This window comes from Schistocerca nitens, chromosome 10 (genome assembly GCF_023898315.1).
Source record: "Schistocerca nitens isolate TAMUIC-IGC-003100 chromosome 10, iqSchNite1.1, whole genome shotgun sequence".
In the NCBI taxonomy this organism is placed as follows: Eukaryota; Metazoa; Arthropoda; class Insecta; order Orthoptera; family Acrididae; genus Schistocerca; species Schistocerca nitens.
The window spans coordinates 18,320,940-18,393,028 of NC_064623.1; positions in this window are offsets into that span (position 1 = coordinate 18,320,940).

The window sequence follows — 72,089 nt, forward strand, 5'->3', positions numbered from 1 at the left end:
ACCCGCAATTATAAAAGGAGGCGCAGAGCATTGTATTCTCAGTAGAGAAGCAGTTACAGAAAACTTGGACGGTGAGTACAGCTCAGTTCACTTCGAACGTGGACTAGTCACTGGATGTCACCCGAGTAACGAATCAATCAGGGACATTTCAACCCTTATGTAGCGGCCCAAGTCGATTACCGGTACTGATGATACAGTTGGCAGCTAGAAACGCAAAGAAACAGCCAGGAAGCCAGTACCAGGCAGACCTAACATACTGGCGCACAAGGACGGTCGAGTATTAAGACGGTGTAAAAAGTCGCATGAAGTCAGTGGAGGAATCTCTCCTGGATTCCAGAGTGCCGCCAGCAGTCCAGCTTGCGCAATGGCTGTGCGTAGGGAGTTAAAAGGAAAGGGATAAAACGGTTTAGTGGTCGAATCCCTCCTCATAGACCACACATTTTCAGACATTGCTAAGCGACGCTTGAGGCTGTATGAAGACAGTGAATGGTTGTGATTTTGAACGAGGATTCAGGCTGATAGGAGTTACGCACGTGCGAAATTCAACTTTTCCTTTCTGATATGAAACACTACGAACTATGGATAAAGGGCAACGGGCAGATTGCATATTTCTAGTTTTCCGGAAAGCTTTTGATACGGTGCCCGTTGCAGGCTGTTAACGAAGATACAAGCACATGGAATAAGTTCACACATATATGAGTGGCTCGAAGACTCCTTAAGTAATAGAACCCAGTATGTTCTCCTCGACGGCTAATGTTCATCAGAGACTTGGGTATCGTCAGGAGTGCCCCAGAGAAGTGTGAATAGGACCGCCGTTTTCTCAATATACATAATTGCTCCGGCGGACAGAGTGGGAAGCAATCTGCAGTTCTTTGCTGATGATGCCGTGGTGTACGGTAAGGTGTCGAAGTTGAGTGACTGTAGGAAGATGCAAGACCAATTAGCCACAGTTTCTAGCTGTTGTTGTTGTTGTTGTGGTCTTCAGTCCTGAGACTGGTTTGATGCAGCTCTCCATGCTACTCTATCCTGTGAAAGCTTCTTCATCTCTCAGTACCTACTGCAACCTACATCCTTCTGAATCTGCTTAGTGTATGCATCTCTTGGTCTCCCCCTACGATTTTTACCCTCCACGCTGCCCTCCAATACTAAATTGGTGATCCCTTGATGCCTCACAACATGTCCTACCAACCGATCCCGTCTTCTGGTCAAGTTGTGCCACAAACTTCTCTTCTCCCCAATCCTATTCAGTACTTCCTCATTAGTTATGTGATCTACCCATCTAATCTTCAGCATTCTTCTGTAGCACCACATTTCGAAAGCTTCTATTCTGTTCTTGTCCAAACTATTTATCGTCCATGTTTCACTTCCATACATGGCTACACTCCATACAAATACTTTCAGAAATGACTTCCTGACACTTAAATCTATACTCGATGTTAACAAATTTCTCTTCTTCAGAAACGCTTTCCTTGCCATTGCCAGTCTACATTTTATATCCTCTCTACTTCGACCATCATCAGTTATTTTGCTCCCCAAATGGCAAAACTCCTTTACTACTTTAAGTGTCTCATTTCCTAATCTAATACCCTCAGCATCACCCGGCTTAATTCGACTACATTCCGTTATCCTCGTTTTGCTTTTGTTGATGTTCATCTTATATCCTCCTTTCAAGACACTGTCCATTCCATTCAACTGCTCTTCCAAGTCCTTTGATGTCTCTGACAGAATTACAATGTCATCGGCGAACCTCAAAGTTTTTATTTCTTCTCCATGGATTTTAATACCTACTCCGAATTTTTCTTTTGTTTCCTTCTCTGCTTGCTCAATATACAGATTGAATAACATCGGGGAGAGGCTACAACCCTGTCTTACTCCCTTCCCAACCACTGCTTCCCTTTCATGTCCCTCGACTCTTATAACTGCCATCTGGTTTCTATACAAATTGTAAATAGCCTTTCGCTCCCTGTATTTTACCCCTGCCACCTTTAGAATTTGAAAGAGAGTAATTCAATCAACATTGTCAAAAGCTTAGTTTCTAGCTGGAGCGATGAATTCCGGCTAGCTCTAAATGTGTAAAAAGGTAAGGTAATGCAGATGAGTATCAAAAGCAAATCTGTACTGTTCGGTTGCAGTATTACTAGTGTTCTGCTTGACACAGTCAAGCCGTTTAAATACCTGGGCGTAACGCTGCAAAGCGATATCAAATGGAACGAGCGTTTTAGAACTGTGGTAGGGCAGGCGAAAGGCCGACTTCGGTTTATTGGGAGAATTTTAGGGAGGAATGGTTCACCTCTATAGGAGACCACATATAGGATGCTATTGCGACCTATTCTTGGGTACTTCGCGAGTGTCTGGGATCCATACCAAATCAGATTGAAGAAACACACTGAAGCAATTCAGAGGCGCGCTGCTATATTTGTTACCAGTAGGTTCAAACAACACAGAAGTGTTACGGAGATGCTTCAGGACTGAAATGGGCATACCTGGAGGGAAAGCGACGTTCTTTTCGAGAAACACTATTGGGAAAATTTGGACAACTGGTATTTGAAACTTTCTGCCGAACGATTCTACTGCCGCCAACATACATCGCATGTAAGAACCACGTAGATAAGATACGAGAAATTAGGGAGGCGTACAGACAGTTGTTTCTTGCTCGTTGTATTTTCCAGTGTAACAGGAAATGAAATGACAAGTACTGTGGTACAGGGTACCCTCCGCCACGCACCGTAAGGTGGCTTGCGGAGTCTCTGTGTAGACGCAGATGTACCCTATGGCCTTCTGATCTATGGGTTTGGGTTTTTGTGTTTTTGACTTGAGAACGTTACCTGCCACCACATGCAGTGCTAACACTGAAGTCCAGAGGAGGTGTTACACAATGGTTTTTTTTTCTTGGTTAGGCTGTAGTCCCTTATACATTTTACTTTGTTGTGTACTGCATTCAGTAAAGGAACAGTTCGAAGGCGATGATTGTTTCTCCTTGAAGATTTACGCTGTCATATGGCAACATGTGTGAGGCGATGGTTAGTAAAATTAAATTAAATTAAATGTGTGTGAAATCTTATGGGACTTAACTGCTAAGGTCATCAGTCCCTAAGCTTACACACTACGTAACCTAAATTATCCTAAGGACAAACACACACACCCATGCCCGAGGGAGGACTCGAACCACCGCCGGGATCAGCCGCACGGTCCATGACTGCAGCGCCTCAGACCGCTCGGCTAATACCGCGCGGCGATAGTTAGTAGACAATAACATTCCTAAAATGGATAGTCCAGACATGTACTGCTGGAACACCTTTTGGACAAGTTAGGACCTCGACGTCGCTCCAGATCCCAGAGCCAACATCGATTCCTCCTCTGGCACTGGCTGTAGAGGAAGAACGGGCTACCCTTCCTCCACAGAGTACAGACACCTTATGGAAAGTGTACCCAGCAGAATGCAGCCGGTGATAAAGGGGAAGGGTGGACATACCCCACAATAATGTCCGCTAATTGTTGTCAGATTTTTGCTGGAGGAAGTAGTACCGCGTGATCAAAAAGTCAGTATAAATTTGAAAACTGAATAAGTCACGGAATAATGTAGATAGAGAGGTACAAATTGACACACGTGCTTGGAGTGACATGGGGTTCTATCATAACCAAAAAAATACAAAAGTTCAAAAATGTCCGACAGATGGCGCTCATCTGATCAGAATAGCAATAATTAGCATAACAAAGTAAGACAAAGCAAAGATGACGTTCTTTACAGGAAATGCTCAATATGTCCACCATCATTCCTCAACAATAGCTGTAGTCGAGGAATAATGTTGTGAACAGCACTGTATAGCATGTCCGGAGTTATGGTGAGGCATTGGCGTCATATGTTGTCTTTCAGCATCCCTAGAGATGTCGGTCGATCACGATACACTTGCGACTTCAGGTAACCCCAAAGCCAATAATCGCACGGACTAAGGTCTGAGGACCTGAGAGGCCAAGTATGACGAAAGTGGCGGCTGAGCACACGATCATCACCAAACGACGCGCGCTGAGATCTTCCACGCGTCTAGCAATATGGGGTGGAGCGCCATCCTCCATAAACATCGTACGTTCCAGCAGGTGTTTATCAGCCAGGGTGGGGATGATGCGATTCTGTAACATATCGGCGTACCTCTCACCCGTCACGGTAGCAGTTACCGACGTTTTGCTGTCCAGCGCCATCTGTCGGACATTTTGTGAACTCTGTTTATTTTTTTTTTTTTCTAATGATACCCCATGTCATTCCAAGCATGTGTGTCAATGTTTACCTCTCTATCTGCATGATTCCGTGGTTTATTAAGTTTTTTTAAATTTATACTGACTTTTTGATCACCCTGAATATTGTTTTAGTCGTGTTGGAGCGCAAGCCCACGCAATTTTATTAGTAAACCACGCCATGATTCGCAATACCATTGTTGCAGTGTTTGCTACTAGAACCGGCTGATCATCATCGTGTCACTTACCGCTTACCACACGAACCTCTGATGAAGCACGCAGCTTTCCTTAGGATCATTATTTTTCCTTTATCAGGCCTCCCTCCACAGTGCTTTAATAAGTACTCACTGACTGAGTAGCTTGGAGGCTATGGACTGATGCTACCCTATTCACCCGTTGGTCTCTGCTGTCGATAACCTTCTCTCTGCCATTGGCCGTGCCACGTGCTCCGTTGTCTTCCTCTGACTTCAAAATCATGTGGTCGCTCCAGGGAATGGACTGGCTGATCGTTTGGCTAGAGAATCAGATACTTACCCCTCATTCCCTTTCATCATTCCAGGTGCAGATGTACGGATACAAATCCAAATCTGTCTTTGCCCACAAGTTAAATGGCATCTGGTGCGCTACTGCTCTCAGCAATAAACTCCGCACAATCAAGGAGACTACTGTAGTTTGGCGCTCTTCCTTCTCCTCCTCTCTTAAGGAGTCCACTGACAGTAGACGGCTCTGCTCACCAGTCACACCAGGTTCACCCATTTTTCCCCTTGCATAATGAGCCAACCCCGACAACGTGGTTGTAGAGCCAGACTGACGGTATCCCATATATTGGATAAGTACAGCCTTCCACATTCCTTCTCTTTAATATTAGTAGACGAATCACAGATAGTAGACCTGGTCCTTTCCTACATGAATTTTTTGTTCAGTTATGAGGTTATGCTTTACTCCTGGAGCAAGGGCAGGGTGATGGTGGTTCGCGCCTCTCTTCTTGTTTTCTAAGTCTGGGATCCATAACCTTTCACCTGTGCAAAAATCGCTCGCTGTTTTTCTAGTTTTTAGATTTGGCCTACCCTTTTGTGCTTTCTACTGTGTGTGTTTGTAGCTTCCTCGCCTTATAGCTTGACCCCTCCGATTGGTTCCGCCCACTTTTAGCGGACCATGTATCTTACACAAGTAACTTCGAATTGCGGGAGTCATGAGCTCGCCGTTAAGTCCCATAGCCCCCTCTGATGTTCCTGATTTATATAAATGATGTAGGTGATAATCTGAGCAGCCCCCTTTGATTGTTTGCAGAATGATGCTCTAATTCATCTACATTGAGACAATCCACCATACGGTGCGTGGCGGAGGGTACCTCGTACCAAAACTACCATCTTCTCTCCCTGTTCCCTCCCAAACAGAACGAGGGAAAAATGACGGCCTATATGCCTCTGTACGAGCCCTAATCTCTCTTATCTTATCTTTATGGTCTATCCGCGAAATGTAAGTTGGCTGCAGTAAAATTGTACTGCAGTCAGCCTCAAATTCTGGTTCTCTAAATTTCCTCAGTAGCGATTCACGAAAAGAACGCCTCCTTTCCTCTAGAGACTCCCACCCGAGCTCCTGAAGCATTTCCGTAACACTCGCTTGATAATCAAACCTACCAGTAACAAATCTAGCAGCCCGCCTCTGAATTGCTTCTATGTCCTCCCTCAATCCGACCTGATAGGGATCCCAAACGCTCGAGCAGTACTCAAGAATAGGTCGTATTAGTGTTTTATAAGCGGTCTCCTTTACAGATGAACCACATCTTCCCAAAATTCTACCAATGAACCGACGACGACTATCCGCCTTCCCCACAACTGCCATTACATGCTTGTCCCACTTCATATCGCTCTGCAATGTTACCACCCAAATATTTAATCGACGTGACTGTGTCAAGGGCTACACTACTAATGGATATTTCAAACATTACGGGATTCTTTTTCCTATTCATCTGCATTAATTTACATTTATCTATATTAGAGTTAGCTGCCATTCTTTACACCAATCACAAATCCTGTCCAAGTCATCTTGTATCCTCCTACAGTCACTCAACGACGACACCTTCCCGTACACCACAGCATCATCAGCAAACAGCCGCACATTGCTATCCACCCTATCCAAAAGATCATTTATGTAGATAGAAAACAACAGCGGACCTACCACACTTCCCTGGGGCACTCCAGATGATACCCTCACCTCCGATGAACACTCACCATCGAGGACAACGGACTGGGTTCTATTACTTAAGAAGTCTTCGAGCCACTGACATTCTTGGGAACCAATCCCATATGCTCGTACCTTAGTTAGGAGTCTGCAGTGGGGCACCGAGTCAAACGCCTTCCGGAAGTCAAGGAATATGGCATCCGTCTGATACCCTTCATTCATGGTTCGCAAGATATCATGTGAAAAAAGGGCGAGTTGCGTTTCGCAGGAGCGATGCTTTCTAATTTACCGTCTAGTAAAATCAACAGACGATCGATTCCAGTTACAAAATTACCTAGAGAGAATTTCTGTATGGTGCGAAATGTGGCAATTAGCACTAAGCAAAGAAAAGTGCGAGGTCATCCACATGGGTTCTAAAAGAAATCCGATAAATTTTGGGTATACGATAAATCGCACAAATCTAATGGCTATCAATTCGGCTAAATACCTAGGAATTACAATTACGAGCAACTTAAATTGGGAAGACCACATAGATGATATTGTGGGGGAAGGCGAAACAAAGACTGCGCTTTGTTGGCAGAGCAGGTAGAAGACGCGACAAACCCACTAAAGAGACAGGCTACATTACACTTGTCCGTCCTCTGCTGGAATAGTGCTGCGCGGTGTGGCATCCTTACCAGGTAGGATCGACGGAGGACATCGAAAAAGTGCAAAGAAGAGCATCTCGTTTCGTGTTATTGCGCAATAGGGGTGAGAATGTCACTGATATGATACTCGAGTTGGGGTGGCAGTCACTGAAACAAAGGCGGTTTTCTTTGCGACGAGATCTATTTACGAAAATTCAATCACCAGATTTCTCTTCCGAATGCGTAAATATTTCGTTGACACCCACCTACGTAGGGAGAAATGATCATCATAATAAAATAAGTGAAATCAGAGCTCGAACGGAAAGATTTAGGTGTTCGTTTTTCCCACATACCTTTCTAGAGAGGAATGCTAGAGAAAATGGCACTTAAATGTGAATTGCAGAGTAACCATGTAGATGTAGATGTAGTCAATAAATAGATAAATCAGTCAGTCTGTTTTTTTCTGTGGGTTCTTTCTGGTACGCATCTCACACAGAAGAGCAATATTCAAGTATGGGCGGAAAAAGAGTTTGTGTGGTGCCTCCTTCGTGGCTTGGCTGCAGTTGGTGAGGATCCTCCCAATGAATCTCAGCTTGTCATCTGCCTTTCCTATGACTGCTCTTTTGTGTGCTAGTTCCATTTTAAATCGCTCTGTACGCACGTTCCAAGACGTGTAATATACCTATGTTTTTCGAATGGCTGATGGACAAAAGTGTAGTTATAAATAACTTCTCCTTCTTGATACTAATATGCTAAACGTTACATTTGTTTACGTCGTGCCTCAAATGCAAATCTACAGCGGTGGCAACACCAAATACACGACACGTTACCATGCCTAATACGGTGTACGAATCCTGTTGGCACTGAGAACAGCTTCCAGACTTCTCGGAGTGGATAAATAAAGCTCCCGTATGATTTTATAGGAATTTTCAAACCAAATATAGGCACGTTCTGGTAGCGATGGTGGAGGTGCGTAGCGTTTACGAACCCTTGTCTCCAAAGTGGACCACAAAGGCTGAATAACATGGACATCTGGTGGCTGTGGTCGCAAAACGAGTCGTGGACAATGCCGACTGCATGAACAGAGGCTCCGTCATATTGGAACACAGCGTCACCACAGGGGCCCAAACAATGTGCCATTGGATGGACCTGCTCAACCAAAAGAGTCACAATATCCTTGGCAGTAATTCTATCTTGCGGAGTAACAATAGGTCCCACAGAACCCCACGATACATCTGCCCAAGTCATCACCGAATCCCCCTATGTTTAACTCTTGGAGCATAAACTCAGCCAGAAGTAGTAACAGTGGGAAACAACATCCATTCAACCAAGTGACGTTCTTCCATTGCTCCATAGGTCGGGTTTTATGGTTTCGGCGCCTTGGTTTCCCGTTACAGGCATTTGCGGCACTGATACGTGGTTTTAGAATTCCAGATCGCATCGCCCTGCGGTTCCCTGTTTGCGGAGCTCATTTTGGGTTGTTTTCCTGCAGACGGGTTTCGCGAGTGCTACATTCAGTTCTGCAAGTGTGTTTTGTAATTGTCGTCATCTAATTTTTCGTCATAGTCCTCTTTACTGTTTCTCAAGACACACTTCCGCCCACGTTGTGATTTAGTGGATGACGTATGCGGTGCAAATCTCCGATACGCTGCCTCTTGATACAGCACTTTTGCCAGCATGATTACGGAAGCACTCCACCGTACGAACACCAGCGATTTGCCCACGATCGAGTTTCACTTAGTTGCGATATAATCCACTCAAAATACACAGAGCACTGATTCTGACCACGAATGATGCTTGGAACGTGTTTACAACACTGCACAGTTGCCGTCCGTGGTCAAAATGTAACAGCACAACCTGTAGGCTTGGCTAAAATCTGCATTTATGTTCAAGTATGCATTTCTCCCGATGCCTGTATATTTTTGTCCAACCTCTGCTTGTTGAGCGAATGTGCTGGTAACAAATCTAACAGCCCGTCTCCGAATTGCTTCGATGGCTTCCTTTAATCCAACCTGGTGCGCATCCCAAAGACTCGAACAGTACTCAATAATGGGTTCCACTAGTGTCTGATTTGGGGTCCTTTTATGGATGAACCACGCTTCCTTAAAATTCTCCCAAGAAATCGAAATACGTCGTTCGCCTTTCCTACTGTAAACCTTACGTGCTCATTGCATTTCATATCGCTTTGCAACGTTACGCCTAAATACCTAATCGGTGTGACTCTTTGAAGCAGCACACTTTTAACGCTGTATTCAAAAATCACGAGTTTCTTTTTCCTACTCACCTGCATTAACTTACATATTTATACATTCAGAGCTAGCTGCCCTTCGTCACTCCAAGTAGAAATTTATATAATATGAAGATGGTATCTGTCCTTTCGGACATGTCCGTAAGAACAGGTACCACCTTCTTATAGATAAGGCTTACCGGCCAATGATCTTCTTCAGTGCGGATGCACTCACATTGCGCGGGCTCTTACGGGAATCGGTTGATTGACTGCCGCGACTAATGACTATAGTGGGCAGGGGCACTGCAAATGTAGTGTGTGGACAGTAAGCTGGGAATGTGAGTCTCACGGGGAGCGTGCTAGAGATAAGTCCCTGCAGTCGCTCAGTGGCTCAGACGGATAGAGCGTCTGCCATGTAAGCAGGAAATCCCGGGTTCGAGTCCCGGTCGGGGCCCAAATTTTCAACTGTCCCCGTTGACATTTATCAACGCCTGTCAACAGCTGAAAGGTCTGGATTCAATGTAATTACATTCAAACTAGAAATTTAGTCCAAGTCATATGGAATCCACCTACAGTCACTCAGACTACATACGTTCTGGTTCACCACAACATCAGCAAACAACCGTAGGTTGCCGCGCCACACCGTTTATGTATGCAGAAAAGAATAGCGGTGCTCTGATACTTACCTAGGGCTCTCCTGCCAATCCCCTTGTCTCTGATGAACACTCGCCGTCGAGGACAACATACTGGGTTGTGTTCTTTCAGAAGATTTCGAGCCACTCAGATCAGGAGCATATGGGATTGGTTCCCAAATATGTGACTGGCTCGAAGTCTTCTTAAGTAATAGAACCCAGTACGTTGTCCTCGATGGTGAGTGTTCATCGGAGATGAGGGTATCATCTGAAGTGCCCCAGGGAAGTGTGGTAGGTCCGCTGCTGTTTTCTATCTACATAAATGATCTTTTGGATAGGGTGGATAGCAATGTGCGGCTGTTTGCTGATGATGCTGTGGTGTACGGGAAGGTGTCGTCGTTGAGTGACTGTAGGAGGATACAAGATGACTTGGACAGGATTTGTGATTGGCATAAAGAATGGCAGCTAACTCTAAATATAGATAAATGTAAATTAATGCAGATGAATAGGAAAAAGAATCCCGTAATGTTTGAATACTCCATCAGTAGTGTAGCGCTTGGCACAGTCACGTCGATTAAATATTTTGACGTAACATTGCAGAGCGATATGATGTGGGACAGGCTTGTAATGGCAGTTGTGGGGAATGCGGATAGTCGTCTTCGGTTCATTGGTCTAATTTTGAGAAGATGTGGTTCATCTGTAAACGAGACCGCTTATAAAACACTAATACGACCTATTCTTGAGTACTGCTCGAGCGTTACGGATCCCTATCAGGTCGGATTGAGGGAGGACATAGAAGCAATTCAGAGGCGGGCTGCTAGATTTGTTAAAGGTAGGTTTGATCATCACGCGAGTGTTACGGAAATGCTTCAGGAACTCCGGTGGGAGTCTCCTGACGAAAGGAGGCGCTCTTTTCATGAATCGCTACTTAGGAAATTTAGAGAACCAGCACTTGAGGCTGACTGCAGTACAATTTTACTGCCGCCAACTTATATTTCGCGGAAAGACCACAAAGATAAGATAAGAGAGATTAGGGCTCGTACAGAGGCATATAAGCAGTCATTTTTCCCTCGTTCTGTTTGGGAGTGGAACAGGGAGAGAAGATGCTAGTTTTGGTACGAGGTACTCTCCGCCACGCACCGTATGGTGGATTGCGGAGTATGTATGTAGATGTAGATGTAGGAAAGCTACTCCTTGCGCTGATACTTCCTTTAACAGTCGGCAGTGTGCAGTGTGACACTGTTTCAAACGGTAAATCTAAAAACTATACTCCACCCGAAGAGGGCGTGAAGGTTCAACAGTACCGACCGGCCGCCGTGTCATCCTCAGCCCACAGGCTACACTGGATGCGGATATCGAGGGGCATGTATTCGGCACACTGCTCTCCGGCCCTTTTGTCAGTTTACGAGACCGAGCCGTTACTTCTCAATCAGGCAGCTCCTCAGTTTGCCTCACAAGGGCTGAGTGCATCTCGCTTGCCAAAAGCGCTAGGCAGACCGGATGGTCACACAACAAAGTGCTAATCCCGCCCGACAGCGTTCATCTTTGGTGATCTGACGGGAACCGGTGTTACCACTGTGGCAAGGCCGTTGGCAGTTCTCCCTTATTTAACTCTTGGAACGTAAAAGCACTCCACCTTCAGGCCACGAGTGACCTACCAGGACCATCCGACCGCCGTGTCTTCCTCAAGGGAGGATGCGGATGGGCGGGGCCTGGGGTCAGCACACCGCTCTCCCGGTCGTTTTGATGGTATGCTTGACCGAAGACGCTACAATTCGGTCGAGTAGCTCCTCAGTTGGTATCACGAGGCTGAGTGCATCCCGAAAAATGGCAACAGCGCATGGCGACTGGATGGTCACCCATCCAAGTGCCGGCCACGCCCAACAGCGCTTAACTTCGGTGATCTCACGGGAACCGGTGTATCCGTGTATCTGCTAAGGCAAGGCCGTTGCCCTTGGAACGTTAACTAGACCAGAAATTGGAAACACTGGGAAACAAGACATATTCGGCCAAATGACAATCGTCCATTGTCCCGTGTACAGATTTCTATGGCTTCGGCTCAATGTTTTACCGTTACTGGCATTTGCATCACTGATGAAAGGTTTTGGAATTGCGGCTCGCCCAGCATTTTCCGGCATGTGGAGCTCCCTTCGTGTTGTTTTGGTCATGACAGTTTTCGCGAGTGCGAAGTTCAGTTTTGCAAATAAGTTCTGCGGCTGTTGTGTTCCTATTTTTCGTCAGAATCCTCTGTACAATCTCCAGACATACATCTTTGTCCACGTTGTGACATAGCAGATGATGTACGCGGTACAAATCTCCGATGCGGTGCCTCTTGAAACAACAAATACTTTGGCCACCTTGGTTCTGGAAGCACTCACCATATGAGCAGCAACAATTTGCCCAGGTTAGAATGCACTCACAACTACACAGAGCGCTGTTCTCACCGTGACTAACACTTGAAACGTCTTCAGGAAATTGCACAGGTGTCGTTCGCGGTCGAGTAGATCTGTTGCTTTATGTTCAAGGTTGCTTTTTTCGTGGTCTATCCGTATTTTTGGTCAACCCCTGTGCGTTATTGAGCTGTGTGTTATTCGTAACATCCCTGCTGTGACGCCGAGCTGCATCACAAACATTTTCTGGCAACTGCGGGCTACGCACAAAGTAGCTTGTGGGAGCCACTGTGCCGAGCAGTTAATCCTATTGAGTATGCAGAAGCCAGAGGGGGAGAGAGAATTGTGCCAAGCTGTGACCGATATAGGGGTGGGCAGGCTGGCACGTAGGTCTGTCAAGAGGGGCGCAGGGGGGGGGGGACAGGCAGAGGGGAGGGGGCAGATCAATGGTGGGGATGAACAGAACTGGAGGGGAGGATACCACCCCCTCTCCCCGCACAGGCCTGTCTGCGTAGTACCTGGGTGCCCACACATCTCTCTCCTAGCTAACACGCGACATGTGTGAATCGCCACTGCACTTCAGCTCACATGTAACACCTCCCTAATCACGCTGTAATAGGAAGAGTATTGCTCAGATTGACTAGCGTGAGCTCTAGTTTTGCCAAAAGTATATTTACCTGCTTGGAAATAACCAGGACAAATGAGAAAAAATAAATTATTGATTTGAGGGGAAATTACACAATGAGAAGCGTGGGAAGTAGAGTATCAAATCAACAAGCTTGAGGTCTAGTTAAAAAAAAATCCACTTTCATCGATCTAAATAACTCAGGGTAATGAAGAAAATAATCAGTTATTGATCTGACGGAAAACTGAAATATTTCACTAAGAGGTGCTGCTGACTACATGAAAGAAGTTTCAAAAAGTTAGTCCGCACCTCGTGGTCGTGCGGTAGCGTTCTCGCTTCCCACGCCCGGGTTCCCAGGTTCGATTCCCGGCGGGGTCAGGGATTTTCTCTGCCTCGTGATGAATGGGTGTTGTGTGCTGTCCTTAGGTTAGTTAGGTTTAAGTAGTTCTAAGTTCTAGGGGACTGATGACCATAGATGTTAAGTCCCATAGTGCTCAGAGCCATTTGAACCATTTTTTTTTTCAAAAAGTTAATCTTTTTAAGACCTAGCTATTTGGCGCGTGGAAAGCTAACGTTGGTGTAGAAACAGTGGAATTCTATCTTTCATGTTGAAAAAATAAGCCGAGCGGCTCTAGGCGCTACAGTCTGAAACCGCAAGACTGCTACGGTCGCAGGTTCGAATCCTGCCTCAGGCATTGATGTGTGTGATGTCCTTAGGTTAGTTAGGTTTAAGTAGTTCTAAGTTCGAGGGGACTGATGACCTCTGAAGTTAAGTCCCATAATGTTCAGAGCCATTTGAACCATTTGAAAAAATGAAATAAATATCAGTTTACAGTATAATTAGAAACTTTGGATTTTCTCTTGCTCGATATAGTCTTAAGAACAACAGAATACTGGTCGACATACAAACATATATTGAATTTCATCCTTTCTGAACTCAACTTAGAGGTAAAACAATTTTGAAAGGAGGACAGTCACATGTTCCATTGAATTTATTCATCTAAAACGGAGAAATAAAATGGAGTAGTAAATCGTCTGGCGCATCTCATTAGCTGTACATTATTTCAAGCATCATTTAAATATTTCTGTGATCTACATTATTTCTTACTTTTAGATATAATATTTCACCATGTTCCATTTTTTAAAAAAAATTGGCTGTAAATGAAAAAGGAAAACAATGCCTTTGATTTAACGAGCGAGGTCAGCAAATCCGTAATACTAAACCGCTATCCCAAAATAAACCACCATTTGCAGTTTGACTATGTAACAACTTCCCAGGATTGAAAAAAAAATATGCTTTTCAGTATTTGGCTTAAATATTTGGCGAATTAAAAAATTTAGAATCCTGTTATAATTTACTCATTAGCAGATATAGTCTTATGTCGGAAGTTTAACGCAAGATCACAAGTATAACAGAAACTGTGTGTTTTTCTTTTGGTAGCGTAGCTGATGGCAAGCGAACACCTGGACTGTATTCGTACAGTATTTGAGAATGAGAGAATTTGGCGACTTCTAACAAACTCTACACATAATTTCTAAACCTTTACTCCACTTTTTCTCGCTGAAACATCATACAAAATGATGAGAAGCTAACAAAAACAACCCACTTACTACATTTTCACTGTTCATGAGTGAAACTGACATATCACACGTGACACACACACACGCACACGCACACGCACACGCACACGCACGAGAGAGAGAGATGGGTTAGAGAATTGCGATATCGGAGATTCTTCTTGATAGTAAATGAATCATCATTCCAGTTTGTGCCTCAAGTTAATTTTAGTATCTATTAGATTATCCAACTCAGTTTGTGAGTATTCTAAACATTTTGTAGTCTGCTACCTCACTGCTCTTTGTGTCACACATTTGCTGAATGACGGTTAGTATATTTAATTGTCTTTCCAGTTTCACAATTATGAATGATAACTCTTTTTTTCCTTGTGATTAACCGCTCACAAGTAACTTAATACTGGTGTAAACGTAGTTTGAGGCTGTTGACAGTATGCTCAACTCATAAGAAACCTTTTAATAAAAAAAAAAAAACCGGATCGTTGTTGACTATTAATCATTTATTTATGAAAGCCACTATTGCAAAATCGACTGTGTAGCCATCATCAAGTGGAGGACTCTGAAATAGTATTTCGACTATCATTTCTTTGCGAAAGTCACTAATGCAACATCGGCTGTGTAGCAATTATCAATTGGAGGGCTGTGAAACTGTACTTCAGTACATACCAGAACCTTAAAAATATCTGACGTGTGTATACATCATCATCATCATCACGTTCCTATCTAAGCTACCTATGAGATGTCCTAGAATGGACAGCACATTAATTATATCGTCGACATATAGTTTATAATGCATAAACTGTTTAATATATTGACTGTTCTTAAATATATTATTCCGAAACTAATTCGTTCTCAGCGCTGATGATGAAACTCTGCAACAGTATTCCATAACAACCGATTGGGGATGAATTTGGAGAAATGTAAATCATTATAAACAATTAGAGATTTGATCTCTGTGATTTACCAGTGAAAGTGCTCTTTATTCTGTCTCTGTTTGCACAGAAACTGAGAAGTACGTCCTGTTCTCACTCCAAGGTCAAAATAAGAGAATTTAACTATAGTTAACTCCAACAGTGTTGATCATGTATCTATATTTTCCGAAAATGTGTTGCTGGCAAAGGATCATAGAGAACTTGATGTGTAAAGGCGTTCCAAAGAACAAAATTTATTACCAGTACAAAATGTTAATCATTAACAAGTGTATAGATAAGCTTTTTTACAATTAAGAGCTTAAAAATGTTACTACCAATAGATGACTTCAAAATAACTTATAAACACAGTGTTTTTGGTTTTTTAAGTTTTCTAAGGACCCTCAGGGAAATGAAACATTATATTACACGAGAGCTTATTTTCGATTCTCTAGTAATATACTGATATTTACTGAAGAATGTCGTTTATAAGAAAAAAATGGGTAGTAAACAGCAGAAGGCCTCATCTTTTGCAGAAAGGCGTCTTACATCGATTCAACAACATAAAGTTTTTTTTTCATTGTACTTACAGTCATATCATTGAATTTAGAATGTAGGAAGCTTGAACTGAATCCTATACTTACATTATTTAACGTACCAAACAAGCCAGTCCAACTGTAGCTGAAGGAAAATCCGCACAGACGTAATACTGCAGCGTTAAAAGCAGTAAAACACTTTGCCACGGCTGAAGCTACGTATTCCAAAAATGTTGCTACATCTGCGCCAAAAACGGGAAGAATCTTCAAAGCATTTGTTTTTGAAACAAAAGTAATTACATTTACAAAAATATTAGTGCATTAGAAAGTCGTGTGAAGTTCTAGTATAAATCGTAAAAAAAGGTCAAGTAGCGATAACGTGATATATTGATAGTGATGTGATTAGATAATATTATAGATAATAACGGTAATGTAATTTGTACTAGATTCTGCACTCACGGCAATTTCTTAGTCGATTTTTGTGCAGGTAGGAGAGAGAGAGAGAGAGAGAGAGAGAGAGAGAGAGGGAGGGAGAGAGAGAGAGGGCAAAGTTTTGAACTGCGTTGCGTCGGTTCACTATTGTGTTCAGGAGGAATAATGCCTGATTACGCAAAGGTGGCTTGAGCCTGGCATTTAACCCGGATTGCCTTCACGCAATCTGATTCTTCGATACAAATACCTAAGGGACCTAACTGAACATTAGAAAAAAAGGGAAATGGATACACGAATGTGGGTTTTGGTAATTGTTATCAAATCTGAGATTGAATACATTAGTAGCCTCCCGAAAATAACCGAGATACCGCTATAAAGAGCTAACCTGTAACATAGTTAGCATACATCAAAAGAACACTGAGGTTACGTAAAGAAAAGAATAGAAAGAAAAAGATTTCATTATGACTCATCAATATATTCTAAAAGAATCCATACCACTGAGTATGAACAAATATTTAAGGAACATAGAACTTACATTTGATATTTCTTTCACACATTGCGTGGTGCAACAATGTCCTGTTTTGTGTGTCCAACATTTTCTTAAAATTAGATGTCCTTGCGTGCCTGTGAGTATTTCATTGCGTCACACGGTTTTTTGAAGTGTTTGTTCAAAAATTTACATTTTTTTAGTACACAGAATATACACTGCTGGCCACCGTAAATGCAACAGCCTGAAGGAAGCATCCGAATCAAGTGAAATTTACACAATGGGTTTGCAGCGATGGGATATGCAACTGATTAGAATTTCAGCGCAGACGCACATCACGCGCGCCTGTGGCGCCACCTCATAGCGCCATTTAAGGCTTGGCGATTTCGACGAGTGTACGTTCGGCACGTGTGTTTACCTTGTGGTTGTTTCACAAGACGATCAGTTATGCCTCGTAGACAACAGCGAATATCTTTTGATCCAGTATCCGAGTTCGACAGAGGAAGGATAGTGGCTTACCGAGATTGTGGATTATCATACAGAGAAATCGCTAGTCGTGTTGGACGAAACCAAGCAACTGTAATGCGGATATGTGACCGTTGGATGCAGGAGGGTATGACGGACCGACGTGGTCGATCGCATTCACCTCGGTGCACCACTGCACGTGCTGATAGGCAAATTGTGCGCATGGCAGTGACGGATCGCTCAGTGACATCCCGAACCGTAGCACAGCACATTGCGTCTGTAACGCATCATCCAGTTTCTGCGCGTACCATTCGACGCCGTTTACAGCAGAGTGGTCTGTCCGCAAGACGTCCATTGCTTGGTCTACCATTGACGCAGAACCACAGACGTCTCCGTCGCCAATGGTGTGATGACAGACGGACGTGGACGGCAGAATGGAATGACGTTGTCTTTATTGACGAGGCACGCTTCTGTCTGCAGCACCACGATGGTCGGATTCGAGTGTGGAGACACCGTGGAGAGAGGATGCTGGACAGCTGCATTATGCACCGCCACACTGGTCTTGCACCGGGTATTATGGTATGGGGCGGTATTGGATATTACTCTCGCACGCCTCTAGTACGCATTTCCGGTACTTTAAATAGCCGGCGCTACATATCCGAGGTGCTGGAGCCAGTTGTCCTTCCTTACCTTCAGAACTCGGCCACAGCCATATTTCAACAGGGTAGTGCGCGACCACACGTGGCACGCATTGTCCAAAGGTTCTTCGTCAAAAACCAGATTGAATTGCTTCCCTGGCCGGCTCGCTCTCCGGATCTTTCGCCGATAGAAAACATGTGGTCCACGGTTGCTCAACGAGTGACCCAGATTACATCCCCAGCTGCCACACCAGATGATCTTTGGCAACGTGTGGAAGCTGCTTGGGCTGCTGTACCCCAGGAACACATCCAACGTCTCTTTGACTCAATGCCGAGACGTGTGGCAGCGGTGATCTCCAACAATGGCGGCTACTCTGGCTACTGATTCTGGCAGGAACCACATGTCACAGACGTCTGTACACGTAATCATTTGATACTTGGTCAACATGTTATCTACAAAATAAATCTTGTTGTGCTACCTCTTGTCTTTCTTGGTGTTGCATTTACGGTGGCCAGCAGTGTAGTATAACTTGTAGCGATGCTACACTGCACTTCTTTACATGTCGGCAACGAAACAATAAAAGGTAATCAAGTCTCTAGAACTATACGTAACAAAAGATAGATTTCTGCCATTCATATGTTTCGCATCTTATAAGGATCGAGCGCTGCGGTAATTAGTTATCTGCGCCCAGCGCGCCATTGTGTTCATTTGAAGCAGTTAATACCGGACGCGCGTCATTGTGCAGACGCACATTACAAAAGCATAACATTTTACCAACTACAGCTCGATGAGTGTTCTTCACTTTTATGACAATTATTTTATATACAGAGCATCCGAAACCCAATAATATTACAAAGTGTAAGAGTCTGCAAGTCATTAAACTCCATACAAAATTGTTACGTGTCAAGAAAAGTGCCGATTAGAGTAAGAGCAGAGAGCAACAGAAGTACGAGGGCTATCCACAAAGTACATTACGTTTTGGAATTAAAAATAAATAAAGTATTGGAAATTTTTTTTATTATATACAGATGAAAGCTACACTTAAATACTACTTTTCTACATAGTTGCCATTTAAATTAAGGCACTTATCGCAGCGATGGACGAGCTTGGAAATTCCTTCGTCGTAAAATTCGGCCGCCTGCGCCTTCAACCACGTGGTTGCCTCTTCTTGAAGCTGTGCGTCGTCATCAAAACTCTGCATCGCCAACCACTTCTTCATTGGTGGGAATAAGTGGAAGTCTCTCGGTGCCAGGTCGGGACTGTACGGCGGATGAGGAAACAACTCCCACTTACAAGATTCGAGAGCTTCACGAGTGGCATTTGCCGTGTGGGCCCGGGCGTTCTCGTGAATCAGCAAGATCTTTGAGCCCAACTTTCCCCTGCGCTTGTTTTGTATTGCTCTTCTGAGGTTGTGCAGAGTTTGGCAATACCTTTGAGAGTTTATTGTAGTGCCTCTTTCCGGGAAATCCACAAAAATCACACCTTTTCTGTCCCAAAAAAGGTAACCACGTGGTTGAAGGCGCAGGCAGCCGAATTTTACGACGAAGGAATTTCCAAGTTCGTCCATCGGTACGATAAGTGCCTTAATTTAAATGGCAACTATGTAGAAAAGTAGTATTTAAGTGTGGCTTTCATCTGTATATAATAAAAAAAAATTACAATGCTTTATTTATTTTTAATTCCAAAACGTAATGTACTTTGTGGATAGCCCTCGTATATGCTTCTCAGTGATGAGAGGCGTATTTAAGTTGTTTTCTTTCAGCAGAGTAAGTTTCAAATTGTACGCATATTCGAAGGCATTCCTTCATGAATAAGGTGCAGCTAATGTTACTGAATCAGTGAGATTCGGCTGTCTTCACGGGTATTTCGCGATCATTCATGACTCTTGATAATTTACTAGTGCTATGAACGCAAAAATATAATAATTATTTCGTTAATTAAGTAGAAAAGTAATTACAAAAGAAACATTAATCTTGCTGCTGGGTTTCTCGCCGCTAGGAGTGCTACTGTCGCCCCAACATTTCTCACAGCAGTGGGCGTCGTGACTACATACGTTACACTGTGATTTTACTGTGATGAACAAATTTAAAGTAATAAAACCCTTACTGGGGAAGAAAGGTGATACATCCCAGGACGCAACATGGGCGCTCACACGCAAGATCTCGGACTTGCACAGTATTACCGAAAATAATATTCACTGCTTTCGAACCAAAGTTGAGGCATCAAAACTGGCTTGTGCCTCGCAGCGGAAACAAAACACGGACGTAATCAGGATCACCTTGCATGAAGTGGGTCATGTCCGGGTAAAGAACAGGTTGTGCCCTATCTGACGTTGTTGAAATGACATCGGAGTTAACGCTAGCGAGAAACCCATAACGCTCCTCACAAGTGGCCTTAAACTTACAGAAAGGTGCTAACTAGATGGGCCTGGGCTAGTTCCCGTTCAAAAAGCGCCGTACAAGTGCGTACAGCGGCAGCCCCACATACTCGCCGCCAGCACAGAGACCCTGCTGTAATTTACACATAAGCGACTACAAAACTTTTGTCCGAAATCTGATCTGCATTGCCTCCAAGCGCTGAGATCGAACTGGCCAATCCTCAACACAAATCCTTAAATGGCGACAGGCACCTCCTCCAATCAGGAGACAGGTGACCCTGCGGCGGGGTTGGCTGCTCTCTCACTATCCGCTAAACAATCAGTCCATCTACCTGATAGGTTTCAGGTTGTCTGTCCCTTCACTCTGCGATGGTAGATATCCGTTTAGCTGACAAAAGTAGCTTTGACGAAAATTCGACTAAATGCCTACCACGCATAGGCCACATAACTCCAGTCCATGGGCAGCAGCTGAAAGTTAGTTAAACTATCACGCGTTCGGAATTCTTGCATGACTCGTTTGAATAATGTCGAAAATTTCCTATAAGTTGGTTTACTGTCTTTAAAACACAGAATATGGCTATCAAGTCCGTATTTAATATCTCGACATCAATTACGCAGTGTTACTGACCGTCTCTATTACAAGTTCACACCCGAAAGCAGCAAGAAGATATTTAGCCCGATTCGACTTTGAACCCCGTAAACAGTCACTGACCCTCGACTACTTGCAACTTAACACATTCAGTTGTTCAGTAGGCTTCTTGTAAACAAGTTCTTGCCATAACGTCTCGTAATCTGCACGAAATACGCCACGCGGAGTTTATCTACGACATGAAATGTTCACACGCAAATATCTCCGTAAATACACCACTCACAGGGCTCAAACATTCACAAAATACTCAACACTGTACTCGCTTTTCGTCCGCAACACGACAACCAAACAAACGAACGAATTTCATCGTTTTGGTACAAATTTGATCAGCGTGGTTACGTGTTTACCAGAAGACGGCCCCCGAGCGACTATCTCGACTCTCGCCCCACTCAAACGCGCGGGAAGTGCTGAATTCCTCTTGGCTAGTATGTCAAGCAGTCAATCAGATCATCTCGATCACTTCTATATTTTCGGTATTTCTAATGTCAGCCAGACTACCACAAGTAATGTAGACTAGAAATCTCATAATGCCGAAATTAAATAAAATGTAATAAAAACAAAATATCGTTCCTTTCCACAAAGCAAATTACTGATTTTCCCATTGTGGCTGCCTTTTACACAATCAGGCTCACATCTACATACGTCACAAATTCCTTAATTGCACAAAAACTTTCTCAAGCATACATTTACACAGTTTTATTAAAATACAACATTCTCGCTTTACGTATGTCCTCCATTCAGTCAGTCTCCCCACACATTCACACAACCAAAAGACGATGAAATAACAACTTTCCGAAGTACTTTTAATTACTTCAGAACTCTGTGCTAATGAAATTAAAGAAAATTCCAGAAAATTTGATTATATGAACCAATCCTCTTGGTTATACACTCCTGGAAATTGAAATAAGAACACCGTGAATTCATTGTCCCAGGAAGGGGAAACTTTATTGACACATTCCTGGGGTCAGATACATCACATGATCACACTGACAGAACCACAGGCACATAGACACAGGCAACAGAGCATGCACAATGTCGGCACTAGTACAGTGTATATCCACCTTTCGCAGCAATGCAGGCTGCTATTCTCCCATGGAGACGATCGTAGAGATGCTGGATGTAGTCCTGTGGAACGGCTTGCCATGCCATTTCCACCTGGCGCCTCAGTTGGACCAGCGTTCGTGCTGGACGTGCAGACCGCGTGAGACGACGCTTCATCCAGTCCCAAACATGCTCAATGGGGGACAGATCCGGAGATCTTGCTGGCCAGGGTAGTTGACTTACACCTTCTAGAGCACGTTGGGTGGCACGGGATACATGCGGACGTGCATTGTCCTGTTGGAACAGCAAGTTCCCTTGCCGGTCTAGGAATGGTAGAACGATGGGTTCGATGACGGTTTGGATGTACCGTGCACTATTCAGTGTCCCCTCGACGATCACCAGTGGTGTACGGCCAGTGTAGGAGATCGCTCCCCACACCGTGATGCCGGGTGTTGGCCCTGTGTGCCTCGGTCGTATGCAGTCCTGATTGTGGCGCTCACCTGCACGGCGCCAAACACGCATACGACCATCATTGGCACCAAGGCAGAAGCGACTCTCATCGCTGAAGACGACACGTCTCCATTCGTCCCTCCATTCACGCCTGTCGCGACACCACTGGAGGCGGGCTGCACGATGTTGGGGCGTGAGCGGAAGACGGCCTAACGGTGTGCGGGACCGTAGCCCAGCTTCGTGGAGACGGTTGCGAATGGTCCTCGCCGATACCCCAGGAGCAACAGTGTCCCTAATTTGCTGGGAAGTGGCGGTGCGGTCCCCTACGGCACTGCGTAGGATCCTACGGTCTTGGCGTGCATCCGTGCGTCGCTGCGGTCCGGTCCCAGGTCGACGGGCACGTGCACCTTCCGCCGACCACTGGCGACAACATCGATGTACTGTGGAGACCTCACGCCCCACGTGTTGAGCAATTCGGCGGTACGTCCACCCGGCCTCCCGCATGCCCACTATACGCCCTCGCTCAAAGTCCGTCAACTGCACATACGGTTCACGTCCACGCTGTCGCGGCATGCTACCAGTGTTAAAGACTGCGATGGAGCTCCGTACGCCACGGCAAACTGGCTGACACTGACGGCGGCGGTGCACAAATGCTGTGTAGCTAGCGCCATTCGACGGCCAACACCGCTGTTCCTGGTGTGTCCGCTGTGCCGTGCGTGTGATCATTGCTTGTACAGCCCTCTCGCAGTGTCCGGAGCAAGTATGGTGGGTCTGACACACCGGTGTCAATGTGTTCTTTTTTCCATTTCCAGGAGTGTAGTTTCAATTGATACTATAGATGAATTCATTACGGTCCCTAACTCAGTATCACAATACCAGCACAGTTATAATGTGTTTTACGTAAGTATTGGAGTTATTAATTTTAAATTGTAACAGTATCGTTGTGTTATCCATAGAATTTAATATGCTATGTATGAAAAAGGTCGATTAATATTTAATAGTGCTTCTTCGGATTCATAGAGAGAACCAAAATCTGCTCTCCTCCCAGCTCCAGCCTCTCAGGGCTCAGCATTCTTTTCCTGAGTGCGGGCTTGGTGACCCCGGGGATTATGAGCTGGGGTCTGGTAAGCGCCACCGTTCCTCTGTCACCATGAGCTCTGGTCATACTTCTGCGCCCATGGTGCATCGCAGCGGTGGAATGTTGTGTGTTTCGGAGAACGGGGGTCTCGGCTTCACCACCTGGACAGCGAGGAAGCTACACACTTCTATAACAAACCCCACAGGCTCAAGGTGGGCTACTTGTTGATGAGGTGAATGGCTGTTGAGGTAAAACAGGCTTTAGCGGACAACCTCTGGGGGAGACCTGCCGTGTCCCCCTCCCCCTTCCAGTTGTATTAGGCTTGTTCCAGCATGCAGGGCTCTGCCTGGGTCAACTGTTGTTTTCGTAGCGTCTCGTGGGATCCCTATGGAACGGTCTCATCAAACTGCTACACCTGACGGGACGCGTGTACCATCAGACAACACCTACACCCACTCCTCAAAGAGAGCTCGGTTGGTCAGTCCTCCCAAAAGGAAGTCTCAGACAGGACATTAGTATGCCATGACACTTTCATTGTAATCAAGAGAACAGGGGGAATATTTGAGAAGATGTACCCTTTAATATTCACAAGGCATTGAAAGGTACTTCTGACTCTCTGAAAAGTGTCAAACGACTTCGTAATGGAACACTTCTATTTGAAACTGCTAATTCAAAACAAATATCTAAGCTTCTGGGATGTAAGGCCTTCGGTGACTACCCAGTCGAGGCTGAGTTGCATAACACCCTTAACTTTAGTAAGGGCGTGGTTATCTGCTCCTATATAATGGAGGTGGATTCTGCGGAGTTACGTGAAGAATGGGAAAATATGGGCGTCATGGAAGTGCGGATTTACATGAGGAGAGTCAATGGCAAATTGGAAAAATCGGCATAATTTATTCTAAGATTTAACACTCCAGAATTACCTGAACACATCCTTGCAGCCTGTAGCAGTCTTAAGGTTCGCTCGTTTGTTCCTAACCCAATGAGAAGCTAGAAATATGAGAGATTTGGCCATGCCACTATGGGATGTAATGGGAAGGCTACGTGTGTAATTGTAGAGGTTTAATTCACGAATCAGGTACCTTGTGTACACTCACTCGAAATGTGTAAAGTGCTCCGGGAATTACCCAGTGTGGAGTATAATGTGTGGGCTTTACAACGAGGAAAGGAAAATTCAGGAGTTGAAAGTAGAGAGACACATAACCTACGGTGAAGCTTAACAAGCTTTCAAAGCTATGCCACCACTGGTTTTTGCTACTTCTTTTGCATCAGCTCTTAAGACACCAGTCGCCAAGTGTGATGCCTCCACACAAACTCAGGCCACAGATTCAAGTACGAGCACATGCACTTGGGGGAAACGGTTTGACTTGCAACTGATGTTTGGAAGCCGTCAGCAATAGGCTTACCGCCTAAGCCACATACTGGTACCCAACATCAGAAGCCAACTAAACCATCTCCACAACCGCGGCAACCACCTTCCCCTGTTACCAAAGAAAACCTCTTACCAATTGCTTCCACAGAGACTTCTGTGTTACAGTGGAATTTGAATTGGTATAGCTCATATTTGGAAAAATTGCAGTTACTGGTCTGGGAGAAACCTTTCTGCATCTGCTTACAAGAAACGCATCTTAAAGTCACCGACACACCTCCATTATGGGGCTACCTCGCACACAGGAATGACAACGCTACTGGAGACAGGGCTAAAGTTGGAGTGGCTATTTTCCTTGACGACAGATGCCACCCCTCTCCTGTACCTCTTACCATGACCATGAAAGCAATTGCTGTGAATGTTCTCACACCCTTTAATACCACAGTGTGTTCTTTGTACCCGCCCCCTAATGATGCTTTGGATGCAGACGCACTGACAGAACTCTTCCCACACCCATTCCTCCTTCTGGGGGACTTCAATGCCCACAATGTGATGTGGGCTCGGCTACCACTTGCGCCAGGGGTCGGATGATCGAGCGAGTCGTCCATTCTGAGAATATCTGCCTTCTGAAGGCTGGTCAGATGACTCTCATTTCCACAGCTACACTATCTTTTTAAGCCATTGACCTTTGTTTTTGTTCCCCAGCTATTGCAGACTGAGTTCGATGTGAAGTGGCTCCAGACTTACATTCTAGTGACCACTTCCCAGTGTGGACCCATCTTCCGACTAGGACGGTGGTCAACAGGACCACACACATGGATGACACAAAGGGCAAATTGGTTACAGTACAGTCGACAGGCCATTTTTGAACAAAAGAATTGTGCACTGGAGGTGGTGCCCCATATCACTTGTGAGATATGAGGTCTAACAACCTCCTCAGACTACGCCCTGTACCTTGATGGAATGACGACTGTTTATTGGCAATCAGGGTCTGACGAACAGCTCTGCAGATCTTCAAACACTGCCCAACTACAGACAATCTTCATGGCTTCAGGTCTGCGAATTTTCGATAACGAAATCAAGCCTTGTGCCAATCATTACTTGTCGACTGCATTAACTTTGAAGCTTCTATTTCGTACAGAGCGGTGCGACTGCATACCTCAGCACGCGACTTTAATTGCCAGACGGTAAATGTAATCGTTTCCGAGAGAAAAGCGTCCATTGTGACGATTTGCCATTACGTCATTACGAAAACAAGTGAAGAAAACGTATGGTTTTCTCCGGTTTTTACTGCACAGTAACACTTCTCGTGTTTTCTCGTGTAATGCAGGTCTCTGCCGGGGTCAACGGTTGTTCTCGTAGCGTCTCGTGGGACCCCTATGGAACGGTCTCATCAAATTACTACTCCTGACGGGACGGGTGTACCGTCATGCGGTACCCACACCCACTCCTCAAAGAGAGATTGGTTGCTCAGTCCTTCCTAAAAGAAGACTCCGATTCATAGTAACAGGGCATTAGTGTGCCATAGCTCTTTCATTTTAATCAAGGGAACAGGGGGAACATTTGAGAAGATATCCCCTTTCTATATTCACAAGGCGTATTTCTTGGTCTCTGAAAAGAGCCAAATGACTTCGTAATGGAACACTTTTTGTTGAAATTGCTAATTCGAACCAAATAGCTAAGCTTCTGGGATGTAAGGCCTTCGGCGACTACCCAGTCAAGGCTGAGTTGCATAACACCCTTAACTTTAGTAAGGGCGTGGTTACCTGCTCCGAGGTGTGCGGTGGATTCCGCGGAGTTACGTGAAGAAAGGAAAAATATGGGTTTCACGGAATTGCGGAATTATATGAGGAGAGTCATTGGTAAATTGGAAAAATCGGCAACATTTATTCTAAGATTTAACACTCCAGAATTACCTGAACACATCCGTGCAGGCTATATCACTCTTAAGGTTCGCTTGTTTTTTCCTAACCCAATGAAAATCTACAAATATGAGAGATTTGGCCATGCCACTATGGGATGTAATGGGAAGGCTACGTGTGGCAATTGTGCAGGTTCAGCTCACGAGTCACGCACGTTTTGTACGCCTCCTCTGAAATGTGTAAACTACTTCGGGAATTACCAAGAGCCGGCCAGTGTGGCCGTGCGGTTCTAGGTGCTTCAGTCTGGAACCGCCAGACCGCTGCGGCCGCAGGTTCGAATCCTGCCTCGGGTATGGATGTGTGTGATGTCCTTAGGTCAGTTAGGTTTAAGTAGTTCTAAGTTCTAGGGAACTGATGACCACAGATGTTAAGTCCCATAGTGCTCAGAGCCATTTGAACCATTTTTGAATTACCAAGTGTGGAGTAGAATCTGGAGGCTTTACTACGAGGATAGAAAAATTCAGGAGTTGAAAGTAGAGAGGCACATAACCTACGGTGAAGCTTAAAAAGCTTTCAAAGCTATGCAACCACTGGTTTTTGCTACTTCTTTTGCATCAGCTCTTAAGACACCAGTCGCCAAGTGTGATGCCTCCACACAAACTCAGACCACAGATTCAAGTACGAGCACATGCACTTGGGGGAAACGGTTTCACTTGCAACTGATGTCGTTCGGAAGCCGTCAGCAGTAGGCTTACCACCTAAGCCACATACTGGTACCCAACATCAGAACCCAACTAAACCATCTCCACAACCGCGGCAACCACTTTCCCCTGTTACCAAAGAAAACCGTCTTACCAATGGCTTCAACAGCGACTTCTGTGTTGCAGTGGAATTTGAATGGATATCGCTCACATTTGGAAAAATTGCAGTTACTGCTCTGGGAGAAACCTTTCTGCATCTGCTTACAAGAAACGCATCTTCAAGTCACCGACACACCTCCATTATGGGGCTACCACGCACACACGAAGGACAACATTACTGGAGACAGGGCTAAAGTTGGAGTGGCTATTTTCCTTGACGACAGATGCCACCCCTTTCCTGTCCCTCTCACCATGACCATGAAACAATTGCTGCGAAAGTTCTCACTCCCTTTAATACCACAGTGTGTTCCTTGTACCCGCCCCCTAATGATGCTTTGGATGCAGACGCACTGACAGAACTCTTCCCAGACCCATTCCTCCTTCTGGGGGACTTCAATGCCCACAATGTGATGTGGGCTCGGCTACCACTTGCACCACGGTCGGATGGCCGAGCGAGTAGTCCATTCTGAGAATATCTGCCTTCTGAACACGGGTCATATGACTTGCATTTCCACAGCTACAGTATCTTTTTCAACCATTGTCCTTTGTTTTTATTCCCCAGCTATTGCAGACTGAGTTAAATGGGAAGTTGCTCCAGACTTACATTCTAGTGACCACTTCCCAGTGTGGACCCATCTGCCGACTAGGACGGTGGTCAGCAGGACCATGCAGATGGATGACACAAAGGGCAAATTGGTTACAGTGCAGTCGACAGGCCATTTTTGAACGAAAGAACCAGAGGTGGTGCCCCATATCACTTGTGAGATATAAGGTCTAAACCCACCTCAGACAACGGCCTGTACCTTGGTGGAATGACAACTGTTCATTGGCAATCAGGGCCAGACGAACAGCTCTGCAGATCTTCAAACACTGTCCAACCACAGACAATCTTCATGCCTTCAGGTCTGCGAGAGTACATGCGAGACGAGTGATCAAAAAACGGAAGAGGGCTTCCTGGAGGAAGTTCACGAATTCCATTAATCGGTCCACTTCCACTGCTCAAGTTTGGGAATCAAGAAGGCAGATTTAAAGCAAGGGCAGTACACATCCCCTTACAGCCTTGTCAAATAATGCAGTCTTTGTGTACACGCCAGAAGACATGGCTCACGTTCTAGCTGAACAATTCTTTAGTGTTACTACGTCATTCAGACAAGCTCCCGCTGTTCAGGTATTCCATAGGACTACAGAGATGAGGAAGCTCAATTTCTTACGCCATTGGTACTCTCATCTGTGCCCTGAAGCGAAAGGACAGCTCCCCTCTTGTTTCAGTCAGATCTGGTTTGATTGACAGTACCCCACGACCTCGAAGGGGCAATATTAATTCCATTCTGGAAACCAGCAAGGACTGTAGCGCCCCTAACATTTATCAGAGTATCGTCCATACCAATTGTATGGGCAATACTCTTGAACGCATGGTCAACCACCGCCTCCTCTGGTTGCTCGAGTCCCGAGGTCACCTGAGCCGCTCCCAGTGCGGTTTCAGGCGCTACCGTTCCAATCTTGACAACTTTATTCGACTGGAGACGGCGCTACAGGAGTCGTTCTTTCGCCTAAACCAAATGGTTTGTGTGTTTTTTGATCTCAAAAAAGCATATGACACTACTTGCAGGTACAACATCCTTCGCCAACTTCATGAATGGGGACTATGTGGACGCCTACCGCTTCTGATCCAGTCCTTTCTCGAGGATCGGCGTTTTCATTACCGCATTGGCGATGCCATGTCTGAATGCTATGTTCAGGAGAATGGTGGGCCCCAGGGAAATGTCCTCAGTGTCCCATTGTTTGCCAATGCTATCAAGGCATTTCCTCTGCAGCCGGGAGCCATGTCAAATGCTCTTTGCTTGTGGATTGTGGATGTCTTTTCAATCTTCTACTCTTCCTCTGATCTTGCAACGACGACGAGGCAGGTACAGCTGACCATTAAGAGGCAGAAAACCTGGACCCAGACAACTGGTTTTGGGTTCTCACCAGAGAAGACTAATTGTGTCAATTTTAACCGTGCTCGTCGGAGTTTTAACCAACCTATGCTCACAATGAGGGACAAAATTTTACGTTTTCAAGACACTGTGCGCTTTTTGGGTTTATTATTTGGCTCGAAATTAACTTGGTTCCCACACCTGAAAGACCTACGAACAAAGGACTTCCGGTCATTGAATATTTTGAAACGCCTTGGCAGAAAAACATGGGGAGCTGACATGTGCCGCCTCCTGCAGTTTTATGGGGCATTTATTAGATCAATCTTAGATTATGGTAGCGTGGTCTACGGATCGGCCCATGCTTTTAGATGCTGTCCACCATGAGCGCATTCAAATTTCGACTGGAGCCTTTCGGACAAGCCCAGTTCCGAGCCTGTGTGCAGAGGCTGGTGAACCACCGCTCTGGATTCGCCGACATATCCTGGCTCGAAAGGCTCTGAAAATCTCTGCATCACCTCAGTCATTGGCATTTAGTTCAGGGGTTCAACTCACCTTTGAACGACTGTTCAGGACTCTGCCCCAACGACCAAACCATTTGGTATATGTGCTACAGGCAGTCTCAAGTATCTGGATCTCTCAGGCATCAAAATACACACCTAGGGATGGAACGCACTACCGACTTGGTATCTTCCGAGGCCCAAAGTGATTTTAAGCTTGACACAGTACAACTTCTGTTGTATTCCAGATTTTGTTTTTACGACTTTGTTTTCGTCCATTTTAAGTACGTACCACAGTTTTATCGTTATTTATACAGATGGATTCTAGCAGGAGAATGCTCTCAGTTGTTCTGCTGTTTTCCCTGATAGGGTTTTTAAAGTGCGTCTTCCTGAACAGTTTACAAATTATGGTGTGGAGTTATATGACATTCTGTTGGCACTGGAGGGGGTTCACAATGTTTCTTGTCTGTTCCGACTTTCTCAGTGCACTGCAAGCACTTCACCAAATGTATCCGGTAGATCAGCTGATTCAGCTCATCCGTGACTCCTTACAGCGGCTCCAACACCGTGCAAGGAGGTGATCTTTTGCTGGGTACCTGGCCACAGTGGGATAAAGGGTAACGACATGGCCGACAAAGCTGCCAAGGAAGCATGTTGGAATAGTGCTGTCCATCAATGTCCCATCCCGTTGCCCGCCATCATCTCATTTCCTGACAGATGCATCATGCGTCAGTGGGAGACTGAATGGTTGCAGGTGACAGACAACCAAGTGCGGGCGCTCAAATAGACCACGAAGAATTGGGACTTATGTCAGCCTCGCCACTGGAAGGAGGTTTTGCTTACCAGGTAGTGCATCCAGCATAGCCCTTTAACTCATGGCTTCATCCTCTGGCGGGAGGATCCACCACTCTGTGAAGTTCGTGGCGTGCCGCTTTCAGTTCAGAATATTGTGGCTACGTGTGTCCTATATATTGATATTAGGCCAGCCCTTAGTCTCGCTGGATATCAGCCCACCATCCTTCCAGATAGCGATACCAGAGTGGTGAAATTTTGTGAACTGTCAGGGCTCATCCCTAAATTGTTAGGGAAGGGCAGCAGACTTTAATACATTATAAACTGCTCCGCAGGTGGGGACAGCATTCGTCCCCACCCATGAGATTTGCGTGCTGACTTTTTGTCAGGCCGCTGATAACCATGATGTCGACCGCCTCTAAACCCAAATCGTCATCATCACCAGGCTCCAAAGCAAGCTAAGCTTTCAGTGCAAGATGACCACTCGTAATAGTTTGCTGCGTTACAACAAGACCCCTCTTTTAGCGTTCTCAAAATTTTCCATCAGTAAAACTTTAAAAAAAGTGAGGAAAAGCGTCCGTGTCTGGCTGAGCCAACCATAAGAGCCTCTGACATGAAAACTCCCACGGACGACGTTCCCCTTTGAAGTGTCAGCCGCCGTTCGCAGACATCCGCCACAAAGCTACACCAAGAGAATCCACCGAATTTACACAGTTTCATGTATTTGTGATTACATCCACATTCAGCAATCCAGCGACCATCCTTGTTTAGGAGGATGGTTACAAGTACATAGTGTGCTGAATATCAAATGCAGTAAAAATGAGACTGAAACACACTCAGTTTTCCAGCGTAATTTTCCTCTCTGGCATGTAAAAAAAAAAAAAAAAAAAAAAAAAAAAAGGCGCGCACACACACAAAATTATATGAAAGGTGGATTGATAGCTGCCTTTCGTGCTGAACAAAATATGTTCCGTTCTAGGCTCCAACTTTTTTTTTCTTTTTTTGCTGCTACTGGCCAATTCCGACTGTGAGATCGTAATCAAGCAGCTAAAAAACATACCAGTCACGGAAAGATAAAACACATAACTTATCTGACAAATGCAAAAAATGTAAAAAAAAAACATAGTAAATGGCAGAGTCGTGGATTAGAGATATGGTACTATCTATTAGTTATTTACACTTAAGAGCCAAAGACTTGTAAACCCGCCTAATAGCGTGTAGGGCCCCGCAAGCGCGTAGAAGTGCCGTAACACGACGTGGCATGGATTCAACTAATGTCTGAAGTAGTGCTGGAGGGAACTGACACAATGAATCCTGCAGGGCTGTCCGTAATTACGTAAGTGTACAAGGGGTTGCAATCTGTTCTGAACAGCATGTTGCAAGGCATTCCAGATATGCTCAGTAATGTTCATGTTTGGAGAGTTTGGCAGCCAGCGGAGGTGTTTAAAATCAGAAAAGTGTTCCTGGAGCCACTTCGTATCAATTCTGGACGTGTCGGGTGTCGAATTGTCCTGCTGGAATTACCTAGGTTCGTCGGAATGTACAATTTACATGAATGGATGCAGGTGACCAGACACGATGCTTACGTACGCGTCGCCTGTCAGAGTCATATATAGTCGTATCAGGTATCCCATGTCCTGCCAACTGCACACGCCCCGCACCATTACAAGGCCAACAACAGCTTGAACGGTCCCCTGCTGACATGCAGGGTTCATGGATTCACTAGGTTGTCTCCACACCCGTACACGTCCATCCGCTAGATACAATTTGAAACGAGACTCGTACGACCAGGCAACGTGTTTCCAGTCATCAACAGTCCATTGTCGGTGTTGACGGTCCCAGGCGAGGCATAAAGCTTTGTGTCGGGCAGTCATCAAGGGTACACGAGTGGGCCTGTTTGTAGAATGGTTTACACACTGACACTTTTTGATGCCCTAGCATTGAAATCTGCAGCAATCTGCGGAGTGATTTTTTTTTTCAAAAGCCTTCCCATATGTACTTTAACGTGTTACGTATCTTTAGATTTCTGGAGACTCAAATCGGTTCTTCCTCCGAGACAGTTTCTGCCTGTCGTCCTATTCCTGGCGATATTTGACAGCCACGATTTACGAAACAAATGGTACGATAGTACTCTAACCTCTGACCACGCGCCTTCTTTTCGTATAAAGCTGATTACATTCTTCTTGAAGACTATATTTTGCCTGTCTAATGAATACCAGAGGGAACACGTTTGGTACACTGGTTCTCCCATTGACCTCAAGTATTTGGTGATAACACTGTTCGACATGGGTTCTATTTCTGATATTAGCCGCAACTTGTGTCAGCCTTAACGAGTGGGTGTTTTTGCTGACAAGTAACTGTCTGTTATATTTCCGAGCATGGTTGAATTTTTTAGTTCCTATGTGTAAACTGATTGAGCCTGGTGCTGAAGTTAAAACGACTGCTTGTTTTTACACATCAGCGTTCCTCTAGTTCCCTACTATTAATTTAATACAGGTGTATTACCAAAGTGGTATTTTTAAATGTGCAGAAATGCCACGTCGTCGTGGATGTCGATATAAGCCGGACAACTTCTGCTACATCTGTGGGAAGTTCACTTTTGCCAGAAATAAGAAGAAAATGTCTTCAGTCATAAAGAAAGCATACAAACATTACTTTGGAGTAGAGGTAGGAGACCAAGATAAAGAAGGGCACCACATTTCTGTTGTGCTACATGTTACTGCAAACTAATTCAGTGGTGGAAAGAATGTGGCGTTGTTTGCTGTTCCCATGGTGTGGAGGGAGCCTAAGGACCATGTTACTGATTGTTATTACTGCCTAACAAAAATTCAGAGTTTTACAAACAAAAAGTCGAAGAGGCACATTGTTTACCCAGATCTGCCTTCAGCGAGAATGCCAGTGCAGCATTCCGACAACCTTCCAGTACCTTCAAGAGCTTGAGGTCAAATTCCGAGTGACAGTGAAATAAGTAGTACTGAAGAAATCACAGATGATGATTCTTTATATCACTACACAAGTGAGTCATCGCCACATTTGTTAACACAGGCAGATTTAAATGATTTAGTACGTGATCTAGGACTAAGTAAACAAAAGGCGCAGCTGCTTGGTTCAAGATTACAAGAGTATAATCTACTGCACCAAAGTACTAAAATCAGTGTTCAGGCACAGAGAACATGCCTTTATTTCTTATTTTTCAACTGACGAAGCACTGACATTTTGCAATGACGTTGCTGGCCTGATGAAAGTGCTAAACTTTGCTTATATTTCACAGGAGTGGAGACTTTTCATAGATGCATCGAAAACAAGTCTGAAGGGTGTTTTGCTCCATAACGGAAATAAAACACCCTCTGTTCCAGTAGCTTACGCTAGTTTGACAAAAGAGAATTACGAATTCGTACAAAGGATGCTAAATTCATTAAAATACAATGAACACAAATGGAAAATATGTGCAGATTTCAAGGTAATTGCTATGGTACTGGGAATGCAACAAGGCTACACAAAGTATGCCTGTTTTCTTTGCGAGTGGGATAGTCGAGACCGAAATTCTCACTACGTGAAAAAGAAATGACCTAGGCGAAGATGGAAAGTTGGCGAAAACAATGTACAACGTGAAAGTTTGGTAGCCCCTGAATATATACTACTTCCACCGCTTCACATCAAACTTCGCCTGATGAAACAATTCGTGAAGGCGCGACCGCTACGGTCGCAGGTTCGAATCCTGCCTCGGGCATGGATGTGTGTGATGTCCTTAGGTTAGTTAGGTTTAAGTAGTTCTAAGTTCTAGGGGACTGATGACCAAAGAAGTTAAGTCCCATAGTGCTCAGAGCCAATTCGTGAAGGCCATGGATCCAACAGGATGTGGGTTTGCATATCTAGCTACCAAATTCCCCTGTCTTTCAGCTGCAAAAATAAAGGAAGGTGTATTTGTGGGCCCACAAATCAGGGAGCTGCAGAAAGATTCAAATTTTGAAGCATGTTTAACTGATAAAGAAAAAACCGCATGGGACTGTTTCAAGATGGTGTCGGAAAACTTCCTCGGAAGAAGAAGAGCTACTAACTACAAAGCAATGGTGAAGGATATGATCAAAGAATATCAGGATTTGGGGTGCAATATGTCTTTGAAGGTACATATGATGGATTCTCATCTGGACTACTTCACAGAGAGTTGTAGTGACGTATCGGATGAACATGGGGAAAGATTCCATAAAGACATTTCTACCATAGAAAGGCGCTATGAAGGGAAGTGGGTACCTTCTATGTTAGCAGATTATTGCTGGAATATCATTCGAGAGAAGAAAGATTCACAATACAAGAGAAAAAAGTGATGTGCATTACAAGGCAGTGGCTCATTGTATGTCAATTTTCTGTAATTTCTCATGTCAAATAAATGCTTCAAAGTGTATACACAAAGGTTACTGTGTTATATGTTAGATCCCACCCTCCACTAATGTGATGAACTTATAACATCATAAAGATGTGCATTTGTTTGTCGAATTTCACCTCACGTTTGCTGCACTATATCAGAAACTGAAAAGAGAAATAAAATTGCGATTACTCATAAACTATCCCTGACAGAAAAAAACCAAAAACAGTTTTCAATTCAGCACTCAAAATACAACTAGGATCACAATATTTTTTATCAGAAATAGAAAAAAGGTTTTTTTGTAGAACAGTGTAATTTAATCTACTACAGGCGTCTTGTTTCGAATAACATTTTTCAGTGATTTTTCGGATTATTAACGCAGCACCATATCTCCGATCTCATCTCCATCTATTAACTCTTTTCTTTCTATGCCGTTGTCTTCAAGCTGGTATTTCTTATATAGATAGTTTATGTACTCCTTCCACTATTCAGCGTTTCCTTCTTTGCTTAGAACTGGTTTTGCCTTCTGAGATCTTAACATTCGCACAGATACTTGCCAGCCGCGGTAGCCGTGCGGTTCTAGGCACTTCAGTCCGGAACCCCGTGACTGCTACGGCCGCAGGTTCGAATCCTGCCTCGGGCATGGATGTGTGTGATGTCCTTAGGTTAGTTAGGTTTAAGTAGTTCTAAGTTCTAGGGGACTGATGATCTCAGATGTTGAGTCCCATAGTGCTCAGAGCCATTTGAACCACAGATGCTTCTTCTTTCTCCGACGTTCTATCCAATTTTTTTAAGTGGCATCTAACTTCACTTGTACGTCTGTCAACTTCTCTAGCCATTTCTGGTCTGACGTTTAACATTTAATGTCTGTATTATACTTTAGATGTCTGTGTTTCCTGTTCTTGCTTAATTTTCTGCATTTTCATATTTTTCTGCTTTCGATAAATCGTTGAATACCTACTTATGTCATTTCTTGATCTCCCAAGGATCTCGCCTATTCTAAGGGAGCGTTCTACACGCAATGTGCCTTATTTCGGCGTTTTGTCAAATTCTATTTCTAGAACCTTATTTCCTTTGTAGTCTTCTTTGAATTTCTCTTCCCCTTACTTAGTATTGTCTTCATGTTTCTTTCCATTATATGAACCTTGTGTCGCATCACCCAGTTAATTTTTGATCACTTCCTCTCCTCTTTCAGTTCTACATTACGCAGTTTTCATTTTCTCTGGCCACTCTTTTGCGGTGCATGCTACCCTCGCTATCTATTTAGCAATTTGGTTTCCCTCATTTCAGTGTCAAGGAAAGTACAAGTAATAAGTAAATGAATTTGGTTCCTTTTTCTCCAACAAATTCAATTGCACACCATGTGCACGACTACAGCAGCATGACTAACACACCACAGTGCCCTTTGCTATTCCTGTTCCTCGCAGTTGCATCCTCCTACAGCTTGCAGTAGAAGCACCCCAACTGCGAGTGACTGCCAAGTTTTCGGAAACTCTGTAATTAATTGGGGGCGGGCGCGTCACAGGAGGGGAGCAGGACGGCGCCTGGCGCATAGACCAGCCCGCGATACGCCTCGCCTGAAACTGCGGCAGACCCGCCGTACGGACCGTGCGGGCGTGACTTGAAATACCCAGCTTCTCATTATGCAAGCGGCAGTTAGGCAACTACGCAACTTACAAGACAGTGTGGGCGATTCGACGACTCTCGCACTAACTAGGGACGGTAGTCACGAAAATTTGCTCATCACCTTGACAAAATAATGCTCTCTACAAGATGTTTGTTCTCTCCACATTCACGCTTCAATGCAACACTTCTTTTCCGACGGCGAATGACTTGGTGGATACCTTGGTTGCAGATGCCAGCCTGCTGGATATTCGGGAAACGTTACACATCCTAGGCAACCCTGCCACTCAGTTCTTTCTCCTATCGAGGGAAGAGGAAGGAGTCATTGGTGTTTGTATGTGGAGAATACGGGGCGAGAGGCAAAATTTGACAGGCCGGAGAAGCAGTGTGAGTGACTACATCCTGGTAAGAGCGAGCTGGGGCACGGACGTGGAGCAAGAACGCTCCCTAAGACAGCTTCCCGTAATGCTTCTACTGTAACTTTGTCAGGATATTTGATCAGTATGACCCCGTAGCGATTCGCCCCCTTACGAGCAACGACGTGGACTACAGAGTTAATGGCCTCTAGCCGTGGATCTCACTCGGAATACTGCTTTGTCACTTTGGCTGAAAGTGCATAGGCAGCAACTACGTTACCTTCCTGCTCCTTGGCGACTTCACAGACCGACTAGCCTAAATCCGTCTAATGTTCGAAAGACGAGTACACATTAAAAATAACATCTCTTGTCTGTTTGTGAAGCAACTGGCACCTTCTAGGTGTTTCAGCCATTACGAGAAAACTCCCAGAACACACAGAATACCACAGAAACCAACGAATCGTAGTTTCGCGCAAGAAAAACACGATAGAACGCTCAAATATGACGGGAGTTCATGCAGTACGGAACGCGGAAACATAATGAACGCTAATTGTTTAGCTGCGCAGCTGTCTACTGTGCACCCCTTGTCGAAAGGCCATGTCCGTTGTACCGGATTATAGCACCACACCGTAGCTGTCTCAAGAGACATTAAGCATTAACTTGCTCTATGATGAATGACTATTTTCAGGGATGGTGAACTCACACGTTTCCACTGCTTGCTTTGCTCCTGTCTCTCCGGGTCATAATGACATACTCAGCGCTCCTCCATACCGATTACGTGGTTAAATAAATCATCTGTGTAGGTAAGACACAGCTGAAAACTTTCGCTTCAGCCTCATTTCGGCAAGCTTTTCAGTGTGTGTGAGCAGTCGTAGAACTCATCGGGAAGCGGCATGTGTGATATTGAAAATGCCGTGCAGTTGAAAACTTATCCGTGACTGACTTCAACTGTTTCCTCTGTCGACTCTATTCCGATACTCGGTCTTCGAGTAGCAGGACATGTATTTTTCTTACGATTATTAGCTCTCCACAGAAAGAACGCATGCCACCACGTTCTTCGTCATTCGTATTTGTTTCATCACACTGTGGCACCAAACCACTGTGTCATATGATGATGAATTGTTGTAATACTCTTCCATCAACTGAACTTGTACTTTAATTAGCAGCAATGCTACCCTTTTTCTGCAGAAAAGAATTGCCACACTTTATCAGTGGCCTGCGGCATGTCGCTTTGGCGTGCTTTGCTATTGTACCCTGGGGACTTCAGTGTGCATGAAACAAAATTAGTTATGCCCCTTTATTTCTAGAGTTGATAATGAACGCTGTAAGAATATTTCTCCTACCTGCTAAGTTCGTTCAAAAGGTCTACTGCAATAAAACAACAAACAGCTAAAAAATAAAACACGTACAACAAATTTATGATGTGTTCAGACTATTTGGAGAGGGACAATGAACTCACAATATTGACAAGTATGAATTATCAGTAATATCCAATCCTTGTATCCTTCAAATCCGAGAGAGGTAACAGCGTCAGGAAATCTATCTGAGTCTTTCTTGAATGATATCATACTTTGAAAGAAGGGCTAGAACGTAATGTTATGTACTCCATAAACGTATATGAGGGGAAATAATCTTTAATGAGAAGAAACTGTTAATGAGAGTGTAAAAGTTTCAGTAACTTTCTTATACAGGGTGACTCATCTAAAACGCGCACTGCAAGTATTGCGGAAATGGAAAGTGCTATTGAGGTACGTCTTTCACAGAGTGGATCGGTAGTCAGAGGCTCCTGTTGTTGTCCAATCAACAGATTGTAATAATACTTAGAAAGTGTACATTTTTGAGCAAACATACACCTTTTTAAATAGAACAATGCCTATTGACATTAACAAACTAAAAGTAGGGTAAATCAGAATGTCAGCCTTGTTTGTTGCAGAATTCTAGTACGAGTCGTTTACGAGACATCGAATTATTAAACATTCCAACACCGCCACTTGTACAATACCTGTGGTAGAACACACCAAAGAGCAACACAAGTACATACACTAGTTATGTTGATTCTGACAAGTAACGAGATGGTTGACCATCACGGGTTGTACTGGAAATGAACGGCAGCAGCGGTAATACACCCTTCCAGTGTCATATGGAACGGCTGCTGCACACGTGCCAGCACTTCAGTGGGTATGTCCGAGGAGGCTGCAGTAGTATGCCGTTGCATATGATCTGGTGTAGTCGATATGTCGTTGTAGACACCGTCTTTCAGCTTTCCTTACAGAAAAAAAATCTACAGGCATAACATTCAGGCAACGGACTGGCCGAGGTGCAGATCCTCTATGTTCAGTCCAACGATTTCGAAACAATTCGTGAAGCTGCAGTACTTCAAGCACTGTGGGCTGCACAGCCATAGAGTTGGTACCAACGGTTCCTCCTAGTCTGCAAAGGAACGTCTTCTAGCATCTGTGGAAGATGGTCTGTTAGGAGGCTGCGATACTTATGTGCGTTCAGTTTTCCGCCTATGAGAAACAGGCTTATGAGTGGATGGTTCATTATCGAACACCACACGTTTACACTCCATGGACGGTGACGTTCCAACTGACGGAGCCAAAGGGGATTGTCAACAGATCAGTAGTGCATCAGCGTGATTGGTAAACGATGATTCATCACGACTCATGCCACTTTCTCCGGGAGCTAACGTGCGGATCAACTAGAACAGAACAAGAAAGTTAGTTGCCTCCTTTTCTGTCGTCGCTTGTTTCCTTCTCTTTCAATGTCTCGATAAATAATTGCCAAGATGGTTGACGTCTTTTGGGAAATCTTGCTGCACGCGCAGTACAAGAACGAACTGCATTGTTTCTACACTCTCCACACACCTTGAGCACATCGCCTTTTTCTGCACTGTTGAATCCCACTGTCCACTCACAACATATTGCTTGGACTGTCACACATTAACTGACTGGCATGCAGCAATGCGCTCAAGGAACACACAAGCACATTGTAAGGAAACATAACAACATGGTACCTAGCAACCACGCACATTGAATGGCAAAAACAAGTGTCGATGTGGAATCTTCTCAAAATATATTATATTATAAACGACTCGACTAGAATTCTACAACGAACAGCACTGGTATCCTAATCTACTCTTCTTTTAGTTTTTTAATGTCAACAGACGTTGTTCCATTTAAGAATTGTATGTTTGCACAAAAATACACTTTATAAGTGTTATGGGAATATGTCAATTGACCAATAATACGAGCCCCTGGCTACCAATCCAATCCGTTCTGTGAAAATCAGACATCAATAGCATTTCCCATTTCCGCAATATTTGCGATGCAAGTCTTAGATGATTCTCCCGGTATATTTTCGTTGAAAAATTCCCCATCGACGATATTATTGACTAATCCCTTTTTTAGAGAGAAAGTTCTCAGTGAAGGAGGAAAGTAAGTGTAGTAATAAGGATTCGGTCATAGCATAAAATAGAAACAAACTGCATTACACGGGATTCATGTCATTTTTTCCACTTTGATATTGGAGTATTCTGTACTGACTCCACAGGTATTCCTACTATGTGGCAAAAAACTGATCGTTTTGTACATTCACTTGTGTTACATTTCATTCAAATGAAACATACATCATCCTCAGACCATGAGATATTTCCTTAACCTTTAATTTCAAACGTTGCGATAACTACATTTTCTCATTTAATTTCCATGAAAATAAGATCTGTGTGTAAAATACAATATCGCCTGACGTGTTTATGACGTCAGATATCTTAAGGGGAGGTGCAGGTGAAATTTCATCCTGGTTGCAAAAAAATCACAGGGGCCTGAAAATTTATTTCACAGTGTATCCTGACGACCTGAATTCAATGGGTAAATCCCGTTTGCTAAACAATTTGTTCATAACAAATGAAATTTTGAGTTTTGGACAAGTCATTGTGTTTTTCAAATCCATACACTAAGTTGTTGGTTCGCAGAGAAGGTATCCACAAAAATGTTTTGAGCAAAACAATTTTAAAATTGGCAGAGGAGTAGCATGTTTTCGTTTTAGCGATTCTCATTTTTTCAAAGAAATCGAAGTATAGTTACTTTTCAATACTAAATACATACGAAAATTGTAAATCAGTTATAAAAATATTGTATTTATAGTACATGACAAGAATTTAGCGTAAAATAGAATTTCTTTCACATTATACGATGTATGGGTCATTGCGACGGAAAAATTTTTAAAAGACGACTTGATATGTTTGAAAACTGTATTCTTTATTTTCAATTTACATGTTACATCACACTCTCCCGTCTCCGATGCGTCTTCAAGCGCAGTTCGTCGGCCGCGGGCGTAGCTAGGCACGCGGAATAAAAGAGTCTTTCGTGGCCGCCAGACGTTCTGTCATCAACCTCTGAGCTATCGCGTCACGTTAGAGTTGGTAGACTACAGGGGCATTACCACTACAGTGTATATGTATGTATCGTGGCATGAATGATATCTGGTAAAGTAACTGAACTGTGTTCGAATGTCGATCGCCAGCTCGCTGTAAGAACCTCACATTCCGCCGCCACCCTTTCTGGACTAGAAACCTTCATAAATTTACTTCCGTGTTCACAACCGAGTCCGTCGCAAATCTGTATGTCTGGAAATTTCAAAAAATTGCAAACTATATTTGCACTTATTTATTTACGTTGATTTCGAATGTGCATACAGATAGGGCGCATAAACATACGTGATTAAGACGGACGTGCAGTTTATGCACATACACAGACATATTCATGTAAATCATGTAAAATTAATGTTTCAATTAAATTTCTGCACTGTACACACACACACACACACACACACACACACACACACACACACACACACACACACACACATATATATATATATATATATATATATATATATATATATATATACGGTTAAAGGTTAAAGGCGCTACAGTCTGGAACCGCACTGTTGCTACGGTCACAGGTTCGAATCCTGCCTCGGGCATGGATGTGTGTGATGTCCTTAGGTTAGTAAGGTTTAAGTAGTTCTAAGTTCTAGGGGACTGATGACCATAGCAGTTAAGTCCCATAGTGCTCAGAGTCATTTGAACCATTTTTATAACTAAACTTGGACTTTTTGAAAAAATCGAAATGTCTACAATGAAAATGCTACTCCTCCATTAGTGTTTTAGACCTTTTTTTAATAAATTCCGTGATAACTAACAACTGTACGTATGGGTTAGAAAAATATTGATTTTTGTAAAACTAAAAACTCAGGAAGTGATGACAAAATGTTGTTCGGCTGATTGGACTTACCCACTGAATTCGGCATACCAAGATTAGTTATGAGAACTTTTCAGCTCCCTGCGACATTTTTACGACCGGGTTGAAATTTCTCCAGTACCTGCTCTTAGCAAAAGTAAAGCAAGGATTGTGATACAGTCGGATGAAATAAGGCGATGCTGAGGGAATGAGATAGGAAATGAGACACTAAAAACAGTAGGTGAGGTCTGCTATATGATCAGTTAAGTAACTTCAGGAAAATTGTTCGCAACTGTGGAATCTCCCTGACATTAGGTGCATTATGTATGAAGCTATTACACATTGATGATACATGAAAATTTGTGCCTGCGCTGCAATCTAGATATTCTCCTTTGTCGCAAGTGGTCGTCTTGAACACATCGGCTACCTGAGGAGGCTTCCAGGACCGACCCCAAATTCTACATGTCATACTGTCTACGACCTCATTGCTCGCAACTTTATTTGAATTCCTCCCTACAGGGTCTCAATAATCTTAATATCTTCATACCGAAAGCAATTAATGTCAGAAAGATTCCGAAGTTGCAAACAAATTTCATAAATTTAACACTGCTACAAGATCGTCACCAATGCGTCTTTCTTCAGACAGTGTTAAAAATAAAAAGTTTGATAACTGACAATAAGTGGATCAGAGAGGATGTAAAATATAGACTGCCATTAAAAAGAAAAGCATTTCTGAAAAACAAATAAATAAATTTATGTTTGTAGAGGATCCTTGTATAGGAGTAAAATGTGGACCAAAAGCTGTTCAGACGACGAGGGTATGGAAGCCTTTGACGCATGGTGCTGTGAAGATAACACACAGTGCAACATAATTTTTTTCTTTTTCCCTTCGCTTTCTTTTTTTCTTGTTTTCTGATTTCTTTTCTTGGTATGTTGAAAGATTTATTATAGTAAAGATTCCATAATTGTGCACTTCGTGCAGCTTTGTTTTTGTTTACTTCATGGAATAGCTAATTTTACTAACGCCCTATTTAAAATTAATTTCCATGAAAGTGTTAAAGTGAAATGATAGTTTTGTATGAAATAGTAAATCAGAGCACTCGATGTAATGCGAAGTGTGATGTATCAGTGATAGCGTTTATACTTCAATGTGTACTGTAGACTATGGAACTAATAATCAAACTTGTTGCGTTGCTTCTCATTCCGAACTGATATTGGGACACATTAAACTATGGTGTGCAGATAGGGAAACCGCATGACCGATATGCGTATACATTAAGGATTGTGAATAGCAAGGGCTACTACAATAAATGAGAAACGAACCTTCATCCCTCGCAGACGAACTACGTATCATTTCTCAGAAAAATACAGCTTCTAGTTCGCACAGAAGAGCATTGTCATTAAACCTGTCTAACATTACACAGTCTTTACTCACATTAAAAACCATCTCTATCACAAATTTTGACATGTGTTACCTAACAGAATACTGTTATTAGTGAGTCACGCATTTATGATTTAAAGTTGGCTTCAAAGCGAAGTGTGGATAACGGGGTTTGATTTTCACCACTGGTACAATACACAAGTTATTACAAACACAACACATTATATGGCGTTCCTGGAACTGATATTATCTGCACCCTTATAGCAAACAGCTTGCAGATAAGTACTTTTACCTCACGGCAGATCCACTGAAAGAAAACTATATGTACGAAGATTGTTGTTTTTGTCGCCAATTCTGAAGGAGCTGTTTAAGTACTTTCTGCCGGTTTATGTTTTTGAGTATGCCAAATGAAAATTTACATTAATGATTTCTGTGGCAACAATTCTACTTGTAAACAAGATAGAGGCCGACTGAGCTGTTCTTACACGGCTTGGTGGCTGCCATTTTTAGTTAAATAATTACATAGAGGTAATATTCGGCTAAAGCATATGTAAAGGGAAGAAATCTCATAACATTCAAATTTACAATGACATATCAACGCGACCACCCTTTTTGTCTCTTCAAAATGAACGTAAACAATTATTCTTGGAAGTTAGTTTTAAACGATACTGAAAGATTTTCGTAACACCAAAATTAATTAACTACGATCTTTTGACCGTACAGAATCACATGAAAGTTACATTTAACAAAGTGGACAGTGAACTTGTCTATATATGACTTTGGGAAAAAAATCTAACAAATACTTTCAACAAAACTATGTTAAAACGTTAGAAAATTATGGGGCTGACTGTAACGTCCTGTTACACTGCTGAATACGATTAATAGGAAAAAATCTTGCTTTGTTGGTTGCAATCGTATGGGTGTTGAGGCTGTTGCTTGCTGAATGAAAATTTGGATAGGCTCTTCACGTCTGCAGTGATAGAATTAACTTATAACTACCTCACACATGCGGTAGCCATGTTAACTTGGTGTATCGTCGGCTCCCTATTCCATCATATAAAACCAGTCGGATATTGTTACTTTCCGACGCAAAATAAACTGGACGACTTCAGGAACCGTAAGTCACTGCCTCACCAAATTCACACGGCGTTTTTACTGCTTAAGCCTCACATCGCCACGTTAGGTACACGGCAAGTGCTCGGCTGGAGCGGTCTTCTCGTTTTCCGTTCCTTCCCTGCTCTGGTGAGCTCAAGCCAAAGTCATGCGAAAGACTAGCAGTCGAAGACCCACAGTGCATTCCATGCCTTTATGATTCCAGTTGGTTTAAACGAATTACGTGTTCTAGTACCCTTAGAATGTTACAGTCAGTACATTTATAACTTACATCCATGCCCATATTTTATTTGCCATAATATTGTTAATTTTTGCACAAAATATCCTTTTCTCCCAACGAACATTTATCACATAAATAACACTTTTACATCTTGACATCATTATAGATGTTTACTTAACGCTATCCTTTAGTATAAGATCGATAATTTTACTAAGTTGGTTTGAATTCGATAGCATTTAAATAAATAATAGTTTATAGACATTCCAATTTGAATTTAACTGTACCATCAGAAGATGTCTAAACACGGCTACCAAGTTTCTTTTATGTCGCACGACTCCTTCTTTGTGTTGCTGTTATTTCTTCTGTCAGTGTATCTCCTTGATTTCTTTGAGTGCCTACTCAATGCACAGGTTGAACAACATTGGGGAGAGAATATGTCCCTCTGTCTCATTCCCCTCTTAACTACTGCACGCCTTTCACGTCCCTCGACTGTTACAGCTGCCGTCTGATTTCTGTACAAGCTATAGGTTATTATTAGTTCCCTGCGTTGTATCCATGCTACCTCCTGAACTTCAAAGACAGTATTTAAGACAGTATTCTCAAACGCTCTCTCTAATTCTATAAATGATATAAACGTATGTTTGAATTTGGTTCAAATAGCTCTGAGCACTATGGGACTTAACAGCTATGGTCATCAGTCCCCTAGAACTTAGAACTACTTAAACCTAACTAACCTAAGGACAACACACAACGCCCAGTCATCACGAGGCAGAGAAAATCCCTGACCCCGCCGGGAATCGAACCCGGGACCCCGTGCTCGGGAAGCGAGAACGCTACCGCGAGACCACGAGCTGCGGACAGTCCCCTAGAGCCTACAACTACTTAAACCTAACTAACCTAAGGACATCACACACATCCATGCCCGAGGCAGGATTCGAACCTGCGACCGTAGCGGTTGCACGGTTCCAGAATGAAGCGGCTAGAACCGCTCGGCCACCCCGGCCCGCTGTTTTAGTTTCTTCAGTCTCTTGTCATCTGATAAAGTTGTACGGCCAGTATGGTCGCACATGTCCCTGTATTCCTCCGGAACCCAAACTAGTCTTCCACAAGAATCGCTCCTTCCAGTTTTTCTATTCTTCTGCAAAACAATTCGTGTCTGTATCTTTCGATCATGACTTTCCAGTTTTTCTATTCTTCTGCAAAACAATTCGTGTCTGTATCTTTTGATCATTACTTATTAAGCTGTTGGTGGCGTAAGTTTCATAATTGTCAACATATACATTTAGGAAAAAAAGTTTTAGGTGCTTGTTGAAGTCGGTGGGTTTTTCACTTGTTTGATACAAGTTATGAATGAACTGGAGTAGGTTTGCCGTGAATGGCTGAATCGAAAAAATTTTATGGCACGACTTGAGTAAAAGAGAGGATCAGTTGATAGGACACGTGCCTTGCAGTAGTCGAATCGTCAGTTTAGTAATGGAGCGAAGTCTGGCTGTTGAAAATAGTGGAAGCAGACGAAGGCTTGAACGCAGTATGAAGTTTCATATGAATGTCGGTTGCAGCAGTTAGACAGAGGCGAAGAGATGTGCACATAATACACTGAGGTGAAGAGCTGCATCGAACCAGTGTAACAGGTGGAGGCCACGAAGTTCGGATCACGGGTTTGCTTCAAACTGTGTGGACTTCTAGTAGTCTATTAGGACAACATAATGTGCATGTGATAAGGCGTACTACTTTGGCACCTTGGAGAAAATCGAAAGAAAAGATTTACACGTTGAATGTATAATGGTGCATAGCTACTATGTGCACGTAATGACGGCGGTCCAATGATTGGCGTTGGAGTTCCGGTAACCGGTGGATCAGTGGATCGAGTACCACTCATATTGTCTTTTTTTAAAACTGGGATTTTTTCAACATTTGTCGTATGATTGCACGTATATGACATTTGGAAGATAACATATATGTACCACGTGTATTTGCATAAACTTTTATTGGATTTAGAGTGTTATTTGGCTGTTTACTGACTTTAATTATTACGGCAAATACACTCCTGGAAATTGAAATAAGAACACCGTGAATTCATTGTCCCAGGAAGGGGAAACTTTATTGACACATTCCTGGGGTCAGATACATCACATGATCACACTGACAGAACCACAGGCACATAGACACAGGCAACAGAGCATGCACAATGTCGGCACTAGTACAGTGTATATCCACCTTTCGCAGCAATGCAGGCTGCTATTCTCCCATGGAGACGATCGTAGAGATGCTGGATGTAGTCCTGTGGAACGGCTTGCCATGCCATTTCCACCTGGCGCCTCAGTTGGACCAGCGTTCGTGCTGGACGTGCAGACCGCGTGAGACGACGCTTCATCCAGTCCCAAACATGCTCAATGGGGGACAGATCCGGAGATCTTGCTGGCCAGGGTAGTTGACTTACACCTTCTAGAGCACGTTGGGTGGCACGGGATACATGCGGACGTGCATTGTCCTGTTGGAACAGCAAGTTCCCTTGCCGGTCTAGGAATGGTAGAACGATGGGTTCGATGACGGTTTGGATGTACCGTGCACTATTCAGTGTCCCCTCGACGATCACCAGTGGTGTACGGCCAGTGTAGGAGATCGCTCCCCACACCGTGATGCCGGGTGTTGGCCCTGTGTGCCTCGGTCGTATGCAGTCCTGATTGTGGCGCTCACCTGCACGGCGCCAAACACGCATACGACCATCATTGGCACCAAGGCAGAAGCGACTCTCATCGCTGAAGACGACACGTCTCCATTCGTCCCTCCATTCACGCCTGTCGCGACACCACTGGAGGCGGGCTGCACGATGTTGGGGCGTGAGCGGAAGACGGCCTAACGGTGTGCGGGACCGTAGCCCAGCTTCATGGAGACGGTTGCGAATGGTCCTCGCCGATACCCCAGGAGCAACAGTGTCCCTAATTTGCTGGGAAGTGGCGGTGCGGTCCCCTACGGCACTGCGTAGGATCCTACGGTCTTGGCGTGCATCCGTGCGTCGCTGCGGTCCGATCCCAGGTCGACGGGCACGTGCACCTTCCGCCGACCACTGGCGACAACATCGATGTACTGTGGAGACCTCACGCCCCACGTGTTGAGCAATTCGGCGGTACGTCCACCCGGCCTCCCGCATGCCCACTATACGCCCTCGCTCAAAGTCCGTCAACTGCACATACGGTTCACGTCCACGCTGTCGCGGCATGCTACCAGTGTTAAAGACTGCGATGGAGCTCCGTATGCCACGGCAAACTGGCTGACACTGACGGCGGCGGTGCACAAATGCTGCGCAGCTAGCGCCATTCGACGGCCAACACCGCGGTTCCTGGTGTGTCCGCTGTGCCGTGCGTGTGATCATTGCTTGTACAGCCCTCTCGCAGTGTCCGGAGCAAGTATGGTGGGTCTGACACACCGGTGTCAATGTGTTCTTTTTTCCATTTCCAGGAGTGTATTTATAACTGTCGAAGTGAAAGTACAAACTGTGGTGTCACCGCTAGACACCACACTTGCTAGGTGGTAGCTTTAAATCGGCCGCGGTCCATTAGTACATGTCGGACCCGCGTGTCGCCACTGTGTGATCGCAGACCGAGCGCCACCACACGGCAGGTCTAGAGAGACGTACGAGCACTCGACCCAGTTGTACGACGACATTGCTAGCGACTACACGTACGAAGCCTTTCTCTCATTTGCCGAGAGACCGTTAGAATAGCCTTCAGCTAAGTCCATAGCTACGACCTAGCAAGGTGCCATTAACCATATCTGGAGAGAGTCTTACTTGTATTATCAAGAGAAATGTACCACAAGGAATTAAAGTTAAGTAAACCGAAGCTCCGTTCTTTTCTTTATAGCATTCACTAAGTATCCCTGTTTCAGACTTAACGCAAGACGGCGTGAGTTGACGCGTGCCCTTTCGGCTACCTCCCTTGTGTCTAGACTGTCTTGTCTAGACACAGCACAAACGCACATAGTTTTCCTGGAAAGCATACGTGCAGTTATTTGTGAAACTCTTTATATCTGCAATCGCGTAACGAACCCAGAACTGCTTTACACCTCGACGTCTCGACTTACAGACACAGAGGGTGCCCCCATCCGGCAGTTAACTTGCGTAGCGCTGAGACCTAGCTGCTGCAGCAGGAACGATTAGGGTACGTGCGAATCGTTTTAAAAATAAAAATAAAATACACTTTTCCAACATGGAGGTGACTCTCGATTCTTCGATACTGCGGATGATGAGTGTCATACAGAATCAATGCATAATGCAGTAGCAAAACATCAGGTAAAAGTTGCGTTACTCCTCTGTGACGATCTTCTTCAAGAAGCGAACCTTTATAGATAAAGGGTGATCAGGACCGATTCCTGCAGGAGCAATGGTGATTGGAGAAGTACTCTGTCGGTGAACCGTCGAAATTTCAGGACAAAGGATACTTGTTACTGACGAGGTGTGACTGAAAAGGGAGACGCTCCGTCGAGGGCCGATTTTAAGTGACAAATGACTGAACTGCGCCGAACTTAGGGTTTCGTAGCCATGAATTTACCGTCATGTCCTAACATAACAACCTCGTGATGAGCAATGTGTCCGAGAAGACGACGACAAACAGTCAGCGGCTGAATCACAATCACGATCGCTTTGTTCACGCCGTTTAAAGCTAACCTCTACGAGCAAACTCAAGACAGAAAAATTCAGTAACATGTTTGTTTGCACAGCCTTCTTCCGCAGCAAAATTTTAGTTTCATCCGTAAAAGAAAACTGTAATTTCTCGCCGGCTAGTGTGGGCGAGCGGTTCTAGGCGCTTCAGTCTGGAACCGCGCGACCGCTACGGTAGCAGGTTCGAATCCTGCCTCGGGCATGGCTGTGTGTGATGTCCTTAGGTTAGTTAGGTTTAAGTAGTTATAAGATCTAGGGGACTGATGACCTCGGCTGTTAAGTCCCACAGTGCTCAGAGCCATTTGAACCATTTTTGTAATTTCTCTCTGTCATTGGTTATCTGGAACTATCCTCAGACTGCTTAGATGGGATGCCGTTTTACGAGCCCATGAGCAGTCCTGGTTGGCACTTGGTTGCTGATTATAGTCAACACAAGCAGATTCCAAACGAAAAAAGTATGATAGGAAAAAAAGAAGAAATAAAAAAAGTCAGTACGACGATTACAATGACGTTGCAAAGTATTAGAAATAAAAAAATTACATTTAAACCAGATAATTGAAAAAAGAATGAAGTCTTTTGATTAGATATAGAAAAATAAAGTAAAAAATCGATGCATGTGACGACATTTGAACCTCCGTCCTTCTGCACGTCAGTTTATACGCTAACCACTACGCCAAAACCCTTTGCTGTACTCATGACTCTGGTGTACCAGTCGCAATGGTTAATTGACAGCCTTCAAAAGTTCGGCTTCACTCAATGTCATGCGAAGCTTATCTAGATCTAAGCCCATCTATGCGATTATAGCAACTGCACAAATGACGCTGAATCGCATCTTGTGCGTAAGTATCCAGTAGTGTTTGGTTAATGGTCTGTTAAACGTGCGTGCTTCGTTAGCAGCGCTGTGTGTGTGTGTGTGTGTGTGTGTGTGAGAGAGAGAGAGAGAGAGAGAGAGAGAGAGAGAGAGAAAGAGTGTGTGTGTGTGTGTGTGTGTGTGTGACGGAGGGGGAAGGGGTTATCACGTGTGATGAATTACAAAATAAAAGGGCCACACTCAGGATTCGGCATCCAAACACGTCAGGAAAAACTCCCGACAAGGAACTGGACGTTAACTAATTGTTACGGTAACGGTAGTTTCGCAACGGCGAACGGCTTAGGTGTGACGTTGAGTGCTGTGGTTGGACGAAACCAACTACAACGCGTGACGCGTCAACTATGGAGTAATTTTAATCTGACTGTAGTGTACTGCGGCCTACGGGGGGTTGGTAGCACTGAGAGCGGTTGCTGCATATGGTCTACGAGCGGCGAGTAGAGCAGTTCAGGAACTCGTACGAATGCTCCATATTTTACTTAACACGGAAAATGAGCGTGGCAACTAAACGTGCTTTGTAGAGGAAGGAGAGCACCTAAAAAAACAAAGGAAAGTAAAAAAAATAAATCACAGGGGAGTATAGAACCACACAGTCTGAAACGAATCTTAGCAGTTCAGTTGGGGCGGTATTTAAGCCAATAGTGGATGGCCATGGGAAAAACGTCAATTTTGTTTGCTCTTCGCTGTGCAGTGAAAGGGTCAAGTGGCTCTTCGCACATTTCTCAGCATGCATGCGTGTCTAATAAACAAGGATCGCATGCGGACAAGTAACGCCTCCCCAAAGCTACTCAGGAGATAATTTTCGATAAATGCGTGGCTGTGTGTACGTGGGACCTGAGATCGTATGGAACCATAGGAGCTGAAGGGTTTCTGCATCTTCTTCGGACGTTAGTAAGTACTGGCATCGCTCACGGAAAAGTATCCGCAAGGACTATAGTACGTGTTTCCACAGCCGCGTCACGGCACATGGCAGAAATTGCTAAAAGCCTAAGAGATATAAACAAAAGGTGAATGTTCAGCAACTACAGACATGTGGGGATGCAGCTCAAGAAGAAATAATTATCTGACATGCAGTGCCTCCTGCTTTATTGACTGGACTCTCGGATCTCGTGTATCGTTTACAACCCAGATTACAGGTGGAACAAAAACGGGCGATTCCATTACAAGAGAATTGTTGAGACGATTTACGTCTCTTGGCAATCACGACTGTGCTTTGAAAGACATGTATTTTACAACGAACCGAGGTACCAACATTGTCGCTGCACTGAACGATTGTTCACGATTGAATTATTACTGCCACATGCGAAACACAGTTATGCGAAATGCTTTTAATGCGGAGAATATATGCGAAGTTCATAGTCTTCAGACTGCAGCGACAGAACTTGTCACTTACACAAAAAAGTCACCTTCTTAATGTTGTTGACAGATCACTGGAACAGTCCAAAAACACTCGCTGGAATACGCGGTTGACAGTGCTACGATCTGTGGAAAGTCAGTATTCGTCTAAGTGCGAGGAGCTGCCTGAGAAGGTAGAATTAGCTCGAATTGGTATCACGCTGACGTACGAACCGATTTCTCTTCTCACAATATGTGTGCTAGTCTATTACTATAATTCTGGTACGTTAACGATTTTTCTACACATTTTATAACATGAGGGTCTTTCCAGTCGTTCAAGGAGGCCTCCAAGGAGTTTCAACTGGAGAAATCACCTTCAGTGCACCGTCTGTTACCCTGGCGAGGTGGCACTATTTCAATACTTGAGTCATACCTCCCCTTCTCCCAAAACAGTGAAGCCTCTGAAATAGGACTTTGACGTAAACGCCTCAAATTATACTTATAGGAAAAGTTAATTATCCCGAGGTGACATGAGGTAGCAACTTCTCTCTGACCACCATTTCGTCATTTAAAATTGATGTCTGAAGATAAGAGGCGACAAGTAATGACGGAGATAATTCTTGCATCACATTTATTGCTACGTTAATAGCTCCCCATTGACCAGCTCCAAAGGGAACTGAAGACTCTGAGTCGAAATAAAAGTCGGTCACGGAATCTGGTACGGGCCCCATACATTGACGTGACAAAAGTGACAAAAGTGTGACAAAAGTGAAACACTTCCACAAACTGTTGCAGACTTCAGTGCTGGGCCATCAACACGTGTACCCTTCACGACTGCACGACACAAAGCCTTACACCACGTCTGCGCCCGTCAAACCGACATTGGACTGTTGATGAGTGGAAACATGTTGCCTCGTCGGACGACTTTCGTTTCAAATTGTATCAAGGAGATGGTCGTGTACGGGTATGGAGACAACCTTATGAGTCCATAGTCCCTGCATGTCGGCAGTGGATTGTTCGAGGTGGTGGAAGGTCTGTAAAGGTGTGGAGCGTGTGCAGTTAGAATGATATTGGACCTCTGATACGTCTAGATACAAGTCTGACAGGTGACACATACGTAAGGTTCAAATGGATCAAATGGCTCTGAGCACTATGGGACTCAACTGCTGTGGTCATCAGTCCCCTAGAACTTAGAACTACTTACACCTAACTAACCTAAGGACATCACACACATCCATGCCCGAGGCAGGATTCGAACCTGCGACCGTAGCGGTCACGCGGTTCCAGACTGAAGCGCCTAGAACCGCATGGCCACACCGGCCGGCACTCACACGTAAGCATCCTGTCTGGTCACCTGCATCCATTCATGGCCATTGTGCTTTCCGACGATCTTGGGCAATTCCAGCAGGACAATGCGACACCCCACTCTTCCAGAAATGCTACAGAGTGGCTCCAGGAACACTCTTCTGAGTTTAAACACTTCCGCTGGCCACCAAACTGTCCGGACATGAACATTATTGATCATGTACGGGATACCTTGCAACGTGCTGTTCAGAAGAGAGCTCCAACCTCTCGTACTCTTACGAATTTATGGACAGCCCTGCAGGATTCATGGTGTCAATTCCCTCCAGCACTACTTCAGACATTAATCAAGTCCATGGCACGACGTGTTGCGGCCTTACACGATATTAGGCAGGTGTACCAGTTTGTTTGACTTTTCAGTGGGTTTGCAAGATTCATTATCACACGATTACTATGAGAGTGGAAATAACGTGGTGCACTACCAAATCGGTAATACCATAAACGGTGGTCACAATTACACTGGTTTCCTTTCCCTTATACTTAAAGTCAGCGTGGTTCCAGTAGATGTCGGAAGGTTTGGTTGTTCGGGGGGAAGAGACCAAACTACGAGGTCATCGGTCTCATCGGATTAGGGTAGAAGGGAGAAGGAAGTCGGCCGTGGCCTTTCAGATGAACCATCCCGACATTTGCCTGGAACAATTTAGGGAAATCACGGATAACCTAAATCAGGATGGCCGGACGCGGGATTGAACCGTCACCCTTCCGAATGGTATAGATGCCACATCGGACACTTCGTCAGATGACTTTCGGTACAGCGCAGCGTGTGTCGATGATAGCATACACTATGAACAACTACATTAGATACAGGAACATTGTTTATAGTGACTACAGTTACTAAAGTTCGAATATCATGTAAGCTAAGGATGACTGTGAGCTTATTGTCGCATCTTAATAACCTACATTGTAACAGGTGATGGTTCTTAGTTCATAGGCTTTTGCAATCAGCACCACAAACATGTTAATGTGTTGTTGCTGTTGTGGTCTTCAGTCCTGAGACTGGTTTGATGCAGCTCTCCACGCTACTCTATCCTGTGCAAGCCTCTTCATCTCCCAGTACCTACCGCAGCCTACATCCCTCTGAATCTGCTTAGTGTATTCATCTCTTGGATCCCTCTACGATTTTTACCCTCCACGCTGCCCTCCAGTAATAAATTGGTGATCCCTTGATGCCTCTGAACGTGTCCTACCAACCGATCCCTTCTTCTAGTCAAGTTGTACCACAAACTCCTCTTCTCCCCAGTTCTATTCAATAGCTCCTCATTAGTTATGTGATCTATCCATCTAACCTTCAGCATTCTTATGTAGCACCACATTTCGAAAGCTTCTATTCTCTTCTTGTCCAAACTATTTATCGTCCATGTTTCACTTCCATACATGGCTACACTCCATAGAAATACTTTCAAAAATGACTTCCTCACACTTAAATCTATACTCGATGTTAACAAATTCCTCTTCTTCAGAAACGCTTTCCTTGCCATTGCCAGTCTACATTTTCTATCGTCTCTACTTCGACCATCATCAGTTATTTTGCTCCCCAAATGGCAAAACTCCTTTACTACCTTAAGTGTCTCATTTCCAAATCTAATACCCTCAGCATCACCAGATTTAATTAGACTACATTCCATTATCCTCATTTTGCTTTTGTTGATGTTCATCTTATACCTTCCTTTGAGGACACTGTCCATTCCGTTCAACTGCTCTTCCAAGTCCTTTGCTGTCTCTGACATAATAACATGTTCATACAAACCGCAATTCACCTTCGGTTGCGATCTCTACGTGCGCTAACTCCCTTATAAGGTGCAATGTGTTGGTGGGAGCCAGTGATTCCGTGCTGGACTCATCAGCAGCTAGGCCATATCTGTAGTGCACTGTCTTGAGTAGTTATGTTATGAGAAAGGTAATTAAGGAACTTGCATCCCTATAAGACTTTGAATCAGGCCACTAGAAAGAACCGAAAAGCCCGCATCTCGTGGTCGTGCGGTAGCGTTCTCGCTTCCCACGCCCGGGTTCCCGGGTTCGATTCCCGGCGGGGTCAGGGATTTTCTCTGCCTCGTGATGGCTGGGTGTTGTGTGCTGTCCTTAGGTTAGTTAGGTTTAAGTAGTTCTAAGTTCTAGGGGACTGATGACCATAGATGTTAAGTCCCATAGTGCTCAGAGCCATTTGAACCATTTTGAGAACCGAAAAGTTGTGTTGGCGAGGGCGCCCGTTAAGGCAGGAAATTAGCGTTTTACAAAAGCCCGAGGACGGGGAGCAAAAATGAAACTACGGTGCGACCGGCGGAGCTAGTAGCAGGCGTGACAAGATTCCAGATACAGCCTGGGGTGTTGGGGGTGGGGGTGGTGGTGGACAAGGCAGGCAGAGAGGGGGGAGGGGGGTTAGGGGTGGCGCGGCGGCAGCCGCTGTGGCGTAAACGGAATGCTAATCAGGGCAGCGGTCTCGGCAAGTATTTGCAACTTTATTAATAACGGCAGCGTCCTGCGGCTGAGCAGTGACGGGTGGGGTTAGGGGTGGGGTCGGGGTGGGAATGAAGGGTATGGTTGGTGTGGGTGGGCGTAGGGGAGGTTCCTAGGACGTGTCGGTCTGAGGCAGTGGTCTGCTCCGCTACAAAACCCCGTGAAGTGGAGGAGGAACAAGAGCAAGTTTGTTAAGTGCAAGGCAACTGGGTGGTGGTGGGGGGGGGGGGGCTTTGGGAGGCTGAGTCTGTGGGTGCTTAATGACTCGCCAAGATTTCCACTTGAAAGTTTCTCGAGGTACTGGTTGTGTTAACTTCAGGAGAGCTATGCGGGGGGACACTAGATAGCTGTTAGACCAGCTGTTGTCTTATTGTCCTCATTCTCATACTCTTTTTCCCGACGATCAGTCACTTTTGTAGCCCTCCAACCACCTCTCGTAAGAGCTGTGATTATGTGTACCTAAGTTATCGAAGACCGCCTCTGCAGCTGAAAGGGTAGCCTTGCTGCTGTCAGTGTGGAGGACCTGGGTTCAATTCTTGGAACCTCCTCCTCAGATTTTTTCTGAGACAGGGAGGTCTGGTACAGAATCAACACAAGAGTTTTAGGCCCAATGAGAAGCTGCTGGGGTAAAGGAACAGCTTCATCATCAGGATTCATCTGTTGGCAGTCTGCCTCTGTAGCTGTGTGGTGAGCACAGCAGAATGTCATGCGAAAGGCCCGTGTTTGATTCGCAGCCGGCTTGGAGATTTTCACCACTCGAGGAGTGCCCGTTGTGGTATATTAACCATTACTTCATCCTCATCGGCGGGCAAGTCGCCCAAGTGCTGTCAACTGAAGGAACTTGCAGCTGACGGCCAGTCTACCCAATGTGGCGTCCTAGCCTCATGCACATTTCGTTTCATCTGCTTGCAATAATGACTGGAGGGATGGGGCGACTTGCCGATCAAGTGGCCCACGATCACAGATCACTCATTGCCCTGTGTCATAGGCACCGGTTGGCCAGTCGGAATAGTGTATAACTCATTGTTAATAAGGCAAGAGTAAACAAAGACTGATTTTGTACAATCAACCAGCCTCGATAATAATTAACTTTCCACGAACAATACGAGACTGGAATAGAAGGGAAAAACCGATGGAGGTATTCAAGGTACCCTCCGCCACACACCGTCAGGTATCTTGCGGAGTATGGATGTAGATGTAGATGTAGATGCAGCTGTAAGTTTCGAAAACAGCCACGAGTCCCACTTTGTGTTTTTTATTACGACCCCAGTTTCTCTCTTCAAATGAACAAGATCATAATCAGAATAAACACTGTAAAAGATACAAATTGAGACAATGTGGAAAACTTATACTGACATTACATCAAGTACATATTCTGCTTCCAGTATGGTGACTTACGTTTTACGTTCGCTGACAGCATTAAAGATAGCACTTTCAGCATTGCAGCGCGTGAGCAATCGTAAGTATCGAAATAATTATGAAAAATCCGCCTCGATTGCACAAACTACGTGGTGTTCACCTAGGTACCTAGATACCATCGTACGTTGGCTGGGGCGAGGCAGCACACACAGGGTTGAGATAAGTAACATTGACTTGCTACATGTGTACCGTATATTTGTGAAAAAAAAATTATGGGGTCTTGCCGCTATAGGTGCAGATTTTAGCCTTTGGCTATGCCTATTTAGACAAGTTGTTTTATATTTGTTCTGAAGAAGGCGTGGTTATCCACGCTGAAACCTAGGTAAACACCAGCTAGTTTGTGCAAACGAGGTGGATTTTTCATAATTATTAAAGATAGCCTTTACACTGCAGTTAGCTGTTAGCTCAAAATATTAATTTGGCTGCTCTATAGTACTTAAGCCAGCCCGGCTAGCCGCGTGGTCTAACACGCTGCTTCCCGAGCGGGAAGGCGTGTCGGCCCCTGGCACGAATCCTCTCGGCAGATTAGCGCCGAAGTCCGGTGTACCAGCCAGCCTGTGGTTGGTTCTTAAGGCGGTTTTCCATCTGCTTCCGCGAATGCGGGCTGGTTCCCCCTTATACCGCCTCAGTTACACTGTGTCGCCGATTGCTACGCAAACACTGTCTCCGTGTAGGCGTACACCATAATTACTCTACCACACAAACACTTGGCGTTACACTCGTCTGGTATGAGACGTTCCCAGCGGGGTGGGCTGTCCACTGGGGGCCGAACCGCACAGTAAACCTGGGTTCGATGTGGGGCGGCAGTGGGGTGGGTGGACTGCTGTGGCCTGTTGTGGGGCTGTGGAGGCGACGGCGGGACGAAGCCTCTCCGTCGTTTCTAGGTCCCTGATTTAATACACAAAACACAATAGTAATGGTTCAAATGGCTCTGAGCACTATGCGACTTAACTTCTGAGGTCATCAGTCGCCTACAACTTAGAACTAATTAAACCTAACTAACCTAAGGACATCACACACATCCATGCCCGAGGCACGATTCGAACCTGTGACCGTAGCGGACGCGCGGTTCCAGACTGAAGCGCCTAGAACCGCACGGCCACACAGGCCGGCAACACAATAGTACTTAAATTTTGCCGGCCGCGGTGGTCGTGCGGTTCTGGCGCTGCAGTCCGGAACCGCGGGACTGCTACGGTCGCAGGTTCGAATCCTGCCTCGGGCATGGGTGTGTGTGATGTCCTTAGGTTAGTTAGGTTTAAGTACTTCTAAGTTCTGGGGGTCTTATGACCTAAGATGTTGAGTCCCATAGTGCTCAGAGCCATTTGCACTTAAATTTTCTTTTAAAGTAAAGTGCTAAATAATGGCATTGATGTTGACGGCGCCAAAGATGAAAATGACTGTACAATATTACTTGTAACGACCATAGTACAGTATATCCAAAGATGGTTTACAGCTACAGAAAACGAAAGTTACATTAATTACCTCCTTTATGGGCGTGTGTATAGACATCGCCGTTCTGTGCATATCTACTTATATTTAAGAAACTAGTGCTACTAAAAAAATTAAAATATCTTTCAAAAAACTGTATATAAAATTTATATTTAAAAATGTCTATACAAGAATGCATTCAAAACTATAGTTTTTAAAAATATATCTATTAGGATGATACGACAGGTATATTTCGCTTGCTTACCTACAGCACTTCATCAAATAACGGGACGAACCCACGTAGATTGAATTGATTTTGTTCGTTTACTAAATTTTGCTGTTTTTTTTCTTTTTTTTCTACGAAAATTTCCCATTCTTCTAAAACATTTAACAGTGGACCTTTATCTGCGATGTGAAAATTTTCGTACTGTCTTGTATGTTTAGTTGTTCTCAAATGTTCATCCAATGCTGTGGGATTTGAATTTAAACTGCAACGTTCCTTATTACGTTTTTTAAAACGCTCTTCCAGTCTGGCCAATGCACGTGCTCTGACAATTTTGGCACCTCATTTTATGTACTGCTGAATTACTGTATTTGTCCTTTAGAACATTCTCCTTGTGTATTAGCGTGTGTCTATGGGAGTTGCTAGTTCGAAATGCCACTTTCACTTCCTGTGTGATGATGGTCTTGCTCGTTTGAAGAGCGAAACCGGTCATAATAAAAAAATACGAAGTGCGACTTGTGGCTGTTTTTCAAAATTAATTTTAACAGTCGCTCCCCTGCAGACAATGTTTGATCTCGATATAATTTTAAACAAATGCGAATTAATGGAATCTTAATTGCGTAACAAAATAAGAAGGTCGCGAATCATAAAGTGGACAATTTATTCTTGAAAAAATTTGTACTGGGTTGGATTTAAGCTTAGTTAAAATTACTAATATTCAGGTAAGTGACGCAGTCATTATGCACATAGTAGCTAATTTGTACAGCCAAGTGATAAAAAAATTAATCAAATTCAAGTACACATTAAATACATTAGAACTCTAAATGAAAAAATCACAGAAACCCCTGCTGAATTAATTATCAGGAATGCGAAATAGAAGTTGTAGTGTTATTAAGAAGTACGATGCACTAAAGTATTTGCGGTTGCGAATACGATCCACCTTCGGCTGTATTTGTGCCAGACTGGGTCTCGACTCCGGAATTCCCGCCTTAACGCGGGCAACGGCCTTGACCGCTTCGGCCATCTGGACACAAATCACGGCCAGACCTAAACTTCCATACGCCGTCGTCCATGTGATCCATGTGACCCAACCTGCACTCGTACATTACGTACATTCCCATCCAGAAATGACATATTCATTGAGAGTCGAGGGCCTGGTATTGGGAAATAGATACGAAACAGTTGTGCCTGTGTTATTAATAAATACGATGCAGTGTTGCATCATACTTCTTAATAACACAGGCAGTGCTATCGAGTGTCCGAAGGCACTTTGCATTGTGCGTCATAATAACACAGGACCTGCTATTTCGTATTTATTCGCCAATACCAGGCCTTCGAATCCCGTCCGCAACTCGTGGTCGTGCGGTAGCGTTCTCGCTTCCCGCGCCCGGGTTCCCGGGTTCGATTCACAGCGGGGTCAGGGATTTTCTCTGCCTCGTGATGACTGGGTGTTGTGTGATGTCCTTAGGTTAGTTAGGTTTAAGTAGTTGTAAGTTATAGGGGACTGATGACCATAGATGTTAAGTCCCATAGTGCTCAGAGGCATTTGACCCATTTTGACCCTTCGAATCCCAATACATAAGTCATTCCTGGACAAGACTATATGTGCGTACGAGTGCAGGCTATATCACATGGACGACGACGTATGGAAGTTTGGCTCTGAGTGTGATTCGTGTTCGGATGGTTGTAACTGTTAAGACCACCGCTCAGGTAAAGCTGGAAATCCGACACTGAGTTCCGGTCCGGCTCAAATTTTCAGTGTCGTCTTTGCAATATGCAGCCGAAGGTGGTGATATTTGCGACAGTGAATGCATTTCCTGAACGAGTTATTGCTTTACACGACGCGATAGTGATTACGAAGCATTACCTCCGTGTTGACTGTTACTTATTTTCATTAAACAATCCTTCCAAGTAATTAACTCTCAAGAATACATTAATTAAATATGAGTGACTTTAAGGCAACAACAGAGTACCAAAGCAAAGCTGAAATGCGGTGTTCAAAACATCGATATATAAATTTATAAAATCATATTGAAGTATTTAGTATAGCTGAGTAAAGTTTAAAGTTCATTAACTTTTGTCAGGTTCAATAATGTCAATAGTTATCAAACAATACTGTCAAAAGGCAATTAAAATTGTTGGCATACAAAATCGCTTTGATGGGCCAGCAAGAAATGAGCGTTTCAGTTTAAGAGACAATTTAACTATACTCTCTGGAAAAATTACTCTTTGTTATGTTAATATTTTTCATTCATAATTCTCGGAATCAAGGATAATAGGATATGGACCCTGTTTATGGTGATAATGACGTGGGTTAGTGACCACTGTAAAATTATGATTCAAATTAACACAAGTAACGCAATGTAAAAAAAAAAAAAAAAAAAAAAAGGAGAGAGAGAGAGAGAGAGAGAGAGAGAAAGAGAGAGAAAAACGCTAGTTGTTTCAAATGGTTCCGTCTTGCTATCTTCGAAGCTGCTGTCGCGATATGTTATCTCGGCGTGACTGTTGTAATAATCATATCTGATCTTCCAGTTGTAGTTAGTTCTTGAGCGTGTGTGGCGTTTATGCCACATCTCCGCCTACATTTCATTACGGACGAGAGGCGTACGCGTCACGCGACAAATGGCAGGGATTCACGTGTAATGCCTGGCGCGAAGGAGCATGACTTCCATCATTTACATTTACAGTGTAAATATTAAGATACATCTCTAACAGCGCTTCCGCCTACATTTCATTACGGACGAGAGGCGTACGCGTCACGCGACAAATGGCAGGGATTCACGTGTAATGCCTGGCGCGAAGGAGCATGACTTCCATCATTTACATTTACAGTGTAAATATTAAGATACATCTCTAACAGCGCTTGCGACTTCAACTGAACTTATAGCTTGCTGATAATAATTTCAGTAAGTTCTAATCCCACAAGTAAAAACTAGATACAAATTTCAGTTAGTAAAATCTTTTTGAAGCTAATATCGCTTAAATATTTTTTCATTTACAAACAACCGGTTTCGGCAGACTTTGCTGTCATCTTTAAGTCTGTAACATAGTGCATCTGCTATAGTCGCAATACTAGCTCCTAATTGTACCCCTGCCGCCGTCCAAGGTGGATCTTCAGTGACTACAACTTGTACATCTAATGTAAACAGATGTGTTACTGTGCATTTCACTGTGTAATGTTGTTTATATCATAACAACCATCCGTGAGCACTACTTATATCGATACAGCCATTTGTGCAAGGCACTTCTTGATTTTAAACGGATTATTTGTGACAAATCTTTATATAACGTGCTACATTTTATCTACATGACAACTTAGCGTTAGGTTCGAACTCAACATGAACACATTTAATAAAAAAAAATTTTGAAGGTATGTAAATGCACTGTTACATTTCTGTGTCTTGTAACGACAAACTAAAAACTATAAAGTTGTTATACTCAGCAACCCACCATGTACACGGTCATAATTATTGAACTACTGTATATGTAATAAAATAGTCACAACTTCTGAACGGTTCGCCCTACGACATTAAAACTGCACGGTTGGCAGCAGGGCATGATGGGAATTAGTATGCGCACGTGCACGCGGCTTGTTGCTATCGGCCATTTGGACGTGAAAATGTCACGTGATAGCGTGTATGAGCATACAGCGCTTGTGGAGGAGGCCTACTCTGCGAGTAATAACAGCCCAGCTGCGGCTCAAAGGAAATTTGGGACTAAGTTCAAGCTGAAGACAACCGTTAACTGAGTTAACAATCAGGAATTTGATTCGCGAGTCTGAGAGATCGGGTAGTGTTCGTGATGACAGTGCTGGCAATGTCGATCGTCGAAAAAGGGTGACAACGCCTGAGAACATCGAGAAGACACGCGCTGTGCTTCAAACCAGCCCCAGGAAACCGATCAGACGAGCTGCACAACAGGTGGGAATCAACCGGGAGACGCTGCGACAAATTGTTGTTGAAGATCTGCATCTCTTCCCGTACAAAATTCAAACCCGTCAGCCATTAAGCCCCAGGGTCATAGAACAACGGTTGTGTTTCGCCAACACTACCGTTCACAGATTTGACGAACAAGACTTTGATGTGAATATGGTTTGGTTTAGCGAAGAAGCCGACTTTCATTTGAATAGGTTCGTCAATAAGCAAAATTGGCGCGTTGGGGGACTGAGAACATGCATTTCGCGATCGATCAGTCTCTTCACCCTCAACGGCTAACCCTGTGGTGTGCAACGTCCAGTCACGGAACGTTGTTGTGGTCTTCAGTCCAGAGACTGGTTTGATGCAGCTCTCCATGCTACTCTATCCTGTGCAAGCTTCTTCATCTCCCAGAACCTACTGCAACCTACATCCTTCTGAGTCTGCTTAGTGTATTCATCTCTTGGTCTCCCTCCACCATTTTTACCCTCCACGCTGTCCTCAAATACGGAATAATCGATGCGAAATTCCTTGATGACACGGTGATTACCGAGCGGTACGTGAAGGTTTTGGAAGATGATTTCATCCTCGTTATCCAAAGTGACTCCGATATCGACAAGATTTGGTTAATGTAAGTCGGAGCTCGACCCCATCGAAGCAGGAGTGTCTTTGTGTCCAGGAGGTGCACTTGGCGACCGCATTCTGGCTCTGTGGTACCCAGAGGCCATTGGTATGTACATCAGCCGCCATATTCTCCGGATGTGAACACATGCGACTCGTTTTTGGAGGGCTACATTAACGACAAGGTGTACAGCAATAACCCCAAAACCAACCTAAATCGGAATATCTGTAGTGACGTTTGCATGTTAAATAACGTGTGTGCACGTGGAGTTTGTAGCTAATTCAGGTTTTTTTTCGTATACTTCAATAACTGTCACCCTATATGAGGGGCAGACAAACGAAAACCGAACAGCAACCATAGCGGGACTATGGATTTATTCCATTCTATATCAGTCACCACACACGGGAATATTTATCCCACTGGGAGGCGAAACAATTAATTCCTGTTTCACAGATCGCGGTCGGCCGCTGGCGTATCCACAACCACAACCGCTCCTGAACTTCCTCTTCCGACTAAAACAGACGTCTTTCTTCAGGCCGCGAAAGATGTGAACGATACGGGCTGTACGGGAGATATTGCAGTGTTTCTCAGCTAAATCGCTGAAGCGTAGTATTCGTTCTGTTATGGTTCCACGGCCGAGGAATTTGTTTCCATGTAGTCGCCGGAGCCCATGTAGCGACCGGGCGAGGAATGCAGGCCATGTCTGCTACACAGCTGTCTGGAGGGTAGTGGGCGCGTAGGCGCTATCGGTACGATACTAAGGCATCTGCACGAATCCACGAGACCAGTCCACCAACAAGCAGCGTCACAACTCAACAACTGCTTGCACCACTGATGACGACACTTTGCCGTCTCCACACCCCAGTGGTGACAGCACCGAAACGTAACAACAGTGGGACCACAACTCCGCAAGGTCTCTGCCTTCTGGAGTGTGTTCGGTTTTCATTTGACTGTCCCTTCTAGGACAGTGTGAAAATTATTGAACTATAAAAAAAAGTAAATTAGTTACAAAGTAGGGCGTGCACACACTTTATTCAACATGTAAACGCCACTACAGATATTCGGATTTCGGTTATGATGTGGTCGATATGCCTGTCATGATTGGCGATGATGCAGCGCAGACGAATAGCAAAATCTGCATTACCTTCTGAAGTGTCGGAACATCGATGCTGTCGATGACCTCCTGAATGACTGTTTTAAACTCAGCAATGGTTTTCGGCTTATTGCTGTACACCTTGTCTTTCATGTAATCCCACAAAAAGGAGTCGCATGTGTTGAGATCCGGAGAACATGGCGGCCAATCGATGCCTAAAAATGGTTCATATGTCTCTGAGCACTATGGGACTTAACTCTGAGGTCATCAGTCCCCTGGAACTTAGAATTACTTAAACCTAACTAACCTAAGGACATCACACACATCCATGCCCGAGGCAGGATTCGAACCTGCGACCGTAGTTGTCGCGCGGTTCCAGATTGTAGCGCCTAGAACCGCTCGGCCACCACGGCCGGCCAATCGATGCCCATGCCAGTGGCGTCTGGTTACCCCAGAGCCAGAATGTCGTCCCCCAAGTGTTTCTCCACTGCATCAAACCCACTCCTGCCTGGATGGGGTTCAGATATGTCTAGCACGAACCACATCTTGTAGAAATCAGTGTCACTTTAGGTAACGGCGATGAAATTATCTTGCAAAACCTTCACCTACCGTTCGGTAATCACCGTGCCATCAAGGAATATCACACTGGACGTTGCACACCACATAGTCATTGAGGGTGAAGAGACTTCTCGATCACGAAATGTGGATTCTCAGTCCCCCATATGCGCCAATTTTGCTTAATGATGAATCCATCCAAATGAAAGTATGTTTCGGCAACAAACCAAACCATGCGCGGGCATACTAATCCCTATCATGCCCCGCGGCCAACTGTGCTGTTTTAACGTCCTAACGCCAAGCGTTCAGAAGTTATGACGATTTTATTTCAAACATTTCAAACACTGTTACCCTGCATATGAGGATTAAAATTTGAGTTTTCCCTTAGACTGCCAATAGTACAAACATTGAAGGCAATAATTATCACACTTAGCATTTCTTACATTACCCTCGTATATGGTTCAAATGGCTCTGAGCACTATGGCACTTAACATCTGAGGTCATCAGTCCCCTAGAACGTAGAACTACTTAAACCTAACTAACCTAAGGACATCACACACATCCATGCCCGAGGCAGGATTCGAACCTGCGACCGTAACGGTCGCGCGGTTCCAGACTGAAGCGCCTAGAACCGCTCGGCCACTCCGTCCGGCACCCACGTATAATTTACACTTGACATCCCTGCGCTTGGATATGCAACTAAAGTGGGGGACCACATTTTGAACAAAATTACCTCGTGAATTCTACACATGATTTGGCCGAAAAAGAGCTGTTCTGTACTTTTATATCCCTTATTGGAGTTTCCTCACAAACCATCACTGTGATGTGGCCCACGGGAATTGTATTGCCTCTCACAGACACAAGGCACTGCTTTATGTGCAGGGTGGTTATACGAGGGCTATCCACAAAGTACATTACGTTTTGGAATTAAAAATAAATAAAGTATTGGAAATATTTTTTATCATATACAGATGAAAGCCACACTTAAATACTACTTTTCTACATAGTTGCCATTTAAATTAAGGCACTTATCGTAGCGATGGACGAGCTTGGAAATTCCTTCGTCGTAAAATTCGGCCGCCTGCGCTTTCAACCACATGGTTGCGTCTTCTTGAAGCTGTGCGACTCATAACTCGATCTCATAGTTACTGGTGACGAAACATGGGTTAAGCATGTGAACTGCGAGACAAAATTGCAGTCAATGCCGTGGGGGCACACACATTCCCCCCCCCCCTCCCCAAAACCCAAGAAATGCATGCAGACAATGTCGGCAAGTAAGGTGATGGCGACTGTCTTTTGGGACAGAAAAGGTGTGATTTTTGTGGATTTCCTGGAAAGAGGCACTACAATAAACTCTCAAAGGTATTGCCAAACTCTGCACAACCTCAGAAGAACAATACAAAACAAGCGCAGGGGAAAGTTGGGCTCAAAGATCTTGCTGATTCACGACAACGCCCGGGTCCACACAGGAAATGCCACTCGTGAAGTTCTCGAATCTTTCAAGTGAGAGTTGTTTCCTCATCCGCCGTACAGTCCCGACCTGGCACCGAGCGACTTCCACTTATTCCCAGCAATGAAGAAGTGGTTGGCTATGCAGCGTTTTGATGACGACGCACAGCTTCAAGAAGAGGCAACCACGTGGTTGAAGGCGCAGGCGGCCGAATTTTACGACGAAGGAATTTCCAAGCTCGTCCATCGCTACGATAAGTGCCTTAATTTAAATGGCAACTATGTAGAAAAGTAGTATTTAAGTGTGGCTTTCATCTGTATATAATAAAAAGAATTTCCAATATTTTATTTATTTTTAATTGCAAAACGTAATGTACTTTGTGGATAGCCCTCGTAATTAAACTTTCGCTACTTGAAAGGGCCGCCATGAGAAATGAGTGATCCTAGGACAATGAAACTTTGTGGAAATATTTGTGAGGACACACGGAACAGAAATGATGGATAAACCATTGAAAGAAACACATTTTAATTTCCGTATGAGAGGATAACTCTTTTTTATTTGCGTACCATGTTTACGTTGCAGGTTGCAGACATTGGTCGATGTGACAACCACATCATCCACGACCAACCTGAAATTATCTGCATCACTTATCGAATAGTGGACCATGGAAAGTTCAGTTGTCGAGAGACAGTTGATGCACCGCTTGAAGATCGCACATGGCATCCAGCATTCTCAGCCATGGAAACAGTAATTTCCTCACCAATTTGTGGCGCAGTTGCCCGTCGCTCTTTCCCAGGAGCTATTTCCAAATCGCCAGTTATTTTGAACTTCAGAATTATGTTTTTCAACCGCAATGCGGAAAGAGAATCTCTCCGTATATCTTTAATGCTTCGATACTCACAAAGAGCAGCAGCACTTTTGTTGCTGTTTTGATAAAACAGCGTTACGAGTAAAGCCCAGCTCACCTCGTCCTGGCCCATCAACTGTAATGTACACCGATGCTTGTGTTTCAGCCCTACGTCGCCGTACCAGAACCGGCGCCCAACGGTAAGTCATGTCACTAACACTATCAGTAACGCAAATCCAGTGGCGCACAGTCTGAACATCATTCCTATGAAGTTGGGCACCCATACAGTAACCAGTTTTCCGTCGGCGTTGAAGTTTAATACTAACCATACTATATAAGCACTATATTGGAGCCACACACACAGTCCTACGTCCTCACTCACTGACACCTAAAGCACATGCACTTCTATTTTTCTGCTTGCTACTGACCAGCCACTCTCCGTTCGTGCTCCAAATAGTCTCTTACACCATTCAAAAAAGTTCAAATGGTTCAAATGGCTCTGAGCACTATGGGACTCAACTTCTGAGGTGATTAGTCCCCTAGAACTTAGAACTAGTTAAACCTAACTAACCTAAGGACATCACATACATCCATACCCGAGGCAGAATTCGAACCTGCGACCGTAGCAGTCGCGCGGTTCCGGACTGAGCGCCTAGAACCGCTAGACCACCGCGGCCGGCTTCAAAAAAGTCATAGACTTTCTACGAAACAATATCCCCAACGTTGTCAGTGTTTACTACACAAAAGGCACAAAATTTGCAGTTAATCTTTCATAAAAAAATTAAAAAAATAAAATCCTGAAAAATGATGCAAAAGTGGTGTGGCAATATGTATGTACATACTGTGTTGTAACATTACACTTTATCAGCTATCTTTCCTCGCGTTGTCTCTCTCTTTTCTGCCGTTTCTTTCTGTCCTTTCTACCAGTTTCCTTACTCTCTCCCTTTCCCACTGTTATGCCTTATCCCACACTCTGTGTGTTCTCGTGTTTCTATTCAGTGTCAGTGACACTCGCTCTATCTCTCTCTCTCTCTCTCTCTCTCTCTCTCTCTCTCTCTCTCACACACACACACACACACACACACACACACCACACACACACACACACACACACACACACACACACACACACACACACACAGAGTTGTTGTCTCTGTTAACTGCCTTTTTGCCTTTTTTCCACTTTTCCACTCACTCCCTTTGTCACTATACAGGGGAATCTCTTTTATGCGGATTTGAGGTGTCATAGGTCATACAGTAATTGAAAATCCGGGCAATCAATAAAGCCAGAAGAAAGCAGACCGGTGGGGTAAATGCTGTGAACATAATTGTAATCTTTATTTTAACCTATATACAAAGTTTATTCACTATTTTCACATAAATCTTCACTAGATACTTTAAAACAAGTTTTATTCACTTAATTAACCGGTAGGTTTCTTTCCAGCGATCTTCGTATATCGTTTACGTGCTGACTGAACACGTAAGCGTTATACCAGCAATAGTATGGCGAAAGATGGTTTTGTCTGCTGCTCTACATAAACGATAATTTTTCATCGTGTGTTGTCGCCTTTGAATGTGACGTAATTTCCTCAAATTTTGAACAAATGTATCAGGTAGTTAATCACAATCGTCGGCAGAAAACATAGCGTAACCAGCGTTATTGTCATTTTAACACCTGAATTCTTTGCAAACGCTTCAACACCAAGTGCAGGTGCACTGTTTTTCAACAATTCGCTTTGATCCATTCTCTGCATTTGAATGTTTTTGTCCATGTATAATGCCACCTTTTTTCTCATTGACCATATTTTACACTCGAAATACACGGGGGAATTCAGTACAGTACTGTGCAACCCAATGTCAATTATTATTATTATTATTATTATTCCGAATACAAAAAAGTGATCTGAATTAATGAGAATCAGATAAGTGAGGCACCACTGTGTTGCTCTTCCCCACTCTCCCCGTTTTCTCTCTCCTTGTCAGTCATCACCATTCACCGCCGTTCTTGCCTTCTCACACATTTGTTTTGTCTCCTACTCTTCCTCCCTGCCGTTTCTCTCCTCCACTTGGTCTCGCTCTCTATCCCCCATTCCCTACTCTCTCTCTCTCTCTCTCTCTCTCTCTCTCTCTCTCTATCTCTCTCTATCCCCTTCACCACTCTGTGTGCGTGTGAATGTGCATTTACCACTTTCTTTCATGTTGATTTTAGATAAGTTTAATACGAGTGAAACAGTTGTTTGATTCATAATGTGTTATAGTCTGAGTGGTGAGCAACATATATCAGTCTTCAGTTTTTCACCAAAAATTGTTTCTTAATTTATGTTGTTAGTGTAAGAAGTAGCCGCTGAGATAATATACATGTAAACTGTTCCTCTAATTAAAGATCCAACTAGGATTTTGTGCAAATATCATCATAAGAGTGTCATTTTTTTCTTTGGCAAACGATACCTTAAACTATACTTACATTCTACTGTGTAATGCCTCTTCACAGTTGCAGCACTAAATATTATATCCTCGGAAATGTTTAGAATATTTTCTGCAGTTAAGTCCATTTTCGTTCTTTCTTTACTTGCTGGGCATTGTGGTACTCTTACAAGGAAAATGCAAATGAGTGCGTGGAGCTACCCAACCTTTCCAAACGTGCACATGCATAATGTAGTTATCCGAGACACACATTAATTATTTTATTTTTTACGCCTTTAAAGCCACTGGCAGGGATGTATACCATTTTGTTTACTGTTACACTGATATATGAATGTTAATCATTTAAGAAGCACTAGAACACATAACAGAACACCGGCAAGAATAAATTGTGCAAATCACTTTTTCTTTTACCGCGGTTGATCGGTTGTTGTTGTTGATGTGGTCTTCAGTCCTGAGACTGGTTTGATGCAGCTCTCCATGCTACTCTATTCTTCATCTCCCAGTGCCTACTGCAGCCTACATCCATCTGAATCTGCTTAGTGTATTCATCTCTTGGTCTCCCTCTACGATTTTTACCCTCCACGCTGCCCGGTATTATTTATTATTTCGTAAGAATAACTTCCCGTTTTGTTACTTGGACACTCGAGATATCTGGTTTTTTTCTTGTTGAATAACTTTTTCAACCGGTTGCAGTTACACTTTGCTGTTCAGCTTGTTTCATGCTACAAATACCATAGTCACTTTACTATTTATAAACGATGGAGTACAGCAATCAATCGTCCTTTTTTGCAGGTTTTATTTGGCAGATCCAGATTTAGGCTAGTGTCTAGCCATTATCAGTGCTGTAAAATACAAGGAAATGGTCAGGCGATACTTTAAAAAGTTATATGGCTTGTACATTAGATTACATGCCACTATTTTCCAGTCTCAGGGCGTGTCAGTTCCCTGCTGTTCGGGCGTCAGTCACAGTTCTTTGAATACGGCTGTAAATAAAGGTCGGCTGTGAGGAGAACACATCGATTGGCTGTATGAACCCTCCATATGAACTACGTAATACATAACACTGAAAGGAAAGCAGTTGAGAGTCAATTGTTTTGTTATTCTTTAAAACACATATTTAACGTCACATGGGAAAAACCTTTTTAAAAAATATATTAACAAGACTCAAGGAGGCACATGATATATGCTTCAGCTATTAGAATTGATTTAATTTAAATGTTTTTATCTTTTGTACTATTTTTCTCTTTGTTTAAACATCATGATGGATATGTTGTTCCTCGTATTTACTGAATAGTGACTATTTACGTTGACGATTTCGGCAAACGGACTACAAAGACAAAAACACGTTCACTATTTTCTCTCCAATACCCTTACATTTTTACCTGGGGCGTAACACATACGTTTGGACAAAATTGCTTAATGTTTGTTTCCATCTGAACTGGAGACTAATTTGAATTGTGTTGTAAATTAATATTTAATGTGTATATTTTAAAGGTATTCATCCAAAGCCGATTACATGATTCACATAAAGCTCATGACGGATACTCATCATTTGCATTTGCAGCTCCTTGTGTTTACCGTGATTGCAGTTAATATCCTAATAACGGAATACACATGCTGTGCTTATGTTGTTGATATTTCTGTCTGTTTCTACAGTCGCCTGAGTGAGGAATAACCTTTAGAACATGAATGACTGAATGAACGAAAGGAAAGTTTTAGTCATTGTGTTTTAAAAAGTTAGTGATTTTTCTTACGATAGATTTAACAGACAAACTTCTCACTACCTCTATGAACATATACAATTACTTACGTAGAACATACTACGCTGATGATTAATTCTGATGAGTACACTTCATGTTTACACGTGTTGGACGTTTTGACTGTACAAATCTGGGTGAGGTTATTCTTTTTTGAATCTGGTGTGCCATGACTTCATTCCGACTACGAGACTACAGAAACAAGTAACACGAAAGTGCATAACTTTATCAACAATTGCAGATCTTTAATAATTTGTATGGTACGCTGGTATTTTCTGCAAGACAGTGACAAGGCCAACAGTAAAAACGAAGTGCGCCTTGCATCAAAACACTCTGCAAACACAATTACTCATTATTTTCCCGTATGTCCCATCTGTTTGGTCCTCGACTGTGTGTGTGACAAATTGTTGTTCTTATCTGTATTTGTACAGACTTACGCGCACACACACACACACACACACACACACACACACACACACACACACACACACACACACACACAGCAAATCCTGATCTGCACCGAATACTACGC